This window comes from Diorhabda sublineata, chromosome 9, assembly GCF_026230105.1.
Source record: "Diorhabda sublineata isolate icDioSubl1.1 chromosome 9, icDioSubl1.1, whole genome shotgun sequence".
NCBI lineage: Eukaryota > Metazoa > Arthropoda > Insecta > Coleoptera > Chrysomelidae > Diorhabda > Diorhabda sublineata.
Genome location: NC_079482.1, coordinates 489,689 through 550,636, shown reverse-complemented (window position 1 = coordinate 550,636; position 60,948 = coordinate 489,689). Strand labels below are relative to the sequence as shown.

The following is a 60,948-nucleotide window of genomic DNA, read 5'->3' as shown; positions in this document are numbered from 1 at the left end:
AGCTTTTTACACGAGTCACAACACAAACTAGTCTTCATTTTTTTATTATCTCACCACTTCTGATGAGAACCATTTAAAATTTATTGTACACTGATCGCTCCTAATTGGAACCAACGTCACAGTTAAGCGATTCCATATGTCCCTTAGACACCAAGCAAAAAGTTACTAATTTAATAACGGAATAATATAAAAATTTGATAAAAAGAAGAAAAATGACGTGTGATTAATTATCAAGACATTCATTGTATATAGTTTTTGAATAACTAGCTTTTTACACGAGTCACAACACAAACTAGTCTTCATTTTTTTATTATCTCACCACTTCTGATGAGAACCATTTAAAATTTATTGTACACTGATCGCTCCTAATTGGAACCAACGTCACAGTTAAGCGATTCCATATGTCCCTTAGACACCAAGCAAAAAGTTACTAATTTAATAACGGAATAATATAAAAATTTGATAAAAAGAAGAAAAATGACGTGTGATTAATTATCAAGACATTCATTGTATATAGTTTTTGAATAACTAGCTTTTTGCACGAGTCACAACACAAACTAGTCTTCATTTTTTTATTATCTCACCACTTCTGATGAGAACCATTTAAAATTTATTGTACACTGATCGCTCCTAATGGGAACCAACGTCACAGTTAAGCGATTCCATATGTCCCTTAGACACAAAGCAAAAAGTTACTAATTTAATAACGGAATAATATAAAAATTTGATAAAAAGAAGAAAAATGACGTGTGATTAATTATCAAGACATTCATTGTATATAGTTTTTGAATAACTAGCTTTTTACACGAGTCACAACACAAACTAGTCTTCATTTTTTTATTATCTCACCACTTCTGATGAGAACCATTTAAAATTTATTGTACACTGATCGCTCCTAATGGGAACCAACGTCACAGTTAAGCGATTCCATATGTCCCTTAGACACAAAGCAAAAAGTTACTAATTTAATAACGGAATAATATAAAAATTTGATAAAAAGAAGAAAAATGACGTGTGATTAATTATCAAGACATTCATTGTATATAGTTTTTGAATAACTAGCTTTTTACACGAGTCACAACACAAACTAGTCTTCATTTTTTTATTATCTCACCACTTCTGATGAGAACCATTTAAAATTTATTGTACACTGATCGCTCCTAATGGGAACCAACGTCACAGTTAAGCGATTCCATATGTCCCTTAAACACAAAGCAAAAACTTACTAATTTAATAACGGAATAATACAAAAATTTGATAAAAAGAAGAAAAATGACGTGTGATTAATTATCAAGACATTCATTGTATATAGTTTTTGAATAACTAGCTTTTTACACGAGTCACAACACAAACTAGTCTTCATTTTTTTATTATCTCACCACTTCTGATGAGAACCATTTAAAATTTATTGTACACTGATCGCTCCTAATGGGAACCAACGTCACAGTTAAGCGATTCCATATGTCCCTTAAACACAAAGCAAAAACTTACTAATTTAATAACGGAATAATACAAAAATTTGATAAAAAGAAGAAAAATGACGTGTGATTAATTATCAAGACATTCATTGTATATAGTTTTTGAATAACTAGCTTTTTACACGAGTCACAACACAAACTAGTCTTCATTTTTTTATTATCTCACCACTTCTGATGAGAACCATTTAAAATTTATTGTACACTGATCGCTCCTAATGGGAACCAACGTCACAGTTAAGCGATTCCATATGTCCCTTAAACACAAAGCAAAAACTTACTAATTTAATAACGGAATAATACAAAAATTTGATAAAAAGAAGAAAAATGACGTGTGATTAATTATCAAGACATTCATTGTATATAGTTTTTGAATAACTAGCTTTTTACACGAGTCACAACACAAACTAATCTTCATTTTTTTATTATCTCACCATTTCTGATGAGAACCATTTAAAATTTATTGTACACTGATCGCTCCTAATTGGAACCAACGTCACAGTTAAGCGATTCCATATGTCCCTTAGACACAAAGCAAAAAGTTACTAATTTAATAACGGAATAATACAAAAATTTGATAAAAAGAAGAAAAATGACGTGTGATTAATTATCAAGACATTCATTGTATATAGTTTTTTAATAACTAGCTTTTTGCTCGAGTCACAACACAAACTAGTCTTCATTTTTTTATTATCTCACCACTTCTGATGAGAACCATTTAAAATTTATTGTACACTGATCGCTCCTAATGGGAACCAACGTCACAGTTAAGCGATTCCATATGTCCCTTAAACACAAAGCAAAAACTTACTAATTTAATAACGGAATAATACAAAAATTTGATAAAAAGAAGAAAAATGACGTGTGATTAATTATCAAGACATTCATTGTATATAGTTTTTGAATAACTAGCTTTTTACACGAGTCACAACACAAACTAATCTTCATTTTTTTATTATCTCACCATTTCTGATGAGAACCATTTAAAATTTATTGTACACTGATCGCTCCTAATTGGAACCAACGTCACAGTTAAGCGATTCCATATGTCCCTTAGACACAAAGCAAAAAGTTACTAATTTAATAACGGAATAATACAAAAATTTGATAAAAAGAAGAAAAATGACGTGTGATTAATTATCAAGACATTCATTGTATATAGTTTTTTAATAACTAGCTTTTTGCTCGAGTCACAACACAAACTAGTCTTCATTTTTTTATTATCTCACCACTTCTGATGAGAACCATTTAAAATTTATTGTACACTGATCGCTCCTAATGGGAACCAACGTCACAGTTAAGCGATTCCATATGTCCCTTAAACACAAAGCAAAAACTTACTAATTTAATAACGGAATAATACAAAAATTTGATAAAAAGAAGAAAAATGACGTGTGATTAATTATCAAGACATTCATTGTATATAGTTTTTGAATAACTAGCTTTTTACACGAGTCACAACACAAACTAATCTTCATTTTTTTATTATCTCACCATTTCTGATGAGAACCATTTAAAATTTATTGTACACTGATCGCTCCTAATTGGAACCAACGTCACAGTTAAGCGATTCCATATGTCCCTTAGACACAAAGCAAAAAGTTACTAATTTAATAACGGAATAATACAAAAATTTGATAAAAAGTAAATTATCTTACCACTCCTGATGAGAACCAATTTATTGTACACTGACCGCTCCTAATGCGAACCAACGTCATAGTTAAGCGATTTTATATGTCCCTTAAACACTTGAAGTCCCATTAACCTCAAATTACTCACTTTTATTATTATTTATAGCTTTTGTGTACAATAGGATTAGTATTTAAGGCAGCATATATACGCACGGTGTATTCTTGATAGTTTTGACATCCAGGAAGTACAGATATTGAAATTACTTTATTTATTTATATTTTTGCATTCAAGTTAAGTTGAGGATACATTCTTATTGATATACTCGGTATTTTGGAAAGTTGTATCATTTAGATCGAGTGAAAGGTTAATGGTGAACACGTGTCTGCTCCCACGGTACTAGTGAGGTGTCCAGGATGTTACGCGATCGTTTGTTACGATAAAATTTGAAGGGTAAGAAGAAGAGACGCGTTTTTAAAAAAATGACTATAGTTAGAAGTAGACGATTCAAGTTTTATGAATATATTTGAAATTTACGTTAAGTCAAGTCGATTTTTTTTGACAAAATCTCAAATTTCAATTATTTTCGATACAAAAATATTTGGTTTGTATGTAGATACAGATAGATAGACCAGCACGAACCAAACTTTCATATATCTTGTTTGTTCGAGATTATTGAGGTGAATTGGCGTCTACTTTTGTCAGATTTTGTCCATGAACAATCCATTCAAACCGATAATCACTTTATGTTGATTGTTTTAATCCACGTCCAAAGTCATAGAAAAAACATCACACGGAAATTCTCGCAATGTCAATGTCAATCAGTGTTGCCAAATCCCAAAACTTCTCGAACCATACAAGACAAATATCTAATAAGTTTACTTCATGATTTTACAACAAATTATTGTTATGTATTTAATAAAATACGGAATCTTTGTTTAAGAATTCACAAGTAGAATGATTAAAATACAAAAAAATATAAGAAACTATATTCTCAGCTAATTGACATGACACGAGGAAAGTTATTTTGACAGTTGACAAGTGACTGACCGAAATAGAATCGGGTACGTTCCGATACTAGTAATCGGAATAGCGACAATTTTGTTTTTTATTATTAAATAAACTGAATTTTATATTTGCGTCGAATTCCGCCCTGGAAATTGACGCAATGTCGCATCTAATGACCCTAATAACATTAACGATTATTTTAGTGGTAATTTTGTTTCCATAACAAAGTTAGAGCTGGAACACCTGATCGAGTTCTCACCATTTGACAGCAGGCAAGAGACTTATGGTAATATCACCATCGGGTTAAGCGATATTATGGGTTTGTGTGTGTGTGTGTGTGTGTAACCAACGTCGACATCGATTGTTTACAATCTTCACACAACTTTTACGTCTTGGCGTTAAATCGTCATCTGATGCACGGAACACTTCTACATGATTAATATTCGTAGTTTAGTTTATTCTGATTAAACATGGAACCATATTACGAGGGACTTTTAAAGAAATTTTCGATACAACTAATCCTTTTTATTTTTATCCTTTAATCCTTCGAAAACTGTAGCCCGGGTCCAATTTCCCATCCACTGATTCTTGAATCTAACTTAGAACGAGATTTAACGCGTTTAAGTTAAGTTATGCTGATACGGCCACGTTAGACTGAAACCGCCCAAATTTTTTTTTTCTTAATCTTATTTCCACATGTTTCTCAACCAGAAGGTTGAGGTAAGACAGTTTTCGACATCGAACTGTTGTCAAATGATGTCTTGTTCATTTCTTTGCATAGCCACTTATTCTTAGCGTGGTCACAATCCAAAAAAAAATGTTGTTAATGGAAATAGTTCGATTCTGCGCGCCGAATCTCTAGGAGCAGCGTTCGCTTCGTTGTTCCAAGACAAAGTAGTAGATTCAAAATGTCTCGCTTGGTTTTTCCTAAAACGTATACCAGAGGGGATACATGGAATTCCCAAAAGAAGTTATTTAAGAGATTTTGGTGAAGGAAAAGGTAGAGGAAGGCTTCAAATAAGGATAAAAAGGTATTCGAGACGAAGGAAAAGCTCAATAGAAAGGAGTATAATGAAGGAATAGCACAAAAAACAAAATACATCAACAATATTCAAGGGAAGATTGAACTACGTCGCGCGAGCGAATCTCTGGAAACGAATTTCTTCTCGACTCCCAACGCCTCGCCTGGGTTCGTATAAGTATGAAACAATGAGCAGGTAGAAGTTATAATGGTTTTCCCCAAAAAGTGTATCGGATTAATTGTATGCCAGTTAAGTCTGTTGCTCAAAAAAAGTCGAAATTTTTGGGATTAGAAGCGTCAAAAAATGAAAATACGTCAACAATTATTTTCGATACGTTCCTGTGTCTAATAGTTTCATCATTCATGTCCCGATGAACTGGAAGGATAACGGTTAATGTAAAAACAATAAAAATGTATATTTCATGATTGAACAGGGCCGTTGTAAAGTCATAAGCCGTGAGAATTTATCGAACTAAACCAGGTGACAATACGACACGTAAGGCTATTTCGATTGCGCTCAATTATTATAAAATCACCCACCCCCGGGCTTCTAATTTATACAACAAACGATACCGATCTTGTGATCAACGGTCGTTTATTATATTTTCGTTATTTAAAATTCAAACGAAAAAAAAAATTGTTATTAAAAAAAAATCGTGATGTTACGATAAACAATAAATAAGCGGCAACGCTGTTTGGGTATCGAAATATATCAAAGGTTATTTCTTTCGTTTTTTTTTTTGATAACAGGAGGCATTACCGCCTCAATTAACACCTCAAAAAGGTAGATTTAGCAGATGATGATGGAACTCCTGCAGCACCGAAGATCGACGAGGCGGGATCTGCAGGTTTCTTGGAGTTGGGGCTAGGTTTGTCCTAAGGTGGAAAATGGAAAGTTTTTCCTTTGCACAGTCGATTTTCCCGACGAAGTTCAGTTTCGTGGGACATTTTGGGGGACATTAGACTAGAGGAAAACCGCGACACCGACGATTCCAACGTTGCCGGTTGACTCCTACCGAACGTACTTGTAGCTAAGATTCAACACGTTAATTATAAATAAATTGATATAAAATATATTGTTTAATAAAAAAATAATCAGATAAGGTTAAAAATTACATTAGATACGATAATTTTCCAATGTAGTCGCGATCGCTTCTTCGGGAGATTTATACTCGTAGTCTTTCGTCGATTCAACTGGTTTCAATATCGTTTTGTGCAGTATCAAATGTACAATACTGCAAACCAAAGCAATCAGACTAAATATTTGTAATGTACATTTCCCACCCAAATATTTATATAGCAATCCTCCCATGAAACTTCCAACGGCGTAACCTAATAAATAATAAAAAATAATCACTGTGGAATATATGTACGAGTTCTTGGGCAAAAAAAAATCGACTCAGGTGGCGTTCCTGCGAGAAAACCCATCGCCTAACCACCACCAGGAAGATCATCGGTTCCTCATCGATTCATTGTCAGCACATCGCTGATAATCAAGCCTTAAATGATGTGCAAGTCCAACAAGAACTTAGAGGGGTGCCTGTGAGTGATTGGGCGGTCAGAAGAAGCCTTAAGGCTGCCAACCTTGAACCAAAATTGCCAGCTAGTGGTCTCGAATTAATCCTCACTTACTGGCAAACAATGAAGCTCCTTTCTCTTCTCAGACGGAAGCAGATTGAGCCTGCGTTGTTGCTATAGAAGAGGACGAATCTACAGGAGACTTGGAGACAGATTGAGCCTGCGTGGTTGCTATAGAAGAGGAAGAATTTACAGAAGACTTGGAGACAGATTGAGCCTGCGTTGTTGCTATAGAAGAGAAAGAATTTACAGGAGACTTGGAGACAGATTGAGCCTGCGTGGTTGCTATAGAAAAGGACGAATCTACAGAAGACTTGGAGACAGATTGAGCCTGCGTGGTTGCTATAGAAAAGGAAGAATCTACAGAAGACTAGGAGACGGATTGAGTCTGCGTTGTTGCTATAGAAGAGGAAGAATTTACAGAAGACTTGGAGACAGATTGAGCCTGCGTGGTTGCTATAGAAAAGGAAGAATCTACAGAAGACTTGGAGACAGATTAAGTCTGCGTTGTTGCTATAGAAGAGGACGAATCTACAGGAGACTTGGAGACAGATTGAGCCTGCGTGGTTGCTATAGAAGAGGAAGAATTTACAGAAGACTTGGAGACAGATTGAGCCTGCGTGGTTGCTATAGAAGAGGACGAATCTACAGGAGACTTGGAGACAGATTGAGCCTGCGTGGTTGCTATGGAAGAGGAAGAATCTACAGAAGACTTGGAGACAGATTGAGCCTGCGTGGTTGCTATAGAAGAGGACGAATCTACAGGAGACTTGGAGACAGATTGAGCCTGCGTGGTTGCTATGGAAGAGGACGAATCTACAGGAGACTTGGAGACAGATTGAGCCTGCGTTGTTGCTATAGAAGAGGAAGAATTTACAGAAGACTTGGAGACAGATTGAGCCTGCGTGGTTGCTATAGAAAAGGAAGAATCTACAGAAGACTAGGAGACGGATTGAGTCTGCGTTGTTGCTATAGAAGAGGACGAATCTACAGGAGACTTGGAGACAGATTGAGCCTGCGTGGTTGCTATAGAAAAGGAAGAATCTACAGAAGACTTGGAGACAGATTAAGTCTGCGTTGTTGCTATAGAAAAGGACGAATCTACAGGAGACTTGGAGACAGATTGAGCCTGCGTGGTTGCTATAGAAAAGGAAGAATCTACAGAAGACTAGGAGACGGATTGAGTCTGCGTTGTTGCTATAGAAGAGGAAGAATTTACAGAAGACTTGGAGACAGATTGAGCCTGCGTGGTTGCTATAGAAAAGGAAGAATCTACAGAAGACTTGGAGACAGATTAAGTCTGCGTTGTTGCTATAGAAGAGGACGAATCTACAGGAGACTTGGAGACAGATTGAGCCTGCGTGGTTGCTATAGAAGAGGAAGAATTTACAGAAGACTTGGAGACAGATTGAGTCTGCGTTGTTGCTATAGAAGAGGACGAATCTACAGGAGACTTGGAGACAGATTGAGCCTGCGTTGTTGCTATAGAAGAGGAAGAATTTACAGAAGACTTGGAGACAGATTGAGCCTGCGTGGTTGCTATAGAAAAGGAAGAATCTACAGAAGACTTGGAGACAGATTAAGTCTGCGTTGTTGCTATAGAAAAGGACGAATCTACAGGAGACTTGGAGACAGATTGAGCCTGCGTGGTTGCTATAGAAGAGGAAGAATTTACAGAAGACTTGGAGACAGATTGAGCCTGCGTGGTTGCTATAGAAGAGGACGAATCTACAGGAGACTTGGAGACAGATTGAGCCTGCGTGGTTGCTATGGAAGAGGAAGAATCTACAGAAGACTTGGAGACAGATTGAGCCTGCGTGGTTGCTATAGAAGAGGACGAATCTACAGGAGACTTGGAGACAGATTGAGCCTGCGTGGTTGCTATAGAAGAGGAAGAATTTACAGAAGACTTGGAGACAGATTGAGCCTGCGTGGTTGCTATAGAAAAGGACGAATCTACAGAAGACTTGGAGACAGATTGAGCCTGCGTGGTTGCTATAGAAAAGGAAGAATCTACAGAAGACTAGGAGACGGATTGAGTCTGCGTTGTTGCTATAGAAGAGGAAGAATTTACAGAAGACTTGGAGACAGATTGAGCCTGCGTGGTTGCTATAGAAAAGGAAGAATCTACAGAAGACTTGGAGACAGATTAAGTCTGCGTTGTTGCTATAGAAGAGGACGAATCTACAGGAGACTTGGAGACAGATTGAGCCTGCGTGGTTGCTATAGAAGAGGAAGAATTTACAGAAGACTTGGAGACAGATTGAGCCTGCGTTGTTGCTATAGAAGAGAAAGAATTTACAGGAGACTTGGAGACAGATTGAGCCTGCGTGGTTGCTATAGAAGAGGAAGAATTTACAGAAGACTTGGAGACAGATTGAGCCTGCGTTGTTGCTATAGAAGAGAAAGAATTTACAGGAGACTTGGAGACAGATTGAGCCTGCGTGGTTGCTATAGAAAAGGACGAATCTACAGAAGACTTGGAGACAGATTGAGCCTGCGTGGTTGCTATAGAAAAGGAAGAATCTACAGAAGACTTGGAGACAGATTAAGTCTGCGTTGTTGCTATAGAAGAGGACGAATCTACAGGAGACTTGGAGACAGATTGAGCCTGCGTGGTTGCTATAGAAAAGGAAGAATCTACAGAAGACTTGGAGACAGATTAAGTCTGCGTTGTTGCTATAGAAGAGGACGAATCTACAGGAGACTTGGAGACAGATTGAGCCTGCGTGGTTGCTATAGAAAAGGAAGAATCTACAGAAGACTAGGAGACGGATTGAGTCTGCGTTGTTGCTATAGAAGAGGAAGAATTCACAGAAGACTTGGAGACAGATTGAGCCTGCGTGGTTGCTATAGAAAAGGAAGAATCTACAGAAGACTTGGAGACAGATTAAGTCTGCGTTGTTGCTATAGAAGAGGACGAATCTACAGGAGACTTGGAGACAGATTGAGCCTGCGTGGTTGCTATAGAAGAGGAAGAATTTACAGAAGACTTGGAGACAGATTGAGCCTGCGTTGTTGCTATAGAAGAGAAAGAATTTACAGGAGACTTGGAGACAGATTGAGCCTGCGTGGTTGCTATAGAAAAGGACGAATCTACAGAAGACTTGGAGACAGATTGAGCCTGCGTGGTTGCTATAGAAAAGGAAGAATCTACAGAAGACTAGGAGACGGATTGAGTCTGCGTTGTTGCTATAGAAGAGGAAGAATTTACAGAAGACTTGGAGACAGATTGAGCCTGCGTGGTTGCTATAGAAAAGGAAGAATCTACAGAAGACTTGGAGACAGATTAAGTCTGCGTTGTTGCTATAGAAGAGGACGAATCTACAGGAGACTTGGAGACAGATTGAGCCTGCGTGGTTGCTATAGAAGAGGAAGAATTTACAGAAGACTTGGAGACAGATTGAGCCTGCGTTGTTGCTATAGAAGAGAAAGAATTTACAGGAGACTTGGAGACAGATTGAGCCTGCGTGGTTGCTATAGAAAAGGACGAATCTACAGAAGACTTGGAGACAGATTGAGCCTGCGTGGTTGCTATAGAAAAGGAAGAATCTACAGAAGACTTGGAGACAGATTAAGTCTGCGTTGTTGCTATAGAAGAGGACGAATCTACAGGAGACTTGGAGACAGATTGAGCCTGCGTGGTTGCTATAGAAAAGGAAGAATCTACAGAAGACTTGGAGACAGATTAAGTCTGCGTTGTTGCTATAGAAAAGGACGAATCTACAGGAGACTTGGAGACAGATTGAGCCTGCGTGGTTGCTATAGAAAAGGAAGAATCTACAGAAGACTAGGAGACGGATTGAGTCTGCGTTGTTGCTATAGAAGAGGAAGAATTTACAGAAGACTTGGAGACAGATTGAGCCTGCGTGGTTGCTATAGAAAAGGAAGAATCTACAGAAGACTTGGAGACAGATTAAGTCTGCGTTGTTGCTATAGAAGAGGACGAATCTACAGGAGACTTGGAGACAGATTGAGCCTGCGTGGTTGCTATAGAAGAGGAAGAATTTACAGAAGACTTGGAGACAGATTGAGCCTGCGTTGTTGCTATAGAAGAGAAAGAATTTACAGGAGACTTGGAGACAGATTGAGCCTGCGTGGTTGCTATAGAAAAGGACGAATCTACAGAAGACTTGGAGACAGATTGAGCCTGCGTGGTTGCTATAGAAAAGGAAGAATCTACAGAAGACTTGGAGACAGATTAAGTCTGCGTTGTTGCTATAGAAGAGGACGAATCTACAGGAGACTTGGAGACAGATTGAGCCTGCGTGGTTGCTATAGAAAAGGAAGAATCTACAGAAGACTTGGAGACAGATTAAGTCTGCGTTGTTGCTATAGAAAAGGACGAATCTACAGGAGACTTGGAGACAGATTGAGCCTGCGTGGTTGCTATAGAAAAGGAAGAATCTACAGAAGACTAGGAGACGGATTGAGTCTGCGTTGTTGCTATAGAAGAGGAAGAATTTACAGAAGACTTGGAGACAGATTGAGCCTGCGTGGTTGCTATAGAAAAGGAAGAATCTACAGAAGACTTGGAGACAGATTAAGTCTGCGTTGTTGCTATAGAAGAGGACGAATCTACAGGAGACTTGGAGACAGATTGAGCCTGCGTGGTTGCTATAGAAGAGGAAGAATTTACAGAAGACTTGGAGACAGATTGAGCCTGCGTTGTTGCTATAGAAGAGAAAGAATTTACAGGAGACTTGGAGACAGATTGAGCCTGCGTGGTTGCTATAGAAAAGGACGAATCTACAGAAGACTTGGAGACAGATTGAGCCTGCGTGGTTGCTATAGAAAAGGAAGAATCTACAGAAGACTTGGAGACAGATTAAGTCTGCGTTGTTGCTATAGAAGAGGACGAATCTACAGGAGACTTGGAGACAGATTGAGCCTGCGTGGTTGCTATAGAAGAGGAAGAATTTACAGAAGACTTGGAGACAGATTAAGTCTGCGTTGTTGCTATAGAAGAGGACGAATTTACAGGAGACTTGGAGACAGATTGAGCCTGCGTGGTTGCTATAGAAGAGGAAGAATTTACAGAAGACTTGGAGACAGATTGAGCCTGCGTTGTTGCTATAGAAGAGGAAGAATTTACAGAAGACTTGGAGACAGATTGAGCCTGCGTGGTTGCTATAGAAAAGGAAGAATCTACAGAAGACTTGGAGACAGATTAAGTCTGCGTTGTTGCTATAGAAGAGGACGAATCTACAGGAGACTTGGAGACAGATTGAGCCTGCGTGGTTGCTATAGAAGAGGAAGAATTTACAGAAGACTTGGAGACAGATTGAGCCTGCGTGGTTGCTATAGAAGAGGACGAATCTACAGGAGACTTGGAGACAGATTGAGCCTGCGTGGTTGCTATAGAAGAGGAAGAATTTACAGAAGACTTGGAGACAGATTGAGTCTGCGTTGTTGCTATAGAAGAGGACGAATCTACAGGAGACTTGGAGACAGATTGAGCCTGCGTTGTTGCTATAGAAGAGGAAGAATTTACAGAAGACTTGGAGACAGATTGAGCCTGCGTGGTTGCTATAGAAAAGGAAGAATCTACAGAAGACTTGGAGACAGATTAAGTCTGCGTTGTTGCTATAGAAGAGGACGAATCTACAGGAGACTTGGAGACAGATTGAGCCTGCGTGGTTGCTATAGAAGAGGAAGAATTTACAGAAGACTTGGAGACAGATTGAGCCTGCGTGGTTGCTATAGAAGAGGAAGAATCTACAGAAGACTTGGAGACAGATTGAGTCTGCGTTGTTGCTATAGAAGAGGACGAATCTACAGGAGACTTGGAGACAGATTGAGCCTGCGTGGTTGCTATAGAAGAGGAAGAATTTACAGAAGACTTGGAGACAGATTGAGCCTGCGTGGTTGCTATGGAAGAGGAAGAATCTACAGAAGACTTGGAGACAGATTGAGTCTGCGTTGTTGCTATAGAAGAGGACGAATCTACAGGAGACTTGGAGACAGATTGAGCCTGCGTGGTTGCTATAGAAGAGGAAGAATTTACAGAAGACTTGGAGACAGATTGAGCCTGCGTGGTTGCTATAGAAAAGGACGAATCTACAGGAGACTTGGAGACAGATTGAGCCTGCGTGGTTGCTATAGAAAAGGACGAATCTACAGGAGACTTGGAGACAGATTGAGCCTGCGTTGTTGCTATAGAAGAGGACGAATCTACAGGAGACTTGGAGACAGATTGAGCCTGCGTGGTTGCTATAGAAGAGAAAGAATTTACAGAAGACTTGGAGACAGATTGAGCCTGCGTGGTTGCTATAGAAAAGGACGAATCTACAGGAGACTTGGAGACAGATTGAGCCTGCGTTGTTGCTATAGAAGAGGACGAATCTACAGGAGACTAGGAGACGGATTGAGCCTGCGTGGCTGCTATGGAAGAGGGCGAATCTACAGAAGACTAGGAGACAGATTCGCGTGATGTAGCACGACAGGAAACGTGGCATTTGGATAAAGTTCGTGATGGTTTGAGCGAGCATGTCGATGGAAATTGACCAGCACATAACCTGGACTCAAATCCTATCGATTATGGAATGAACTGGGAAAGAAAATCTTGCATCAACCGCGAAATCGGATTTAAAAACGAACCGAGTAAGAAGTAACTTATTCGATCAGATTTCTTCACCAAAATGATACGCTGTAATCAGATTTTTTGCTGGAGATTTTTTTACGAGCTAGCGACTTGAGTCGATTTTTTTTTAAATGTTTTTAGTTATGGGAAGTATTCATACCGAAGCCGTCGTCCATACCAGCGGCTATTCCTTGCATAGTAGCCGACGCTCCGGGTGGAGCTAATTCGTTGGCGTACGCCACGATAGTGGTGTACGTGAGAGCGTAAGTAGGCCCTTGGAAAACGATTTCTATCGGTACTATCCACCAAGGGGAAGGTACGATCGATATTAGACCTAAACGAAGGGCGTAGTTGATAAAACACATACTGAAACAGTGAACGTGCCCGAACCGTTTCAAAATCATTCCTGAAAGAGAAGTACAACTCACTATTTTCAATCTAAATAGTTCTTATATGTAGTCCATTCATCAGGCATTTTTTTCCCCTCAAATACCTCCCAAATTCCCCGAAATTACCCCTGTAAAGTCAAAGAATATCGCAAGAAAAACGGTTTCAGTTAGTTTTTCTGAAACTTGGCATAATGATAGTTCAAAAAAAGCCTATTAAGAGTCTCAATGAGCAAGAAACCCCTCAAATACCTCCCAAATCCCCCGAAATTACCCCTATAAAGTCAAAAAATATAAAAAAAAACCGTTTCGGTCCATTTTAATGAAACTTGGCATAATGATAGTTCAAAAAAAGCCGATTAGGAGTCTCAATTAGCAAGAAACTCCTCAAATACCTCCCAAATCCCCCCAAATTACCCCTGTAAAGTCGAAAAATATCATAAGAAAAACGGTTTCGGTCAGTTTTTCTGAAAATTGGCATAATGGAAGTTCGAAAAAGCCGATTAAGAGTCTCAATAAGCAAGAAACCCCTCAAATACCTCCCAAATTACCCCTGTAAAGTCAAAAAATATCATAAGAAAAACGGTTTCGGTCAGTTTTTCTGAAAATTGGCATAATGGAAGTTCGAAAAAGCCGATTAAGAGTTTCAATAAGCAAGAAACCCCTCAAATACCTCCAAAATTACCCCTGTAAAGTCAAAAAATATGATAAGAAAAACGGTTTCGGTCAGTTTTTCTGAAAATTGGCATAATGGAAGTTCGAAAAAGCCGATTAAGAGACTCAATGAGCAAGAAACCCCTCAAATACCTCCCAAATTACCCCTGTAAAGTCAAAAAATATCATAAGAAAAACGGTTTCGTTCAGTTTTTCTGAAAATTAGCATAATGATAGTTCGAAAAAGTCGATTAAGAGACTCAATGAGCAAGAAACCCCTCAAATACCTCCCAAATCCCCCGAAATTACCCCTATAAAGTCAAAAAATATAAAAAAAAACCGTTTCGGTCCATTTTAATGAAACTTGGCATAATGATAGTTCAAAAAAAGCCGATTAGGAGTCTCAATTAGCAAGAAACTCCTCAAATACCTCCCAAATCCCCCCAAATTACCCCTGTAAAGTCGAAAAATATCATAAGAAAAACGGTTTCGGTCAGTTTTTCTGAAAATTGGCATAATGGAAGTTCGAAAAAGCCGATTAAGAGACTCAATGAGCAAGAAACCCCTCAAATACCTCCCAAATTACCCCTGTAAAGTCAAAAAATATCATAAGAAAAACGGTTTCGTTCAGTTTTTCTGAAAATTAGCATAATGATAGTTCGAAAAAGTCGATTAAGAGACTCAATGAGCAAGAAACCCCTCAAATACCTCCCAAATCCCCCCAAATTACCCCTGTAAAGTCGAAAAATATCATAAGAAAAACGGTTTCGGTCAGTTTTTCTGAAAATTGGCATAATTGAAGTTCGAAAAAGCCGATTAAGAGACTCAATGAGCAAGAAACCCCTCAAATACCTCCCAAATTACCCCTGTAAAGTCAAAAAATATCATAAGAAAAACGGTTTCGTTCAGTTTTTCTGAAAATTAGCATAATGATAGTTCGAAAAAGTCGATTAAGAGTCTCAATAAGCAAGAAACCCCTCAAATACCTCCAAAATTACCCCTGTAAAGTCAAAAAATATGATAAGAAAAACGGTTTCGGTCAGTTTTTCTGAAAATTGGCATAATGGAAGTTCGAAAAAGCCGATTAAGAGACTCAATGAGCAAGAAACCCCTCAAATACCTCCCAAATTACCCCTGTAAAGTCAAAAAATATCATAAGAAAAACGGTTTCGTTCAGTTTTTCTGAAAATTAGCATAATGATAGTTCGAAAAAGTCGATTAAGAGACTCAATGAGCAAGAAACCCCTCAAATACCTCCCAAATCCCCCGAAATTACCCCTATAAAGTCAAAAAATATAAAAAAAAACCGTTTCGGTCCATTTTAATGAAACTTGGCATAATGATAGTTCAAAAAAAGCCGATTAGGAGTCTCAATTAGCAAGAAACTCCTCAAATACCTCCCAAATCCCCCCAAATTACCCCTGTAAAGTCGAAAAATATCATAAGAAAAACGGTTTCGGTCAGTTTTTCTGAAAATTGGCATAATGGAAGTTCGAAAAAGCCGATTAAGAGACTCAATGAGCAAGAAACCCCTCAAATACCTCCCAAATTACCCCTGTAAAGTCAAAAAATATCATAAGAAAAACGGTTTCGTTCAGTTTTTCTGAAAATTAGCATAATGATAGTTCGAAAAAGTCGATTAAGAGACTCAATGAGCAAGAAACCCCTCAAATACCTCCCAAATCCCCCCAAATTACCCCTGTAAAGTCGAAAAATATCATAAGAAAAACGGTTTCGGTCAGTTTTTCTGAAAATTGGCATAATGGAAGTTCGAAAAAGCCGATTAAGAGACTCAATGAGCAAGAAACCTCTCAAATACCTCCCAAATTACCCCTGTAAAGTCAAAAAATATCATAAGAAAAACGGTTTCGTTCAGTTTTTCTGAAAATTAGCATAATGATAGTTCGAAAAAGTCGATTAAGAGACTCAATGAGCAAGAAACCCCTCAAATACCTCCCAAATCCCCCGAAATTACCTCTGTAAAGTCAAAGAATACCATAAGAAAAACGGTTTCGGTCAGTTTTTCTGAAAATTGGCATAATGAAAGTTCGAAAAAAGCCGATTAAGAGTCTCAATAATCAAGAAACCCCTCAAATACCTCCCAAATTCCCCGAAATTACCCCTGTAAAGTCAAAAAATATTATAAGAAAACTATTTTCGGTCAGTTCTAATGAAACTTGGCATAATGATAGTTGGAAAAAAGATGATTAAGAGACTCAATGAGCAAGAAACCCCTCAAATACCTCCCAAATCCCCCGAAATTACCTCTGTAAAGTCATAACAGCTTGGCACAACGATAGTTTGAGGCAACCTGATAAAACTTTCACTGGGTTGGTAGTTTTGAGGAAAATTTCCAAAGGAATAAAAGCAATTTGGAGAAGAACTGAAGAATTTGCATAAATATCTATTGAAAACAAGTGTAGGATGGATGGAACGTACTGAAAGGATGCTAAGAAAGAGATCCGAGAAGAAAATGTACAAAAAAGAGTGGGAGACCAAAGGAAAATAGTTTGATGCAGTTTTATTAGATATTATGGAGGTAGAATCGCAACTTGTGGAGAAGAGTTGTAAAATCGGTTGAAGATCGATGAGAAAAGAAGAAGGAGTAACGGTTTTCAAAATTTCCCACAATAACTTCGAGTTTTAGCGCAAAAAAACATTGAGACTATTTATAATGACAGGTACCAACCCAATAAGTGACTTATTAACCCTCAAGAAGTCGCCACCGCTTTTAAAAATTTCGAGAGGTGTTCCAGGTTTTTCTAGGTTTTTACTAAAACGGCTTAGGATTGAAAAAAAAAGGTTTCAAACATCAATTTGTTGTTACTTAACATTTAATTTTTTTGTGTCAAGTTTTCAGTTAACCCTCGTACTATATCATGGTTTTTTACGGACTAAAATCAGTCGAAAATCTGGAATTAATCATAAATTTGTTCAAGGGTGTCGAAAAAACAATATTCATACCGAAAATTGCCAAAATATAAGATGTTTTAATTTTTTTGTAATAAGGGGTAGTTTTCCCAGCTCCACACTTCACTTCAGCACAGAGATAAGGAAGTAAATAAAGATTTGATCTAAATTGTGTCGTTTTTCAAAATTTGAAGATTTTACATTTTTTTAACGCTAGTAACTGGACTAATAAGAAATGTAGAGATTTTATAGTCCAGTAAAAAGAGGAATAAAAACTATTTCGTAACGTTTTTTCATAAAAATGTTACATAAATTTAACCTCTCGAAAAAATCAATGGGAACGAAATCGGGCGTCGTTTAAATTATTAGTATAATTAACTGAAATGAAACATACCCGATATGGAGAAAAAAATAACTTCTCCCCCTAAAGTTTCGGCAGCTACGATAACTCCCTCTAATAATTTGATATTACCAGTTCGAGACATTTGAGCTAAATCCTCCAAATACCTAAAATAAGTTTAAACAAATATTCGACGTCGAATTTATTGGAAACGAAGTTATTTACCAGAATAAATAATAAACTACGAAACTATCGACGATTCCCGAAAAAACGGCAAAAATAAGAAACACAACGACTCGTTTGTCCTTCATCAAATTTTTCAGATCCTTAAAAATGTTGTCCGAGGCCTCCATTATCGGTAGCTGAAATTTTTACTAGAGAAAAAATATATTTTGCTAAATATACATCGAAAAGGGATTACAAAAATATCATTGATCGCGTTAGAAGAAGAAGAACAGACCCCTCGTACATTCTAGCAATTTCAATATACATTTTAATCCCGAATATCCTTTTCCTAACCTCTTCTTGAATCCCTGAGCTCCAGATTCCATCCTATCTCTTGTACGAAGTCTAAATTTGCCTCCTTTCCACATGAATTCCTCCTAATTATCTTCTGAGGCTCATTTCTCCAATGTTTTCATCTCCTGAGCTCTCGTTGCCTCTAATAAATTTATCTCCTTTGATATTGCGTCTCTGGAAGGTTCCTGGTCATCGTCTACAGCTAGTTTACATCTGGTTGGATCTTCAGCAACGAATCTTGAGCACGCTCTCCATTTTAATCCCGAATATCCTTTTCCTAACCTCTTCTTGAATCCCTGAGCTCCAGTTTCCATCCCATCTCTTGTACGAAGTCTAAATTTGCCTCCTTTCCACATGAATTCCTCCTAATTATCTTCTGAGGCTCATTTCTCCAATGTTTTCATCTCCTGAGCTCTCGTTGCCTCTAATAAATTTATCTCCTTTGATATTGCGGCTCTGGAAGGTTCCTGGTCATCGTCTACAGCTAGTTTACATCTGGTTGGATCTTCAGCAACGAATCTTGAGAACGCTCTCCATTTTAATCCCGAATATCCTTTTCCTAACCTCTTCTTGAATCCCTGAGCTCCAGATTCCATCCCATCTCTTGTACGAAGTCTAAATTTGCCTCCTTTCGGCATGAATTCCTCCTAATTATCTTCTGAGGCTCATTCCTCCAATGTTTTCATCTCCTGAGCTCTCGTTGCCTCTAATAAATTTATCTCCTTTGATATTGCGGCTCTGGAAGGTTCCTGGTCATCGTCTACAGCTAGTTTACATCTGGTTGGATCTTCAGCAACGAATCTTGAGCACGCTCTCCATTTTAATCCCGAATATCCTTTTCCTAACCTCTTCTTGAATCCCTGAGCTCCAGTTTCCATCCCATCTCTTGTACGAAGTCTAAATTTGCCTCCTTTCCACATGAATTCCTCCTAATTATCTTCTGAGGCTCATTTCTCCAATGTTTTCATCTCCTGAGCTCTCGTTGCCTCTAATAAATTTATCTCCTTTGATATTGCGGCTCTGGAAGGTTCCTGGTCATCGTCTACAGCTAGTTTACATCTGGTTGGATCTTCAGCAACGAATCTTGAGAACGCTCTCCATTATAATCCCGAATATCCTTTTCCTAACCTCTTCTTGAATCCCTGAGCTCCAGATTCCATCCCATCTCTTGTACGAAGTCTAAATTTGCCTCCTTTCCACATGAATTCCTCCTAATTATCTTCTGAGGCTCATTCCTCCAATGTTTTCATCTCCTGAGCTCTCGTTGCCTCTAATAAATTTATCTCCTTTGATATTGCGGCTCTGGAAGGTTCCTGGTCATCGTCTACAGCTAGTTTACATCTGGTTGGATCTTCAGCAACGAATCTTGAGCACGCTCTCCATTTTAATCCCGAATATCCTTTTCCTAACCTCTTCTTGAATCCCTGAGCTCCAGATTCCATCCCATCTCTTGTACGAAGTCTAAATTTGCCTCCTTTCCACATGAATTCCTCCTAATTATCTTCTGAGGCTCATTTCTCCAATGTTTTCATCTCCTGAGCTCTCGTCGCCTCTAATAAATTTATCTCCTTTGATATTGCGGCTCTGGAAGGTTCCTGGTCATCGTCTACAGCTAGTTTACATCTGGTTGGATCTTCAGCAACGAATCTTGAGCACGCTCTCCATTTTAATCCCGAATATCCTTTTCCTAACCTCTTCTTGAATCCCTGAGCTCCAGTTTCCATCCTACCTGTTTTACGGTTTGTCTAGAAGACTCCATGTTTTTGGTTTTTACAAAATTTGCCCCATTTTCAAAATGACTTCTTCCTAATTCCATTCTGATAAATATCGATACATTAAAGTTGAAATAATCGATACTTTTGGTGTCGAAGAATCGATTGAAACAAAAAAATTTAACCGGTTGTCGCTGATTGGTTTCGCTCGACGCTATTTTCGTGGAGAATTAGATCAGATCCGTGAAATCACTTACCTTGAGTTTAATACAAGCTAACAAATCAAAAACGGAACAAACGATCATCACGAACAAAGCCGGGGTGTAGGTAATGGACGTTCCAGAAAAATAATCGACTGCGTATCCAGCTATCAACGCGGAACATCCGTATCCGATCGTACCCCATACTCTTTGTTTACCATAATCGAAATCTTGTCCTAAAACACGAATCATTCGAATGATTTGTCGATTTTTCGACGTTGCCACAACATACCGATGACGTCAAAGCATATGGCGTCGCTTATCGAATTGACAACGTTGAATCCGATCGAACCGATCGACATCAGAACGACGAAAGCCCAAAATGTGAACTTTTTGTATAAACAATTGTGTCCGTTTTCGAAATCTTGATGACAAATTAAATCGCAATCGTTTGATACGGTCTCGTTACTCATTTTACACAAATTCGATTCAGTTATATTCGGATTAGTATCAGTTAAATTTACGAGAAACGACATCGGTAAAATAAAACATTTCGAACTACATAATATCCGTTTAATTTGATTATCGCATTTTGTTTCGTCTAGTACGTCCTGAAAAATATATAAATTCTAATTTCCCCTCGTATATACCGTTTGGGATACTTACCGATGACGTACATTCTTCCAAAACGTTTCCGTTGACGTTTCGTACGTCGAATGTCAAACTAGGTTGCGGAGGTACGTAACCCAAAAGGGCAAAACAAACTGTCATGATTAAAATAAGACCCATGAATATACTTTTCCGATGGTTTCTCAATATATCTACGATCAATCCGAAAACAGGTTTGGCGATTAGAAATATTATGGGTAATATTCCCGTTATAGTACCAATTACCATGGAAGAAACGCCCAGTTCCTTACCAAGAACCGGTAATTGAGGAAGTACCGGACCCATCGCTTAAAAAAATTACGAGAGTTGCTGGTTAAAGTTTGAGATATGGCAGCACTGATATGGACATGACATATCTGACATATGGTAAACGTACTAATAATATGACGTCATACATACGAGTGCTATTTGCGTTGTTTACAGATATTTGAGGCATTCATCTTGATCAAAAATGAAATTTCTTTGACTTTCGACGTGGATTAAATGATGAAGCACTTGGAAGTCGTCCAAAATCGGTTGTTGTGCCATAAAACATCGATTTTGTTCTTCTATTAGATCGTGACAAACGACGAATCATAGATCTATGCGTATGAACTCGAAACTAACCAAAAATCGACTCAATTGACGAACCAAATCAAAAAATCCAACAATCAAAAACGTGTAATTCGAAGCAATTAACAAGTACCGTTAGAAACGCGGCACTGATAGATAACAAACAATTATTTTCATTGTTAAGCATACTAGTGTCATTGACATGTTGACAGTGGTCAGTATTAATGTTATTAAACGGTTCTACTACCATCCACGGAGCGAAGACCCTCCACCTTCAATCAACAACACAAAAAACCTTAATATTCAATGTAAAATCCATCGTATTCTATGATTTTTAAGAGGAACTGCTAAATTATGATATAGAGATTATTACGCGGGAGAATCAAAAACGTGTAATTCGAAACAATTAACAAGTATCGTTAGAATCGCGGAACTAATAGTTAACAAACAATTATTTTCATTGTTAAGCATACTAGGGTCATTGACATGTTGACAGTGGTCAGTATTAATGTTATTAAACGGTTCTACTACCATCCACGGAGCGAAGACCCTTCACCTTCAATCAACAACACAAAAAACTCAATATTCAATGTAAAATCCATCGTATTCTATGGTTTTTAAGAAGAACTGCTAAATTATGATATAGAAATTATAACGCGGGAGAATCAAAAACGTGTAATTCGAATCAATTAACAAGTACCGTTAAAAACGCGGCACTGATAGATAACAAACATTTAATGTAAAACCCATCGTATTATATGGTTTTTAAGACGAACGAATTTCGATTGTATAAATAGAATATCGAGCGTATGGGGATGTTCTAGCTTGTTCCAAGATGTCGTTTTTGAGATCTATGCGTCAAACATTTGCCCTTCAAACACCAGATGAATGCTTGGACTTTATAGCCTTGAAACTTACACTTTAAACATAAACTGTAGAATTGAGGTTATGTACACTTTTATTTTATATTAATTTAGATTCATTTTTGGATTTTTCAAATAAAATTCGGAATATGCATGAAGAAGACTATTTAAAGAGTCAAAGAAGGAGTTAGTTCAAATGAATTCTTGAGTGCCAAGCTCATGATTCAATGAATAATAGTCCGAGGTCAGGACTAAACTAAAAACGTACTGCATAGTCAATAAATAGAAAAAGAATGTTCAAAAAATGGTAAAGCAATTGTACTCTTCATAGAATTGAAGTTTCGTTAAGGAATTTCCGCATATGAAAACTGATACTACTTATAACACACCCCCTGTATAAAGGTAGATTCAAATGGAATTGTATTAATCAGGCAACGCCGTAAATATTTGATTTGTGAGACGTCAATTAAATGCTATAAGAAAAAATGTTTGAATTAGGTTATCCAATATGGCGTTTTCGAGTAAACAATTTCAATGTTCAAATTAAATTATGAAGTTTTTGTGTTCATTTGAGGTATTTTTTAGTTAAAAATATTTGATATTCAGTCAAAAAACAACTACTAATCCACTTTAAAACGCTTATAATACAATAAAAATATCAGTTGCTGATTTACGCCATATTGAAAAATCTTAACAGGTCTGTGGAATGTCTGATTAAACTAATACGTTGATTCCAATGTTGCCAGGTTGTGATTATTTTACCCGTCTATAAGACAAAGTGTTTAATTCGTTTTAATACGAATTTAAAAATAAAAATAACATCAAAATGTAAATATAAATAATGAGTAATCACAATCAAAACGAATGACGTATTTATCTCTATGTTATTGTTTGTTATACAAGGCGTTACAAAAATTATATTAGATTTTTGTTTACAAATTCGAAAGCGTCACTTACCTGCCATGAAAAAAAAGTAATGGGCCTTTATGGGTAAAAGTTTTCGGTTTATTTTAATCATCTTCACGTTTACCACTCGTTCATAGTAAAATTAATATTAATTTCGGTGTCAGAAACAGTTCGTTTATCTCTGTAAATGTTTGACATGAATTGTTGAATCAGAAGTTATCTATATTATCTCTTATCAATGATAATTCTAATCGTTAAAAGGTTTTTTTTTATTATAATTATTGGTATTAAGATGAACGTGAGTATACGAGGCGCGAACGAATTGTAAAACCACTTCACCTCGTTCGGAATCTTAATATACGTTTATGACGTACAAGATGGCGGATGGCTCACTTCCGGTTCGGCGTTTTGTAGCGGATTTACGAATTATACGGAATTATTATAAAAACGCATCGATATTACACAGAAAAATATTAAAGATTAACCTAAATGTATCAATCGATCAAAAAAAATAACCCCAAAAATAAAACGTTTCATTCGATTCATAATTCAACAAATTCGAACCGGAAATGATCCAATCTAGCGATTTGTAAAACCGGAAGTACTAATTTGGATCTAGATAAATGGATTGTGTAACTTCAAAAACGCTAAACTAACGTTATTATGATTATAAATCGGGTACATAAGGAAGGAATTTAAAAAATCACCCTCGTATTTAAGAAAAAAAATTTTAATGTTCTTTATCATCAAAACCTTCTCACAATTCGGTAGTCGTCCTAAATAAAATTCACAAAATGGTTGAACACCCATGCTATTCACCAGATTTCACTCCTAGCGACTTTTTCGTATTGTTACCTAACCTTGTAAGTGAGAGACATTCATCAGAAGAAGACGTTAACGCATTTTTTTGACAAAAAGGATGACAAATATTATTTCAATAGGATGAAAATATTACAAAGTCGTTGAAAAAAGTGTGTAGACTCAAAAATGTTGGAAAATAAAAGAAGAATTATCTTGTTTTTTAGACATCCCCTCGTATATACATTTTTAGGACTATTATAAGTGTATATGAAACAATTTTGGAACCATTTTATTTTAATAATATCTTACCTTAAATTTCGTAATAAATATTTTGTTAGGAACCTAGACACTGCTCTACACTAACATTCTAAATCACATTAATGTCCCATAATATATATACAAGTTTAACTATTAAATGTTGAACGCACTAACCTTCAAATAATACATTTTTATTAAATTTACTATTATAAACCGCAAATTATATACTAATAGGTAAATATGATTTAACTTACAGTCTATATATGGCATGTTCAAGTTAAAAATGCAATTAAGAAACTATAATCTATTATACATTAATAAACTTGAAATGTTTTTTTTATAATAAACTTTTAGGTTATGTGAAGTTGCCCTCTAGAGTGTATTAAATTTATCAAAGAACTCGAAAGGCTTGTTTTATTTATCTTAAGTCAACGTTTGAAAAAATTATCTAGAATTATATATTTAACCCCCAACAAATTCATTGATAACGATAACTTATTAATTTGAAATAAACAAACCGAAAATCGTAGAGGTTATAGTTCAGTTAACAAAAATATACAATTTATATAAAGTTGAAATTAATAAAAATTCGTAAAAGTAATTAAAAAATAGTTAATTAATCATTGAATAAAATAAAAACTTACAAACTTACGAAGTAATCAAATTCCTATTAACATATCCTAATTCTTGAGTGCAGAGTTATCGAAAATTGAGAGTTTCTTGTTACAAATTTTTTGCTGCTTCATCTATTCGATAGTAGATGGCGGTGGTTTATATAAAATTAATTATAAAGCCGAGTAATTATCATTAAAATGAAATAAAAAAATATGACTATAGTTCGATTTGTTTCATATAGATATATATTTCGAAAATATGGTTAATTTGATATATTTATTATTTTGTTATCAATTTTTCAAGAATCGAAATAAACTGATAATCAAAATTTTCGAATAAATCATCATCAGAGGATTATAAAACTTGTTTTCATTTAAATTAGTAACAATTAATAGAATTGCTAAAGATAATTTACCCAATATAACAGCATCGTATATTTTCTCTAAAATATTGTTGGTAGAGGTTAAAGGACTGTGTTTGAAAGTGTTGTATTTAGATGGCGCCACAACTGCATTTCCGTTGGAGTTTTGTTAAGTTAAAATTATCAACTAAATTTATGAACTTTGCTAATAGTTGATGCTTTTTTCTATTACTATACTATCTATACTATATATCAAAAATATAAATCTTTAACTCGTCTGGTGGAGTTTTGAACCGTAAACAGCTTCGTCTTAACTAGGCGGTGTTGCACGATTTACGATTTGAAAAGTAATTTCAACACACTTTTTTGTTTTGTTTTTGTAGTTATTCTTCAGAAAAAGATGAAAAAAAAACAAATAACGAAATTTCGAACAAAATTTTTTTATACATTAGTGTTTTCAAGAAATATTTTATTCCTATGTGAGGTATACAAAATAAAATTTCAAAAATGTTAGGTTATGTTGAATATAAAAGCATATTATAAAGAGAAACGCCTTATTAATGAAATAAATCAGTATAATTGAAACAAGATACAAAAATATATTTAGCAATAACAAAATAATACTGAGAATTTTAATAGTAATGTATTTATGTATTTATTTTCGTGACCTCGTATTACAAACCAATAGAATCCGTTTACTTTTTGTACATTCACTAAAAAAGCATCAATTTTATTCGTGGAATCGTCGAATATTTGTAGTTCAAGTTGTAAATTTGACCTGTGGTGGAAGAAAAAAACCCAGACGAGGGAAGTCCGCGACTAGTCTACGTTAACTCGGTATTAAGCGTCCTTCAAAATGTTCTCGAAGATAAAGTGGCAAACCAGAGTATTCAGTTAGTTGTGTCAAGTGGTATAAGTAGGTAGTATAACCAAAATTAATAATGACTACAAAATTATCGTATTACTTAGTCACGTACTGTATAGTGTTTGTTTTTGTTTGGGATCTGATCAGTTGTACGAAATGTAAGTAGAAATACGTTACGCCCCTTTGGAGTAAATATGTGGATGAATTTAAAATAATAATAAATGCAAGTTTAATAATTGGGAATTTATAGGATCCTAGTATACGTAATAATTTGGAAAAAATTATTTTTTGTTTAAACACATTTTTGAATAATTAAAATCATATGAACGAAAATAACATTAAAATAAAATTTGTCTACGTAAACTTTTAAAATAAAAAAAAAACTATAGAAATAGAGGTGGGAACTTTTACTTATATGAAGGTTAAAAAATACCAGTTTTTGAAAATTCAAATTTATGTTAAAATAAATTCTCTACATTTTACGAACATCGTATTTTTAAAATAGAATGTGTATATAAAAGTTTTTTATATACACTGTGACTTTATTAAAATTAGAAAATAGACAGATTTTAACCGAGTTTTCAAATTTTTATTAGATATTTGTTAATAAAAAATGTCCATGCTACCAGATTCAAAATATATGTCCCGAAAACTTGAAAAACAATAAAATTATTAATAAAAAAGTTCGTTAGTTAATAGTTGTAAAAGAACATTCTGTATAAAGAGTAAAATAAAAAATATATTTAACGCCATATTTCATTTAGTAAATATTAATTGAAATCTCAGTTGCCATGGAAATGACGTTAACAATTTGACAGCTGGATCAGATCGATCACTTATCAGCTGATTGCAAATCCTCACCGAGAACATTCAAATTGAAATGAAAAATATTATTATCAAAATAGGACATCAAATAAAACTATAAAAGACAGATGTTTTAAATTTTATTTAAGTATGGTATAAACTATTATCATTATAAACTACTATTTATATCCTATAACGTGAACTGAATAGTTTTGTTGTTGTTGTTGATAACAATTATCTAATTAGTTCTCCTAGCGTTTGCATGTTATGATATTATAATAAATGTAATCATACGACTGCTGGATTTACCCGATACATACTTTGAAAAACAAACAATTAGGATTTTTTTGTTAGATCAAATGTAAACACGCGACCTTGATACATGATTCACATGCTATTAAATATTATACTCACATACAGATTAGTTTATGGAAATTGTTAGTAATAAGGTAAATCCTCAAACATAACACGTTTGTGATTTTTTTATTCAACTCTACCATTCAAATATTTTTCAGTAGATGAAAAAAAAATCAGTTTAACTATCTATTTGACTCAAATTGTCCCTAAAAACTGGCAATTGTAATTTGTTTAATACTCCACGAACATTGTTGCCACGTTGCAAATTTTTACAGTTACTAAAAATGTAATAGATCTGATACAATATCAGGACCTAATAGCACAGAATAATAATATACCTACTTTCCTCACAAAAGTTGTCGGGTAGGTATTCCAATATTACCAGACAAAAGAAAGATTTTTAAAATTCATTTAAAAAGTTGGAAGTAAAAGGCATGATTAAAACCTTACAGCTTTGTCGTACGAATATCACAAAATGGCAACGCACACACTACGGAAATAAAGTGCTTGGAAAACAATGTTGCCAAACTGCACTCAAAAATAATTTGAATGACTTTTGATATACAATTTTCTATTACAGACAAACTATGCATAGTAGATGGAAAAACTTTTAAAAAATCGTTGAAGTATTGCCCCGAGCTCGATACCGATCCAGACAGTAAAGTAGAATGTATTGTAGCATTAGATAGGTAAGTTTTAATTGCCAGATTATTTTAGAGATTCAAATCGTTAGTTGTGGAAAAAAGTTGTTTATTTAGTTGTTGAAAAGAAGATTTATTATTTAAAACTGAATTAACGTAAAAAAACTCGTTCTTTTCACCTTGACGTTTCATATACATTCAGTTTTATGAACACTTATAAATTTATGATCCTTGAATCGAATAACATATTAATGGAGATGATTATATCATCTTTTGTATTGTTATATTTTTCTAGAAACATTTAGAATCATCATCTCACGTCCTGCATGTTAAAAATTCATTATTACTTTTTGAAAAATCTCACACTGTGTATTTAAAGACTTTATACGCAACCTGTCAACGTCGCGTTTCATAATTTCTGTAGAAACATGAACATACCCCAACATTGAAGAAATGGACTGATCCAAAGATATATGACAAGCATTTTAGGCGGGAAATATTGTGTTTTTTGTAATATAATTTTTATTTCGTAAAAAAACATTGTGATTTCTGTTTTATTATAAGTTTTTGTTGTTATAGGACTGATTGTATGAGACAGGTATTGAAAGGTAAAGCTGATTTTTCAGTTTTCAGTCCAGAAGATTTAGTTACCGCGAATAATGAAGGAATCCAAATTCTAATTACGAACGAACTTAGATTTAGTGATAGTAAGTAGTCAATTGGAATTAAAAATATTTAAAACATCTGCTAAATTATATTCCACAATTAAAAGTGAAAATATTTTGTTTGTCGAATAATAATATTGTAGTAAACCTGAATTTTGTGGATCAAGGTCAATTTTATTTACGTATACAAAATGAAGTAACAGCTATTTCAAATTAATATCAAATCAATTGAAATTATTGCGAAATATTGTTTACACCACATACAGGGTGAATTCACAAATGACATTGGTCTTTTTCAGTGCTTTAAAATATACGGGGTATTGGTGAATTTTTGTTTAAAATTTCAGCACCTTACGAATATGAAATAGTAGCAGTTGTCGATAAACATTCTGGAATAAAAAGCAGACATGATCTCAAAGGTAAAAAATACTGTCATCCCGGTTACGGTATTGAAAGGGATTGGCCTAAAGTATTAGCGAACGTAAGATTTGATTAACATAATATTTAATCGAAATGTTCATGTTTATATTATTTATTTTATAGTTTTTTGAGGCGTCCGTCGTTACTCAATCATGTGATCCGAAATTACCTCTATTCGAAAATCGGATTAAAGCCACGTCTGAATTTTTCCATTCCACGTGCAAAGCCGGGCCGTGGCTCAACGACCCGTTACGCGATATGCAACTCAGTAATTTTTCAAATAATTTCAACTACCCACATCTAGTTATCTTTTATTTTAGAAAAAAAATATCCTCAGTTGTGTTCGTTGTGCGACAACCCCGAAAAATGTTCTACCGATGATAAATATTGGGGGAGGATAGGTTCTTTATATTGTTTAACAGATGGCGCTGGAGATGTGAGTTGGTCTCGTCTCGATGATCTACAATCTCATTTCGGACTGGGTTCGAATACCCAAGAACCATCAGCGGAAGATTATTTATTATTATGTCCCGATGATACGTTGAAGCCTTTGAATACTTCAAATCCATGCGTGTGGGTCGTGAAACCTTGGCCGGTGGTAGCCACAAGAAGGTACGATTAATACCTCAATTTTATTTAAAACTGTACACTTCTATTTATTAAACTTGGCAACGTTGTAACCCTTAGTTATTTTGATCATGATGTGTCAAACGTAGACGCCATGTTGGTATAGTGGTAGTTCAAATATCTCTTAATATTTTGTGCAATAATGCCGGATAAAGTGATTTAATTTATTGATGAAGTTGTACTAGTTTAAAATTAAATGCATTAAATTGAGAATAACGAAAATCGTGGTTAAAGTGTCGTGAGTGAATAATTAAGTGAATTAGTTGAGAGGTTAGGTGTCATTATAATCCCAAGTAACATTCAGTAAGTAGTTTCATCTCAATTAACTATTATAATGTATTGAAACTCGAAATTATTAATGAATATCATTATTTTCTGACGTGATTAACATTATTTAATATAGTTCGTGTTACAAAAATTTGATTATTGCTTTCAAATTAGATACGGTGTATCTAGAATTTTGTTGTTTCTTTTCGTACATAATTACGTGAGACTAGTGCGGAAAATATGTTACATGATGAATTTAGAACCACAGTATTGAATTATTTCGTGTAGGTCGTCGGTAAGAATTAATTTTCAAATAAAATAGCTTATTAAGACAATTTTTCAAAATGATTCTATTTGTTCAAAGGTATTCTGGCAAGTATATTTACAAAAAAAACGTATGAAAAAATTATATAACATGTAATAAACACATTATTTATTGTTATGATAATATCCAGGGGAAATTTCGAAATGTAAAATAAAATTTAATTGCATTTGTCATACTTTTAAACATAAATAATTCATTATTAAATAAGAAATTATGTTTCTATTATTAATAAGAAACCAGACGAATGAGACGTTGCCAAGGTTAATTTCATCTCAGAGATGATAGGGAACACAAATTTTATTGATAAGATAAAAAACTGTTTTCAATTACTAATAGGTAATAATAATAATAATAATAAAATTAGAATTTTTTGATATTATATTATGATTCTTATTATATATACTATAATAAAGCAAATAATACAGTAGACTCGAATAGACTTTGCGACGTTGCCAAGTTTAATTCTATTTCAGAAACGATCGTCAAGAAAAATTTTATTGAAAAAGTTGTGTATAATATTTTTTCGTGGTTTTAAAGTGTTTTAATCGATGTATTTTATCCAAAAATTTTCACATTACAAAGAGACCGAATTGTTTTCACTTACTTATAGGTAATAATTACGAAAAGAGATTTTTTTAATCGTAAATTGTGAATTTATTGTAATCTACTATACATTATACGTGCTAATACGAATAACAAACCGAACGGAGTATACTAGATTGAAATTTGCGACGTTGCCAAGTATGATTTTATTTCAGAAACGATCGTAAAGAAAAATTTTATTGAAAAAGTTGTGTATAATATTTTTTCGTGGTTTTAAAGGGTTTTAATCGATGTATTTTTTCAAAAATTTTCTCATTACAAAGAGACCGAATTGTTTTCACTTACTTATAGGTAATAATATCGAAAAGAAATTTTTTTAATAGTAAATTGCGAATTTATTGTAATCTACTATACATTATACGTGCTAATACGAATAAAAAACCAAACGGAGTATACTAGATTGAAATTTGCGACGTTGCCAAGTATGATTTTATTTCAGAAACGATCGTAAAGAAAAATTTTATTGAAAAAGTTGTGTATAATATTTTTTCGTGGTTTTAAAGTGTTTTAATCGATGTATTTTTTCCAAAAATTTTCACATTACAAAGAGACCGAATTGTTTTCACTTAGTTATAGGTAATAATTACGAAAAGAGATTTTTTTAATCGTAAATTGTGAATTTATTGTAATCTACTATACATTATACGTGCTAATACGAATAACAAACCGAACGGAGTATACTAGATTGAAATTTGCGACGTTGCCAAGTATGATTTTATTTCAGAAACGATCGTAAAGAAAAATTTTATTGAAAAAGTTGTGTATAATATTTTTTCGTGGTTTTAAAGGGTTTTAATCGATGTATTTTTTCAAAAATTTTCTCATTACAAAGAGACCGAATTGTTTTCACTTACTTATAGGTAATAATATCGAAAAGAAATTTTTTTAATAGTAAATTGCGAATTTATTGTAATCTACTATACATTATACGTGCTAATACGAATAAAAAACCAAACGGAGTATACTAGATTGAAATTTGCGACGTTGCCAAGTATGATTTTATTTCAGAAACGATCGTAAAGAAAAATTTTATTGAAAAAGTTGTGTATAATATTTTTTCGTGGTTTTAAAGTGTTTTAATCGATGTTTTTTTCCAAAAATTTTCACATTACAAAGAGACCGAATTGTTTTCACTTAGTTATAGGTAATAATTACGAAAAGAGATTTTTTTAATCGTAAATTGTGAATTTATTGTAATCTACTATACATTATACGTGCTAATACGAATAACAAACCGAACGGAGTATACTAGATTGAAATTTGCGACGTTGCCAAGTTTGATTTTATTTCAGAAACGATCGTAAAGAAAAATTTTATTGAAAAAGTTGTGTATAATATTTTTTCGTGGTTTTAAAGGGTTTTAATCGATGTATTTTTTCAAAAATTTTCTCATTACAAAGAGACCGAATTGTTTTCACTTATTTATAGGTAATAATAACGAAAATATATTTTTTTAATAGTAAATTGCGAATTTATTGTAATCTACTATACATTATACGTGCTAATACGAATAAAAAACCAAACGAAGTATACTAGATTGAAATTTGCAACGTTGCCGAGTTTAATTTTATCTCCGAGATGTTCGGAAAGTTGTTTATATATTTTTTTGGTTACTTTATTATGAAAAAATGTTCAGTTGACGTAATGTTAGTATGAAAGACTATGTTGAACGTGTAGGAAAGTCTCGTTTTCAGGACTGTAGCGGATGATATACAAAGAATAGTGTCATCTCTAAAGCATACGGATAGGAAATCCTGGAAGTATAATTTGTTGATGCTTCTGGAATCATCTTACGTAACATTACATAAGTTACCGGAAATAAATGCTATCGAATCTTATTTAGATCACGCTACAGGTATACCGAATGTTTTAAAAGCAAAACGGCGTCTGTTATTTTCGATATTACTGTGATTTCTAGGCTTTTTGAGCGCGAATAGTTTTTCCGGATGCCATCCGCCGAGAACCATAACCGTTTGTACTACCTCAGTTATAGAAGCAGCTAAATGTTCGTGGATTAGAGAATCGGCAACAGTTTACGGTATAGAGCCGGACCTGGAATGTATCAAAGCTGATAATAAAACCCACTGTATGATGGCCGTCGATAAACATCTAGCGGACGTCGTAGTAGTACCTTCCGATCAAGTACATCTGGCGCAAAAGTACTAAATTTACGAACAAAAAACGAAAAAAATATTTAAATTTTTGTAATTTCAGAAAATATAATCTATCGACTTTATTCTACGAAACAGTTTCGAACGATAAAAAATATTTAACCGTAGCTGTGGTTAAACCCGATTCGGGAATAAAAAAATTCGGCGATTTAAAAGGGAAGAAAGCCTGTTTCCCAATATACGATGGGGTGGCTTGGAATACGGTGAAAAATTTGATGTTCAATAAAAGTTTGATTAGTACGTGCCCTTTGGACGAGGGGATCGCTAATTTTTTCGGATCTAGTTGCGTCCCCGGTACAGATAACGAAATTTTAAAGGAAATATGCGAAGATGATTTCGAAGGAGAATTCGGAGCTCTCCATTGTTTAATTAGTGGTAAAGGAGACGTCGCTTTCGTATCTCAAAACTCTATTAGTAATTTCATTGTTGGTAAGTAGAAAAAAAAAAAATCATTTTTAATAACGAAATTTAATTAAAATTGTTTTTCCGCGTAAATTTTTAACAAAAATTGAAAAACAATATAATCGATTGTTTTATACTTTTCATTTACCCCTCGTATCTCATGTTTTTTTATTTACGTACTTGAATTGAGTGAATCAGTATTGACAGCTTATTATATAAAAAAAATAATTATCATAAACTTCAATAACTAAATAAAAAACACCAAAAATAATTTTGGAATAATCAATTGTTTACAATAATTATAATTTAATTAATGAATAAAGTTGCGCCATCTACTTGTTTCAAAAGAAACGTAATTGTCATTCTATTCGATGAGAGAATGGTAAGTTGTTGAAATACTCCAATAGAGGGCGCTAGTAATTTTTATTAATTTAATTTATAATAAATATTTTCAAATTTAAAATTCTCAGATTATAAAACGATGTATTAAAAATTAATTGAATAACGTTTTTCTTTTAAATCATAATGTATTTTAAAAAATAACGAGAGAAAATCGAAACTGTTCATATGACGATTGTCTATATGAGAATTCGTAGCTTCGTCCAAAGAGGACGCTGCTGATTCTTGCATTTCCGATACCACATGACAGGAGAGATCGATGCTACGCGCAAGTGCGGACGCCATTAATTTCTTCAAAGAGAATAGAAAAGAAACACATAGTTCTCTCTCTTACACATGGGTGGTATAACACGTACTTTCCCATATGCGGACTTTATTTGAAAGCATTTCATATTAAGAATTGCATTTACGAGGTTAGTTGGATAGTTCTGGAATATCAAATATGATGCATCAAAAATCAATCGTAATTAATGACTGTGTAATTGAAATAGTTGTTAATTTTTATATTAGAATCAAACAACTTAACGCCATCTATTTATGACGAGGAAAAGCAATTTTCTTAAATGACGATTCTCTATTTGAGAATTCGTAACTACGTCGATAGATGACGCTGCTAATCCTTTGATTTTTTGATTTTTGTTATATATTCGAAGTTATTTTTTAAAATAATAATTCTCTACTTAAAAGTTCGTAACTTCGTTGAAAGAGGACGCTAAAATTGGTTCAATAGTTCATGTTAAGAACTTCAATTACGAGGGTAGTTCAATAATTTTTAGGTATTCAATATTTATTTATTCAAAAGTAGACGCCGTTAATTATTTAAAAACATTTCTTACTGAAAACTTTGATTACGAGGTTAATTCCAAAATTTTGGAATATTTCATATTAAGAAAACGTTAATTACGAGGTTAGTTCAATAATTTTGAAACATTCGATATCAAGAAATTCAATTACGAGGTTAGTTCGATAATATTAAAATATTCAATAGTTTATGTTGAGAACTTCAATTACGAGGGTAGTTCAATAATTTTTAGGTATTCAATATTTATTCATTCAAAAGTAGACGCTGCTAATTATTTAAAAATATTTCTTACTGAAAACTTTGATTACGAGGTTAATTCCAAAATTTTGGAATATTTCATATTAAGAAAACGTTAATTACGAGGTTATTTCGATAATATTTAAATATTCAATAGTTTATGTTGAGAACTTCAATTACGAGGGTAGTTCAATAATTTTTAGATATTCAATATATATCTAGTCAAAAGTGGACGCCGCTACTTTTTAAAAACATTTCTTACTGAAAACTTTGATTACGAGGTTAATTCAAAATTTTTGGAATTTTTAATATTTCATATTAAGAAAACGTCTATTACGAGGTTAGTTCAATAATTTTTAGTCATTCAATATTTCATATTTAGAACTCGAATTACGAGGTTTGTTCAATAATTTTAGAGTATTCAATGTCTAGAACGTGAATTACGAGGTTTGTTTAATAATTTTAAAGTATTCAATGTCTAAAACGTGAATTACGAGGTTAGTTCAATAATTTTGAAATAATCAATATTTCATGTTAAGAACGTCAATTACGAGGGTAGTTCAATAATTTTTAGTCATTCAATATTTCATATTTAGAACGCGAATTACGAGGTTTGTTCAATAATTTTAGAATATTCAATGTCTAGAACGTGAATTACGAGGTTTGTTTAATAATTTTAAAGTATTCAATGTCTAAAACGTGAATTACGAGGTTAGTTCAATAATTTTGAAATAATCAATATTTCATGTTAAGAACGTCAATTACGAGGGTAGTTCAATAATTTTTAGTCATTCAATATTTCATATTTAGAACGCGAATTACGAGGTTTGTTCAATAATTTTAGAATATTCAATGTCTAATACGTGAATTACGAGGTTAGTTCAATAATTTTGAAATAATCAATATTTCATGTTAAGAACGTCAATTACGAGGGTAGTTCAATAATTTTTAGTCATTCAATATTTCATATTTAGAACGCGAATTACGAGGTTTGTTCAATAATTTTAGAATATTCAATGTCTAATACGTGAATTACGAGGTTAGTTCAATAATTTTGAAATAATCAATATTTCATGTTAAGAACGTCAATTACGAGGGTAGTTCAATAATTTTTAGTCATTCAATATTTCATATTTAGAACGCGAATTACGAGGTTTGTTTAATAATTTTAAAGTATTCAATGTCTAATACGTGAATTACGAGGTTAGTTCAATAATTTTGAAATAATCAATATTTCATGTTAAGAACGTCAATTACGAGGGTAGTTCAATAATTTTTAGTCATTCAATATTTCATATTTAGAACGCGAATTACGAGGTTTGTTCAATAATTTTAGAATATTCAATGTCTAGAACGTGAATTACGAGGTTTGTTTAATAATTTTAAAGTATTCAATGTCTAAAACGTGAATTACGAGGTTAGTTCAATAATTTTGAAATAATCAATATTTCATGTTAAGAACGTCAATTACGAGGGTAGTTCAATAATTTTTAGTCATTCAATATTTCATATTTAGAACGCGAATTACGAGGTTTGTTCAATAATTTTAGAGTATTCAATGTCTAGAACGCGAATTACGAGGTTTGTTTAATAATTTTAAAGTATTCAATGTCTAAAACGTGAATTACGAGGTTAGTTCAATAATTTTGAAATAATCAATATTTCATGTTAAGAACTTCAATTACGAGGGTAGTTCAATAATTTTTAGTCATTCAATATTTCATATTTAGAACGCGAATTACGACGTTTGTTCAATAATTTTAGAGTATTCAATGTCTAGAACGCGAATTACGAGGTTTGTTCGATAATTTTTCGAACTGTATTGGGTATTTCAAACTTTTTGTTTTTATTCAAGTTTCGACAGGTGCTGGTTCTTCTGTATCCGCGAAAGATTTCGAGATATTATGCGAACGCAAAGGCGAACCGTGTCATTTGAGCTGGTCTCCTATCGGTCACGGTATGATCAGATCGAATTCGACGGATTTATGGAAAAAAGACACTTTGGACGTATTTCTTCAATTAGACGAATTGTTCGGAAAAAATTACAAACCTCTAACCGATCCCATAACTATGTTTGGTAGATTCGATGACGTACCTGATTTGGTGTTTCACGATGATACTCAAAAATTGAGGCCGGTACCGAACGAAAAGGAAAACGATCCCATGCCCCGGCTTTACGACAGCCACAAATACGTCGATGAAAAATGTGTCCCTCAAAATGGCGGAATGGTTAATGTGTCTTCTGATTTGGTTACTATTTTATTTATCGCGTTTATAGGATATTTTTCGAAATTTTTATGTTGATTTAAGAAGAAAAAAATTACGTGGTTAAAAAAGTGTAAAAGCGTGCCATACTTTTACAATTTTTATTGAATTTAACTGAGTTTACTGTGATATATGTAAAAAAATAAAAATTTCTTTTGGTTTTTGTCTTTTTTTTTTCGAATTTTTTTGAGAATTTCGCAGTTTGAGGATGAAAAAGAAGAAGAAAAAGGTGAGTCATTATTTTTATTATTGGAAACAATTTTTTTTTTCTATTTTTTGTACATTTTATCAAAAATAAAATTTTTAATTCATTATTTCACTTTGTGGTTTTTGTTTTTTTTTTTCAAATTTTTATCTAAAATTACAAAAAAGAACGTAATTAATTTCTCAAATTGAATAAAAAATAAATTTTTTTGTGGACAGGACATTTTTCGAAATTTTTATATCGATTCTTTCAATTTTTTTACTTCGTTTTATGATGCGATAAAATTGTAAAAAGTTGCCATAATTTTATAAATAACCCTGTATATATAATTTAATTGTATTAACTAAAATTAACGATAAAACATTTTTTCATGGTACTAAATATCAAAATTACATTTATTTTTTGTATATTATCAGATACTATACTAAATTCGAAGTCTGGCAACGTGTGATTTCATATTCGCTTCATAATGTACAATTATATCAATAACAATATACAACTTATTACCACTTAAATATTCGAGAAATATCGTGGAAAAATTTGGCAACGTCGCGAATTCATTTGACGTAAACAACACTATACACTAAAAAACTTTCTGTCAACTCATATCAATTTGGGTCTGTTGTACGTAAATAATATTTTTCCACGTATTCCTAATTTTTTTTAATTGAATTATTTTTTTTTGGTAGTACAAATAATCAATATTTTTATTAAACCAATCATTATTCTGGCAGGGTTTTTCTAGTGTAGTAAATACGTGAAAAGGAACAAAAAAATCAATAGCCGATCCCGTATTCGACAGTTATCGACAAAATTCGTCAACATCACATCGTTTCTTCGACGGCGGATGTGTGTAACCGTCAGTGTTGCCAGTGTTAAATTCCTACCAAATCTCATACGTATTTATTGAATTTATAAATTTTAATCAAGTAAATTGTAAACGTATTTTTTCGGGAGATTTATGTAGCAACTCATATTTCTGTTTGTTCGCCGGTCACAATCGAGGAATTCACTGTTCTCAATAATTTATCTCCCAATAAAAAAAAAACCTAAAATCCCCACAATTACTAGGGATTCTTCCTAAGAAAAGTGAATAGCATTGAAAATAATGAAATATTAAACGAATAATAAATTTCAAACACTCAATGAATAATTTCATTCGGCAAAATCACTTTTTTAAATTCTTTATTCATAAATTGTAAGTTCTAAAAATCCATAAAAACATCCCATCCCACATATTCTTCCTAAATTTGGTGGAAAAACCCTTAAATTTGGAGCCTTGGAGCGATTATAGAAAAACAAATAACCTGACGTTACTTTTTTACGTAAATATTAGTTACTGATAAAATTTACAAACCGGCAACACTGTTTACCATCGAATCGTATACAAATCCCATATAGGTCGACGTTTTTTCTAAATTTGTGAATGAAAGAAATATTTGTTTTTTCACTTTCTAATAAAGTTCCAACTAAATATTATTTACCAAATAACCAAAAATTCGGTTTCTTCACCTTATAATAAATTAAACCTCCGAATAAATCGAGTTATTGCCGAATAAGTTATTAGGCCGTCACAACTGTCAATTAAAGAGTTCAGTAGGAACTTAACCTAAAATATTATACGTCAAAAGTGATTTGTTTGTTTATTATTGATTAGTTCATTTTTGGAAATATTTGATTTCCAAGAATTAAATTGAAGGAATTACAGATATTACTTTTTATTAAAATTGGGTTTACGATATATTTTCTGCGTGCTAGCGTGTCAAGACGAATAGAAATCGTACTAAATTTGAAAATCACCAAAGAAACGCAGTTTGTTTGTATAGTTAGCAGCCAACAAAGCGGTTTCTCCCTTTGTATTGATTAGTGTTATACATCCCGTAACATCGTGGAAATAATAATGTCAAAATAAAAAGACATTATTTAATAGTTTTCCACAAGATACATTTGATGTCTACTAGAAAGGTGAGTGAGTAAATTTCTTATAATTATCATTTTTATTTGCAAATAAAAATCAATATGTATGTATACATTTAGATCATACCTTAATAATTCATTCTAATTATAAACAAAAATATTGTTTTATCAAACAAATAATGAATTTTTGATTGTTTAAAAAGAATATTCATATTTATATAATCTGGGTATCGAAGGACATAATAAATGTATGCATGTCCTTTTGTACGTCCTTGATGGAATTATTACAAGTTGTTATGAAAGTTTTCATTTCTTTTTGACGCTTTTTGGTTTGTAGAATGCTGCGAAGATGTCTGGTAATACCAAAAAAGTGGTTTCGGGCACTACAAAACAATCTTCAAAAGAAAGGGATGCTAGTACAGAGAGAAAAGAAAAGTTGGAATTGCAATCATCGCAAAAAAATAAATCTAAACTAATTGCAAACCCTAAAATTAAGAGTGTGATCAAAACTGATTCGTAAGTAAGAATATTTTCATTTGTGTTGCATAAATATTGATAAATTTTAAAAATCTGCTGGATGATACGTAATATAAAATTGAGTGTTTTTTGGAAATTAATGGTAATAAACGTGCCAAATTTAAAGTAAACGATGACCCATGATAGTATACCTCATCCAAATGTATATTCCATGAATGTTACTAGTAAAAACGTGTTAAATCTGGATAATATGGTGGTTGTAGCACTAAATTTTATAAAATTGAATGTTTTTTGGAAATTAATGGTAATAAACATGCCAAATTTAAAGCAAACGGTGACCCATGATAGTATACCTCATCCAAATGTATATTCCATGAATGTTACTGGTGAAAACGTGTTAAACCTGGTTAATATGGTGGTTGTAGCACTAAATTTCATAAAATTCAATATTTATTGAAACTTAATGGCAATAAACGTGCCAAATTTAGAGCAAATGATGGTCCACGATAGTATACCTCATCCAAATGTATATTCCATGAATGTTACTGGTGAAAACGTGTTAAACCTGGTTAATATGGTGGTTGTAGCACTAAATTTCATAAAATTCAATATTTATTGAAACTTAATGGCAATAAACGTGCCAAATTTAGAGCAAATGATGGTCCACGATAGTATACCTCATCCAAATGTATATTCCATGAATGTTACTGGTGAAAACGTGTTAAACCTGGTTAATATGGTGGTTGTAGCACTAAATTTCATAAAATTCAATATTTATTGAAACTTAATGGCAATAAACGTGCCAAATTTAGAGCAAATGATGGTCCACGATAGTATACCTCATCCAAATGTATATTCCATGAATGTTACTGGTGAAAACGTGTTAAACCTGGTTAATATGGTGGTTGTAGCACTAAATTTCATAAAATTCAATATTTATTGAAACTTAATGGCAATAAACGTGCCAAATTTAGAGCAAATGATGATCCACGATAGTATACCTCATCCAAATGTATATTCCATGAATGTTACTGGTGAAAACGTGTTAAACCTGGTTAATATGGTGGTTGTAGCACTAAATTTCATAAAATTCAATATTTATTGAAACTTAATGGCAATAAACGTGCCAAATTTAGAGCAAATGATGGTCCACGATAGTATACCTCATCCAAATGTATATTCCATGAATGTTACTGGTGAAAACGTGTTAAACCTGGTTAATATGGTGGTTGTAGCACTAAATTTCATAAAATTCAATATTTATTGAAACTTAATGGCAATAAACGTGCCAAATTTAGAGCAAATGATGATCCACGATAGTATACCTCATCCAAATGTATATTCCATGAATGTTACTGGTGAAAACGTGTTAAACCTGGTTAATATGGTGGTTGTAGCACTAAATTTCATAAAATTCAATATTTATTGAAACTTAATGGCAATAAACGTGCCAAATTTAGAGCAAATGATGGTCCACGATAGTATACCTCATCCAAATGTATATTCCATGAATGTTACTAGTGAAAACGTGTTAAACCTGGTTAATATGGTGGTTGTAGCACTAAATTTCATAAAATTCAATATTTCTTGACACTTAATGGCAATAAACGTGCCAAATTTAGAGCAAATGATGGTCCACAATAGTATACCTCATCCAAATGTATATTTCATGAATGTTACTGGTAAAAAAACGTGTTAAATCTGGTTAATATGGTGGTTGTAGCACTAAATTACATAAAATTCAATATTTCTTGAAACTTGTTGGCAATAAATGCGCCAAATTTAGAGCAAACGATGACCTATGAGAGTATACCTCATCTCCAAATGTCGTGTCAGGATCCCGTGGCAATATTTGCGGAGCATCCAGCCGATTTTCCTTCATAATCCTTGTCGTAATTTTATTTCGACGTTGTTTTTACAAAAAATGAGGTTATGTTATTTGAATTTACTATTTCAGCGCGTCAACAATAGACACTAAACTAGCGTCAAATAAAAAATTGAAAAATAAACAGGAAGTGCCTATAACGCCATCTAGTAGTAGAGTAACGACTTCTCAATATTTTCCTTCGAGAAATATGTTTTCTAACGCCTTAAAAACTAAAGATATAAATTTAAAAAAACCATCCGAAGAACCAAATAATAAACAAATACCGAAGATAATGAAGAGTAAAACTTCTTTGGACAAAACGAAACCAATAGAAAAATCTACCGGTAGATTAGTTAAACCTACAAAAACTAATATTATAAAAAAATCGGTTTCCGAAAAAGTTAAAACCGATTATCCATCATTAGAAGCCGGTAGATCATCACCAGATTCGAGTACAGTTTTTGAAAGACCGAGAACCGCCACTCTTCGAAAGGGGAGCATAGTAAATGCTAATATAGCAGGTCCGGACTATCCGAAAATTCCTCTCAAATCTAAAGTAGACGTTCCGGAAACGAAAATACACAGTCCCAAGTCACTTAGTTCGGAAGACGGTAAGGAATTGAAAATTTCACACTCACATGTTTTTTTTTCCAATACATGACCATTTTTAACGTATTTTGATTTTTTTTTTTGATAAATTTTTAAATTAAACGACTTTTACGTTATGTTTACAATTTTGATATATTTAGTATAAGCCCGGTATAAAAACTAAATAACCGTGAATTACAGGAAATTACGTTCTGAAAATTGGCAACCGCGTATTTTGAAAACAAGGCAGTCTTTTCTGAACATTATTGAAACGGACCGGCCCCACGGTCTTTGTCAGTGGACGAATTCGGAGAAAAACTTTTGGTATCCACGTTTTTTACCAAAAAGTCGAAAATATTACTAAAATTCGAGACAAAAACGACAAAGATTTCAAAAATTTCGTTGATTTTACACTAACGATTTGATTTTGTGTAGATTTCGTCAGTATTTTATGAATTTTTCGTTTTCCATTCACATTATTTGTACCATTTTATCCTAATATATAATTACGCTTTTTTCCCCGGGCGCATTCACCAAATTTAAGTATCACATTATTGAAAAGGACCGGCTTCACGTCTATGTCAGTGGACGAGTTCGGAGAAAAACTTTTGGTATCGACGTTTTTTACTAAAACGTCGAAAATAGTATTAAAATTCGAGACAAAAACGACGAAGATTCTAAAAATTTCGTTGATTTTGCGAAGATTTCGTCAGTATTTTATGAATTTTTCGTTTTCCATTTACATTATTTGTACCATTTTATCCTAATATATAATTACGCTTTTTTCCCCGGGCGCATTCACCAAATTTAAATCTCATATTGAAAAAGACCGGCTTCACGGTCTATGTCAGTGGACGAATTCGGTGAAAAACTTTTAGTATTGACGTTTTTGCTAAAACGTCGGTAATAGTACTAAAATTCGAGTCAAAAATGACAAAGATTTCAAAAATTTCGTTGGATTTACACTAAGAATTTGATTTTGCGAAGATTTCGTCAGTATTTTATGAATTTTTCGTTTTCCATTTACATTATTTGTACCATTTTATCCTAATATATAATTACGCTTTTTTCCCCGGGCGCATTCACCAAATTTAAATCTCATATTGAAAAGGACCGGCTTCACGGTCTATGTCAGTGGACGAATTCGGAGAGAAACTTTTGGTATCGACGTTTTTTACTAAAACGTCGAAAATAGTACTAAAATTCGAGACAAAAACGACAAAGATTTCAAAAATTTTGTTAGTTTTACACTAAGGCTTTGATTTTGTGTAGATTTCGGCAGTTTTTTATGAATTTTTCGATATCATGTTTTTTGTTTTCCATTTACATTTTTTATATCATCAGTTCCTAATATATAATTACGAAATTTTCATTTTTATTTCATTCATAGTCAGTTCATTATTTTATATCAATCAATAACCGGAAAAAAATTACAACGTGACAACTATGTTAAATATAAGTGTTTTCTAATGTTTTTGATCCATTTTCTTTGCACTTGACAGCGTTGCCAATTCGACAATTAATGTAGAACATTCAATTCCAGATAAATACGAGGATGATTTCGAATCTTACGAATCCGATTTCGAAGAATATTCTTCGTCTAATTCAACCGGGAATTTCGAAGATATTTCTTCGGAAGATACTAGCAGTAGCTCACGACGGTTAAAATGTAGTGGTACGACATCCGTTGAAACTAGAATTGTTTCGATGAACGTCGAAGAAGACAAAAAATTAGATTCGGGACATTTCGACATGTCCGATTATAAAAACAAACGAATTTTAAATAACATCAAAGAATCTATAGAAAAAGAAAATACGAATCTCGTTTTGACGAATAATCCGGCTTCGTTGTCGGACGAGGGATTCGAAGATCAAAAATCTTTACAATTCATAAATTTCTTGGAGGCCAAGAAGAAAAACGAACGGCTAAAAAGTTTGGAAAACAAAAGAAAAAGGGGCGAAGACATATTGAATATGATCAGATTGGATTCATTCGGTTTCACTTTGTTTGAAATGGCGCCCGTTTCGTACGAAACGTTCATAAAACGTTTCGGAAACGATAATGCCATACAAACGGCATGTCAAACGGGCGAAAACGATATAGACGAAGAAATACAGACCGACGACATCATTCGTTCGAATAAATGGACGCAACAACCGACTTCGATCACTAATTTCGACCAAAGTGTTCCGAAGTTTTGGCAACAATACAGAAGTGAATACTTAGGTATCGTAATTTCTATATTTCACTTTCTACTAAACACTTATCTAATTCTTAATACACTAATTTATTTAAATACACCGTTTACTCATCACTATTGCGAAGCGTTCACTATGACGTGAAATTCACGGTCTATGTCAGTGGACGAGTTTGAAAAAAACTGTTGGTATTGAAATTTTTTATCAAAACGTCGAAAATGGTACTGAAATTTGATAAACAGCGACAGAGATTTCAAATAAGAATAACTTTTACGCTAAGACTTTGATTTTGTGAAGAATTCTGCGAATATTCTTTAAAAAATAACGAATTGTCACGATTCTAAATCATTTTCCAAATATTTCCCACCAAAACTGTAAGATTTTTACGCTACATTCTATGATTATTGTTTTTATCTATGATTTCTGAGATTATGAGATGACTCTGGTCTACAATAAGAAGTCGAGGCTCCTTTTTAGGCTTTTCTATTCGTTTCCTCATTACCCGGTACACTTTAGTGGTTATTTTTGACCATATCATGGAAATATAGAGTCGATTCTTCTTCTGTTTCTTTATTTGTTGTCGGGACATATCATAAGATGGCCCTGGTCTACAATAAGAAGTCGAGGCTCCTTTTTAGGCTACTCTATTCGTTTCCTCATTGCCCGGTACACTTTAATGGTTATTTTTGACCATATCATGGGAGTATAGAGTCGATTCTTCTTCTGTTTCTTTATTTGTTGTCGGGACGTATCATAAGATGGCTCTGGTCTACAATAAAAAGTCGAGGCTCCTTTTTAGGCTACTCTATTCGTTTCCTCATTGCCCGGTACACTTTAGTGGTTATTTTTGACCATATCATGGGAGTATAGAGTCGATTCTTCTTCTGTTTCTTTATTTGTTGTCGGGACGTATCATAAGATGGCTCTGGTCTACAATAAAAAGTCGAGGCTCCTTTTTAGGCTACTCTATTCGTTTCCTCATTGCCCGGTACACTTTAGTGGTTATTTTTGACCATATCATGGAAATATAGAGTCGATTCTTCTTCTGTTTCTTTATTTGTTGTCGGGACGTATCATAAGATGGCTCTGGTCTACAATAAAAAGTCGAGGCTCCTTTTTAGGCTACTCTATTCGTTTCCTCATTGCCCGGTACACTTTAGTGGTTATTTTTGACCATATCATGGGAGTATAGAGTCGATTCTTCTTCTGTTTCTTTATTTGTTGTCGGGACGTATCATAAGATGGCTCTGGTCTACAATAAAAAGTCGAGGCTCCTTTTTAGGCTACTCTATTCGTTTCCTCATTGCCCGGTACACTTTAGTGGTTATTTTTGACCATATCATGGGAGTATAGAGTCGATTCTTCTTCTGTTTCTTTATTTGTTGTCGGGACGTATCATAAGATGGCTCTGGTCTACAATAAAAAGTCGAGGCTCCTTTTTAGGCTACTCTATTCGTTTCCTCATTACCCGGTACACTTTAGTGGTTATTTTTGACCATATCATGGAAATATAGAGTCGATTCTTCTTCTGTTTCTTTATTTGTTGTCGGGACATATCATAAGATGGCCCTGGTCTACAATAAGAAGTCGAGGCTCCTTTTTAGGCTACTCTATTCGTTTCCTCATTGCCCGGTACACTTTAATGGTTATTTTTGACCATATCATGGAAATATAGAGTCGATTCTTCTTCTGTTTCTTTATTTGTTGTCGGGACGTATCATAAGATGGCTCTGGTCTACAATAAAAAGTCGAGGCTCCTTTTTAGGCTACTCTATTCGTTTCCTCATTGCCCGGTACACTTTAGTGGTTATTTTTGACCATATCATGGGAGTATAGAGTCGATTCTTCTTCTGTTTCTTTATTTGTTGTCGGGACGTATCATAAGATGGCTCTGGTCTACAATAAAAAGTCGAGGCTCCTTTTTAGGCTACTCTATTCGTTTCCTCATTGCCCGGTACACTTTAATGGTTATTTTTGACCATATCATGGGAGTATAGAGTCGATTCTTCTTCTGTTTCTTTATTTGTTGTCGGGACGTATCATAAGATGGCTCTGGTCTACAATAAAAAGTCGAGGCTCCTTTTTAGGCTACTCTATTCGTTTCCTCATTACCCGGTACACTTTAGTGGTTATTTTTGACCATATCATGGAAATATAGAGTCGATTCTTCTTCTGTTTCTTTATTTGTTGTCGGGACATATCATAAGATGGCCCTGGTCTACAATAAGAAGTCGAGGCTCCTTTTTAGGCTACTCTATTCGTTTCCTCATTGCCCGGTACACTTTAATGGTTATTTTTGACCATATCATGGGAGTATAGAGTCGATTCTTCTTCTGTTTCTTTATTTGTTGTCGGGACGTATCATAAGATGGCTCTGGTCTACAATAAAAAGTCGAGGCTCCTTTTTAGGCTACTCTATTCGTTTCCTCATTGCCCGGTACACTTTAGTGGTTATTTTTGACCATATCATGGGAGTATAGAGTCGATTCTTCTTCTGTTTCTTTATTTGTTGTCGGGACGTATCATAAGATGGCTCTGGTCTACAATAAAAAGTCGAGGCTCCTTTTTAGGCTACTCTATTCGTTTCCTCATTGCCCGGTACACTTTAGTGGTTATTTTTGACCATATCATGGAAATATAGAGTCGATTCTTCTTCTGTTTCTTTATTTGTTGTCGGGACGTATCATAAGATGGCTCTGGTCTACAATAAAAAGTCGAGGCTCCTTTTTAGGCTACTCTATTCGTTTCCTCATTGCCCGGTACACTTTAGTGGTTATTTTTGACCATATCATGGGAGTATAGAGTCGATTCTTCTTCTGTTTCTTTATTTGTTGTCGGGACGTATCATAAGATGGCTCTGGTCTACAATAAAAAGTCGAGGCTCCTTTTTAGGCTACTCTATTCGTTTCCTCATTGCCCGGTACACTTTAGTGGTTATTTTTGACCATATCATGGGAGTATAGAGTCGATTCTTCTTCTGTTTCTTTATTTGTTGTCGGGACGTATCATAAGATGGCTCTGGTCTACAATAAAAAGTCGAGGCTCCTTTTTAGGCTACTCTATTCGTTTCCTCATTGCCCGGTACACTTTAGTGGTTATTTTTGACCATATCATGGGAGTATAGAGTCGATTCTTCTTCTGTTTCTTTATTTGTTGTCGGGACGTATCATAAGATGGCTCTGGTCTACAATAAAAAGTCGAGGCTCCTTTTTAGGCTACTCTATTCGTTTCCTCATTGCCCGGTACACTTTAGTGGTTATTTTTGACCATATCATGGGAGTATAGAGTCGATTCTTCTTCTGTTTCTTTATTTGTTGTCGGGACGTATCATAAGATGGCTCTGGTCTACAATAAAAAGTCGAGGCTCCTTTTTAGGCTACTCTATTCGTTTCCTCATTGCCCGGTACACTTTAGTGGTTATTTTTGACCATATCATGGAAATATAGAGTCGATTCTTCTTCTGTTTCTTTATTTGTTGTCGGGACATATCATAAGATGGCCCTGGTCTACAATAAGAAGTCGAGGCTCCTTTTTAGGCTACTCTATTCGTTTCCTCATTGCCCGGTACACTTTAATGGTTATTTTTGACCATATCATGGGAGTATAGAGTCGATTCTTCTTCTGTTTCTTTATTTGTTGTCGGGACGTATCATAAGATGGCTCTGGTCTACAATAAAAAGTCGAGGCTCCTTTTTAGGCTACTCTATTCGTTTCCTCATTGCCCGGTACACTTTAGTGGTTATTTTTGACCATATCATGGGAGTATAGAGTCGATTCTTCTTCTGTTTCTTTATTTGTTGTCGGGACGTATCATAAGATGGCTCTGGTCTACAATAAAAAGTCGAGGCTCCTTTTTAGGCTACTCTATTCGTTTCCTCATTGCCCGGTACACTTTAGTGGTTATTTTTGACCATATCATGGGAGTATAGAGTCGATTCTTCTTCTGTTTCTTTATTTGTTGTCGGGACATATCATAAGATGGCCCTGGTCTACAATAAGAAGTCGAGGCTCCTTTTTAGGCTACTCTATTCGTTTCCTCATTGCCCGGTACACTTTAATGGTTATTTTTGACCATATCATGGGAGTATAGAGTCGATTCTTCTTCTGTTTCTTTATTTGTTGTCGGGACGTATCATAAGATGGCTCTGGTCTACAATAAAAAGTCGAGGCTCCTTTTTAGGCTACTCTATTCGTTTCCTCATTGCCCGGTACACTTTAGTGGTTATTTTTGACCATATCATGGGAGTATAGAGTCGATTCTTCTTCTGTTTCTTTATTTGTTGTCGGGACGTATCATAAGATGGCTCTGGTCTACAATAAAAAGTCGAGGCTCCTTTTTAGGCTACTCTATTCGTTTCCTCATTGCCCGGTACACTTTAGTGGTTATTTTTGACCATATCATGGGAGTATAGAGTCGATTCTTCTTCTGTTTCTTTATTTGTTGTCGGGACGTATCATAAGATGGCTCTGGTCTACAATAAAAAGTCGAGGCTCCTTTTTAGGCTACTCTATTCGTTTCCTCATTGCCCGGTACACTTTAGTGGTTATTTTTGACCATATCATGGGAGTATAGAGTCGATTCTTCTTCTGTTTCTTTATTTGTTGTCGGGACGTATCATAAGATGGCTCTGGTCTACAATAAAAAGTCGAGGCTCCTTTTTAGGCTACTCTATTCGTTTCCTCATTGCCCGGTACACTTTAGTGGTTATTTTTGACCATATCATGGGAGTATAGAGTCGATTCTTCTTCTGTTTCTTTATTTGTTGTCGGGACGTATCATAAGATGGCTCTGGTCTACAATAAAAAGTCGAGGCTCCTTTTTAGGCTACTCTATTCGTTTCCTCATTGCCCGGTACACTTTAGTGGTTATTTTTGACCATATCATGGAAATATAGAGTCGATTCTTCTTCTGTTTCTTTATTTGTTGTCGGGACATATCATAAGATGGCCCTGGTCTACAATAAGAAGTCGAGGCTCCTTTTTAGGCTACTCTATTCGTTTCCTCATTGCCCGGTACACTTTAATGGTTATTTTTGACCATATCATGGGAGTATAGAGTCGATTCTTCTTCTGTTTCTTTATTTGTTGTCGGGACGTATCATAAGATGGCTCTGGTCTACAATAAAAAGTCGAGGCTCCTTTTTAGGCTACTCTATTCGTTTCCTCATTGCCCGGTACACTTTAGTGGTTATTTTTGACCATATCATGGGAGTATAGAGTCGATTCTTCTTCTGTTTCTTTATTTGTTGTCGGGACGTATCATAAGATGGCTCTGGTCTACAATAAAAAGTCGAGGCTCCTTTTTAGGCTACTCTATTCGTTTCCTCATTGCCCGGTACACTTTAGTGGTTATTTTTGACCATATCATGGGAGTATAGAGTCGATTCTTCTTCTGTTTCTTTATTTGTTGTCGGGACGTATCATAAGATGGCTCTGGTCTACAATAAAAAGTCGAGGCTCCTTTTTAGGCTACTCTATTCGTTTCCTCATTGCCCGGTACACTTTAGTGGTTATTTTTGACCATATCATGGAAATATAGAGTCGATTCTTCTTCTGTTTCTTTATTTGTTGTCGGGACGTATCATAAGATGGCTCTGGTCTACAATAAAAAGTCGAGGCTCCTTTTTAGGCTACTCTATTCGTTTCCTCATTGCCCGGTACACTTTAGTGGTTATTTTTGACCATATCATGGAAATATAGAGTCGATTCTTCTTCTGTTTCTTTATTTGTTGTCGGGACGTATCATAAGATGGCTCTGGTCTACAATAAAAAGTCGAGGCTCCTTTTTAGGCTACTCTATTCGTTTCCTCATTGCCCGGTACACTTTAGTGGTTATTTTTGACCATATCATGGAAATATAGAGTCGATTCTTCTTCTGTTTCTTTATTTGTTGTCGGGACGTATCATAAGATGGCTCTGGTCTACAATAAAAAGTCGAGGCTCCTTTTTAGGCTACTCTATTCGTTTCCTCATTGCCCGGTACACTTTAGTGGTTATTTTTGACCATATCATGGAAATATAGAGTCGATTCTTCTTCTGTTTCTTTATTTGTTGTCGGGACGTATCATAAGATGGCTCTGGTCTACAATAAAAAGTCGAGGCTCCTTTTTAGGCTACTCTATTCGTTTCCTCATTGCCCGGTACACTTTAGTGGTTATTTTTGACCATATCATGGAAATATAGAGTCGATTCTTCTTCTGTTTCTTTATTTGTTGTCGGGACGTATCATAAGATGGCTCTGGTCTACAATAAAAAGTCGAGGCTCCTTTTTAGGCTACTCTATTCGTTTCCTCATTGCCCGGTACACTTTAGTGGTTATTTTTGACCATATCATGGAAATATAGAGTCGATTCTTCTTCTGTTTCTTTATTTGTTGTCGGGACGTATCATAAGATGGCTCTGGTCTACAATAAAAAGTCGAGGCTCCTTTTTAGGCTACTCTATTCGTTTCCTCATTGCCCGGTACACTTTAGTGGTTATTTTTGACCATATCATGGGAGTATAGAGTCGATTCTTCTTCTGTTTCTTTATTTGTTGTCGGGACGTATCATAAGATGGCTCTGGTCTACAATAAAAAGTCGAGGCTCCTTTTTAGGCTACTCTATTCGTTTCCTCATTGCCCGGTACACTTTAGTGGTTATTTTTGACCATATCATGGAAATATAGAGTCGATTCTTCTTCTGTTTCTTTATTTGTTGTCGGGACGTATCATAAGATGGCTCTGGTCTACAATAAAAAGTCGAGGCTCCTTTTTAGGCTACTCTATTCGTTTCCTCATTGCCCGGTACACTTTAGTGGTTATTTTTGACCATATCATGGGAGTATAGAGTCGATTCTTCTTCTGTTTCTTTATTTGTTGTCGGGACGTATCATAAGATGGCTCTGGTCTACAATAAAAAGTCGAGGCTCCTTTTTAGGCTACTCTATTCGTTTCCTCATTGCCCGGTACACTTTAGTGGTTATTTTTGACCATATCATGGAAATATAGAGTCGATTCTTCTTCTGTTTCTTTATTTGTTGTCGGGACGTATCATAAGATGGCTCTGGTCTACAATAAAAAGTCGAGGCTCCTTTTTAGGCTACTCTATTCGTTTCCTCATTGCCCGGTACACTTTAATGGTTATTTTTGACCATATCATGGGAGTATAGAGTCGATTCTTCTTCTGTTTCTTTATTTGTTGTCGGGACGTATCATAAGATGGCTCTGGTCTACAATAAAAAGTCGAGGCTCCTTTTTAGGCTACTCTATTCGTTTCCTCATTGCCCGGTACACTTTAGTGGTTATTTTTGACCATATCATGGGAGTATAGAGTCGATTCTTCTTCTGTTTCTTTATTTGTTGTCGGGACGTATCATAAGATGGCTCTGGTCTACAATAAAAAGTCGAGGCTCCTTTTTAGGCTACTCTATTCGTTTCCTCATTGCCCGGTACACTTTAGTGGTTATTTTTGACCATATCATGGAAATATAGAGTCGATTCTTCTTCTGTTTCTTTATTTGTTGTCGGGACGTATCATAAGATGGCTCTGGTCTACAATAAAAAGTCGAGGCTCCTTTTTAGGCTACTCTATTCGTTTCCTCATTGCCCGGTACACTTTAGTGGTTATTTTTGACCATATCATGGGAGTATAGAGTCGATTCTTCTTCTGTTTCTTTATTTGTTGTCGGGACGTATCATAAGATGGCTCTGGTCTACAATAAAAAGTCGAGGCTCCTTTTTAGGCTACTCTATTCGTTTCCTCATTGCCCGGTACACTTTAGTGGTTATTTTTGACCATATCATGGGAGTATAGAGTCGATTCTTCTTCTGTTTCTTTATTTGTTGTCGGGACGTATCATAAGATGGCTCTGGTCTACAATAAAAAGTCGAGGCTCCTTTTTAGGCTACTCTATTCGTTTCCTCATTGCCCGGTACACTTTAGTGGTTATTTTTGACCATATCATGGAAATATAGAGTCGATTCTTCTTCTGTTTCTTTATTTGTTGTCGGGACATATCATAAGATGGCCCTGGTCTACAATAAGAAGTCGAGGCTCCTTTTTAGGCTACTCTATTCGTTTCCTCATTGCCCGGTACACTTTAATGGTTATTTTTGACCATATCATGGGAGTATAGAGTCGATTCTTCTTCTGTTTCTTTATTTGTTGTCGGGACGTATCATAAGATGGCTCTGGTCTACAATAAAAAGTCGAGGCTCCTTTTTAGGCTACTCTATTCGTTTCCTCATTGCCCGGTACACTTTAGTGGTTATTTTTGACCATATCATGGGAGTATAGAGTCGATTCTTCTTCTGTTTCTTTATTTGTTGTCGGGACGTATCATAAGATGGCTCTGGTCTACAATAAAAAGTCGAGGCTCCTTTTTAGGCTACTCTATTCGTTTCCTCATTGCCCGGTACACTTTAGTGGTTATTTTTGACCATATCATGGAAATATAGAGTCGATTCTTCTTCTGTTTCTTTATTTGTTGTCGGGACGTATCATAAGATGGCTCTGGTCTACAATAAAAAGTCGAGGCTCCTTTTTAGGCTACTCTATTCGTTTCCTCATTGCCCGGTACACTTTAATGGTTATTTTTGACCATATCATGGGAGTATAGAGTCGATTCTTCTTCTGTTTCTTTATTTGTTGTCGGGACGTATCATAAGATGGCTCTGGTCTACAATAAAAAGTCGAGGCTCCTTTTTAGGCTACTCTATTCGTTTCCTCATTGCCCGGTACACTTTAGTGGTTATTTTTGACCATATCATGGGAGTATAGAGTCGATTCTTCTTCTGTTTCTTTATTTGTTGTCGGGACGTATCATAAGATGGCTCTGGTCTACAATAAAAAGTCGAGGCTCCTTTTTAGGCTACTCTATTCGTTTCCTCATTGCCCGGTACACTTTAGTGGTTATTTTTGACCATATCATGGAAATATAGAGTCGATTCTTCTTCTGTTTCTTTATTTGTTGTCGGGACGTATCATAAGATGGCTCTGGTCTACAATAAAAAGTCGAGGCTCCTTTTTAGGCTACTCTATTCGTTTCCTCATTGCCCGGTACACTTTAGTGGTTATTTTTGACCATATCATGGGAGTATAGAGTCGATTCTTCTTCTGTTTCTTTATTTGTTGTCGGGACGTATCATAAGATGGCTCTGGTCTACAATAAAAAGTCGAGGCTCCTTTTTAGGCTACTCTATTCGTTTCCTCATTGCCCGGTACACTTTAGTGGTTATTTTTGACCATATCATGGGAGTATAGAGTCGATTCTTCTTCTGTTTCTTTATTTGTTGTCGGGACGTATCATAAGATGGCTCTGGTCTACAATAAAAAGTCGAGGCTCCTTTTTAGGCTACTCTATTCGTTTCCTCATTGCCCGGTACACTTTAGTGGTTATTTTTGACCATATCATGGAAATATAGAGTCGATTCTTCTTCTGTTTCTTTATTTGTTGTCGGGACATATCATAAGATGGCCCTGGTCTACAATAAGAAGTCGAGGCTCCTTTTTAGGCTACTCTATTCGTTTCCTCATTGCCCGGTACACTTTAATGGTTATTTTTGACCATATCATGGGAGTATAGAGTCGATTCTTCTTCTGTTTCTTTATTTGTTGTCGGGACGTATCATAAGATGGCTCTGGTCTACAATAAAAAGTCGAGGCTCCTTTTTAGGCTACTCTATTCGTTTCCTCATTGCCCGGTACACTTTAGTGGTTATTTTTGACCATATCATGGGAGTATAGAGTCGATTCTTCTTCTGTTTCTTTATTTGTTGTCGGGACGTATCATAAGATGGCTCTGGTCTACAATAAAAAGTCGAGGCTCCTTTTTAGGCTACTCTATTCGTTTCCTCATTGCCCGGTACACTTTAGTGGTTATTTTTGACCATATCATGGGTATCTAATACTTTTTCAGTTTGTTTTCATTTTCATTTAACGCCGGAAACACAAATCTCGTCATTTTATTTTCAAATGGTAAATTTCTCGGACTTGGCCGTTTCTTAAATTATTTATTTGTAGGATGTGGGAGCGGAGATGACATTATAGAAGACGATAAGAATATTAAGAATGTCGATAGGCATTCTTTAAACAAATTTTTGTTATCTAGTTGTAATTTGATGTTGCGATTACTACAGGAATCGATTACAAATAATAATACGATGGTTCTACGAACTAATAATAAAACTTTACCATTCAGCGACGGTTATTACAAGTTCGAAACGTCGAGAGATATTTTCGTCAATACTCGAGTGTCTTATGCGACTTTTTCCTGTGATATTAGTACTAAATTAATTACGGTTTTTACGAAAAATCGTAATAGTGTAGTAGCCGTTTGGAGTGTTTTCAATTGCGAAGAACCCGAAGCGGTTTTCGAAACTTATGGATTTGTGACTTGTTGTTCTTTCGGCACAGGAAAGTCTGAAATTGTTTATATGGGAATGGAAGATGGGTAAGTTTCTTTTTTCTCAATCATCAAGAATTTTTCATACAACTTGTATCGTTTTTTCAACTTTTGGGCTTTGAAATTAATTCTAAAAAGTCTATTATCTCCGATATGTTATTAAATTTGGCGACACCGTACGACATTTAATGATTTCCACATATATAATTGGAGTTAACTTATATTGAGCTACAGATAAACCGAAATGTAAACAATATACGGATAAAAACAAAAAAAAAGTTTGGTAATTTCAACTGACTTACACAGATCTCTCTGTACATATTAGAAATAAAGTTACATTTGGCAACATAGCACACCATTATATATATTTTTCTTTAAAATTTCACTTTTTAAATGTTTTTCGTTTTGATTTCAGGTTCTTTTGATAAAAAATTAGTTTTAAAAAACAAGTAAAAATTGACGTTTCGATTTATTTTAGTATTTATCAAAATATGTCACATTTTATATTAAAAGAGATCTAAAATAAAGACGAACTGTTGAGAAAAAAATATTTTCAAAACGATATTGCAGGTCCATTTTAATTTGGAACATTCGAGATAAAAAGAAATCTGACATATTGAAAACTGTGCCTACTTTTTCTACCGATATCAGTTCCAGTCATCAAACTAAAATAGTAGCTCTTCACATTTTAGATAATTATGAAGAAAATTCGTATAATCAACAAACTAACGAGGTATGTAAATAAAAACATGTGACATAAACATAACAGACAAGAAAAATAAGTTTTCCTCCATCTTCTTATTATTTATAAAGTCTGGCAACCTAATCCCTTCTTCCATGATATGGTTTTACGTTTTTTATATCTTATTATTCAGCTCTGTAGTCTAGATGAGGATGGTGAAATAATATTATGGACCATAATAGAAAAACGGACAGATTTTAATAATTCCGACGAAAACGACGTCGTTCTCGTAAAAAACACCAACGTATCACTAAAATCGTTACATCCCGATTTAACTGATCTACAATGCACCGATTTCGTCGCCAGTAGTTCGAATACAAATTATTTATTAGTATCAACGAATTATGGTTTCATTATCCACCATTTGATTAAAGGAGGTAGCAGTACTGTGAAAAAGTTCCTCCCAGGTATAATTCGATGCTGTAGGTTTATTTTTTTTTTGATACAAGTACTTTTTCTAGGTTCTGATTCGATAGCTACATGTTTAGAAAGTTGCCCTTTTTCTTCAGAATATTTTTTAGCCGGGTACGATAACGGGGATATAAATATATATAGTAGATCGTCAGAAAAACCGCTCATGGTACTATCAGATAAAGATAAAAATTTGGATTACTGCCCTGTAGATAAGATTCAGTGGTCAAAAAATGTACCCGTTGTTGTTTATACTAAAGATGCCAAAAACAGACTAAATATCTGGTATCTGAATGAAAGTGACATGTTTCCAATTTATACAGTGCCTTTTGATGAAGATATCACTTGTTTAAAACTATCACCTTGTATACAGAATAAAAAATCGTTTTTGGTAAGTTACCACACTAATTCTAAGGTGTTGACAATATTTTTTTGGGTGATACTATTTTATTAATTTAGTTGATTGGTACCAGCAACGGTTCACTGTATCTTTATCAATTGAATGAAGAACATGGTCAACAACTTAGTAATGTATATGAAGAAAGTGTAGAGACTTTTAAAAAATACGTAAATAGATTATAGTAATTTTAATATTACATTATGTTGAACTATTTTGTAACGATTTGTTTTATTTTGAATTGGTTTATTAAAAATTATAAAATACCTTATTATTTTTTTCCCAGTTTCCTAAATTTCACACTGCCGAAGTTAAACAGCCACTAATTCTCACAAAAGGGTAGTAAATTTTCGTTAAACCGTTATAAATGACTACCATTAGTCGTTGTTAGAGTATAAATTGATTTTAAACGAATGTTTATATATATAAAGACAAAATACAACATTTAAAATTAATAAAACACCACTAAAAAGTCACTAGATTGGGAACTATAATAATTGAGATAATAAAATATATAATAATCAAATTCATAGCCACAATCTTTATGGGAACGAATGAGAATAGTAATTGGAGTCCATAATAAAATTAAACTTGACAAAAACTTGAATACTTTAATAAAAAGATAACGAAACTATGAGCACAACAAATAACAAAATGGGCACTGTTTATTGCGATTTGATCATATGTCAAAAGCTGGCTGTGATCGGACAGATCAGGAATATTCAGGATGACCAACTTAATTTCAAGAAATGTTCCTAATAATAAATATATTAGTACTTCAAGACACATAACTAACATTACAAATGGCAATTTATTAACTAAAATATTTTATATTTTCAACTTTAGGACCCGTGATTTATTAAATTTAACGAAATCTCTGATAAAAATGTCGTTATGAGAAAATAACGATATTTACCACACTTTATTGTTCTGACATCTCTATTTTGTATTACTAGTTGCATACAGTCTAGTATAGAGAAAGAATTCACGTATGCTTTAAGTAAGAGTTGAAGAATGAAATAGATTTATGTATGACAAAAACATTAGAATATACAAAAACATCTGGAGGTATACTCTGCCAATTATTTTCCTTTATGTGAAAATAACGATATATACCAATCTTCATTGTCTTAACATCTCTATTTTGTTATACTGGTTGCCTATAATCTATTAGAATTAAGAGGAAATTTACATATGGTTTATTTATTGGAAAATTGAGAAATAAAATAGATTCTTGTGAAAAAAAGCAGTAGTTTATTATCAGATCATGCACCAACATATAGAATTATACTTTGTTAATTACTTCCCTTTAGTATGTGAAAATAACGATATTTACCGAAATTCGTTGTTCTTCCATCTCTATTTTGTCATACTGGTTGTCTATAACTCGGTAGTTTAAAAATAAAATATCCGTATAGTTTATTTATTGGAAAATTGAGAAATATAATAGATTTTTGTAGGGAAAAAAGCAGTAGTTTATTACAAGAACATACAAAATCATATAGAAGTATATTTTGCTAATTAGTTCCCTTTATTATGTGGAAATAACGATATTTACCAAACCTAATTGTTCTTACATATCTATATTGTGATACTGGTTGCCTATAGTCTAATCATATTGGAAAATTGAGAAATAAAATAGATTTATGTGGGACAAAAACATTAGTATATTTCAAGAACATACGAAAACATTTAGAATTATACTTTGTTTATCAGTTGCCTGTCTCTTCTCAATATACATTTTTTGCAACTACATTTGGTATTTACATCAGGAGAATCAGGAAATGGTCTAAAATTAGATTGGTAGTCTTTTGATTGGCCGTACATTGAACACGTGTGACAATATTTATTTCTAGCTCTGTAATTGGGGGAGAGTCCGGCACATCTTTTGCAATCGCAAGATTTCATACTCCTAGATCCAGGAACCGCTTCTCTATATCTTCTGAAATTATTCCTGAATAGAAAACAGTTACCCCTACGTTCTAAAATTTTGTTTCTGAAACCGTATTCTATAGCTTCGTTAACAACTTTGTAGATATTTTCTTTAATAGCTTTATCTCCTTCGGAAGTCGTTAAATTATCAACGCCGCCATTTTTGATTGGATTTTTTTTCGTTTTGACGCTTACGTCGGATTCAGAACTGGAGGCGAATAGACTTTTCAGTTTAGTCAAATAATAAAGTATTAGACTCTCGTTGCTTTTCGGCTTAACGTCTACTTTCGAATTTTTGGGTTGTTTCGACGATCGAGCAGTTTTAGTTACTGTCTGCTTCGGTTTTTTATTTTTATTTGTCGGTGCCATTTTTATTATAGAAAAATCACTTTGAAATTTTGACAAACTACTGAAAATTTTACATGAATGATATTATATTTGACATTTACCGCCAACTAACAGACATTCAATATTTATTTACGTTTAGTTAGGAAATATAAATTGGTCTCATCTCTATACTACTACTAACAGTTGTCATATAGTGGCGCTATCTTGAGTATTTATATCACATTATTTAGCAGCAATAAAAGAAGATTTCTGTTAAGACTTCAATGTCGAATAGTGATAAATATTATAGATGGCGGTAATGTAGTTTATTTCTGTATTCTGTAGACGGAAATATTGATAATAGTAGGGTTAGTTTAAATATAGAATATAATTAATAATAGACGTTATACATGATATATATATTGTTCGAAATAAAACTCAATCACTATCCGAATCTGAACAACTACTAGACGAAATTACACAACCTTTGGCCGGAATGGAAAGTACGCTTTGAGATGCATGTAAATCAAATGGACCTGATGCAGCTTCGTCTGCACACGGACATTTATTTTTAGATTTCTTTCTCTTTTTCCGTTTGTTGAAACAACTTCTATTTCTCGGTCTTTTTCGTGACGCCGAACATTTGGATAGTGCGAGTTGATTTGTCTTATTACATTCAGTAGTACCGTTGAAAGATTGTTGGATCTCTTCTAGTTTTTTTTTGACACACTCTTCCGGTATTAAATGTAAATTAGCGGCGGGACAAACTAGTGCATAGTACTTCTTACGTTTTACTAATAGTCTGGAATTTTTTCCAACGCATAAGGAATGTTCTAGCTGGCTACGTATATCGCCGTTTAGGCAGTACCTTTTTTCCATGTAAGCGGCTATTTCTTCCAAAGTTGCTCCTTTGTTTTTTTTATTTACCGTTTGAAGGTGTTTTATGGATACTAACATTTTGTAAAAAAAACTTGTCCCGAGTTTACAATGCCCAGGGCAGCATTTTGTCATTTTGTTATGACATTATGGTGACTGCGCAGAATAAAATTTGACAATTTATAGTTTGACATTGAGATTGATATGTAAAATGACAGCTGATTCACATTGATTAGATCGATGATATAAATAAGATAGTTTCACATACAATATTCATTTATTTTAGAACTGTGAATTATCTTAAAATAATCAATACAACAAAACATATTTTACGATTATTTTTTACTCCACTTTCTCCTATTAGGAATATTTTAAAACAACTGGATAAATCCAAAATCCCTAGACTCCTTATTTACAAATTTTAATTAACGTTATATTGGAACTGCTAAAATAACTACTTTGTGTTATTTGTACACCTCTATATTTAGATTAGTAAAGTAATTAATTTACCAATTATTGAATAATAATATATATTTCTCACATGTAAATTAGTGTAGCTCAAACAAGTTTTAATGGTTTTATTAGAATCCGTTTACAAACAGGAGCGTTTCCCTGCCTAGAATCTTCTAAAATTGTTAGGTTAATAACGCTTTATAGAGTTCATAAATTATTTATTAACGTCATTAGCTCTGGTATGTATTTTTAAATTAAGCGTAGGTTTTCGCGATACAAATTTATTAGAATACTTTGCAGGTATTTTCATTGCATTTTCTAAATTTTCATTATTTTATAATAAAATTCGTTATAGTGCCGCAACTTCTCAACTATCGAGAAAGATTAGTGGCCTTTACTAAATGTGTTTCTAGTGAAGCCGGTTTTGACAGGTAATTGGGCAAAAAGAAGAAGAGTAAGAAATTATTTGAAAGCATATAATAAAAACTATAACTCACAGCTTAAATGATGCAGTTGTTAGGTATCTGATCAAAAAACGAGTTTATTCAGTTGCTGTTGAAATCCTATTATATATTTAGGCACCTATTTAATTTGTATACGAATTGAAATACCGGAATGTTGCTAAATGTTGGAGACAAGTAATTAAATATTGTCATAGCCCTACACGATTTAACCGAAATTTGCTCTTAATTTAAAATAAATATAAACCAACTTATATTCCACGAATAAAAAGAATAAACACTAAAATAATTTGTAGATGTTTAATTTGTACAACGTTGTCAGAATGTAAAATTATTAAGAACATTGAAGACATTTTAAAAAATAATTTATGCTGATATTTCTAATATAATATAACATTCTAAATTAAATTGATAATTATGATAAATACATTTGATTATCGCATATATTAAAATTATTAGATAATTGTTGCTATATTTCTTTTATTAAAACTTTTTGTTTGATTTGAGTTGTACGGAAAACTTTCATTTTGGTTTTGGAAATTAGCAATAAATTCTGTGCTTATCAAGCTTGAGTTTGATTTAAAAATCTCATTTGGAATTTATCAATAAATAAAATAGAAAATGTATGTAATGAATAAATATGTAACGAGACTGGCAACACTGCGAGCGATTTTTACGTGTTCGTTAATTTTGTTGACATAAACGTCAGTTGTCAAAAAGTCTGATTCAATCGACGAAAATGAAATAAGTTATTTTAACAGTGTTTGTTTATATTTTAACATTGTTTTTTATACGATCAACTTTAAAACCTAATAAAATGGAG

General features: G+C 33.9%; 3 protein-coding genes across 7 annotated transcripts; 2 read left to right on the top strand and 1 right to left on the bottom strand.

Annotated features, from left to right (window-relative positions):
• Positions 1 to 6,198: 6,198 nt before the first annotated feature.
• Positions 6,199 to 24,759, bottom strand: LOC130449087 (major facilitator superfamily domain-containing protein 6). 3 transcript variants are annotated; one of them, XM_056786754.1, is made up of 10 exons: positions 24,319 to 24,501; positions 24,116 to 24,238; positions 23,057 to 23,186; positions 20,682 to 20,971; positions 20,308 to 20,626; positions 20,073 to 20,251; positions 17,810 to 17,946; positions 17,639 to 17,751; positions 13,455 to 13,700; positions 6,199 to 6,465 (listed from the first exon to the last, which is right to left on the bottom strand). In XM_056786754.1, the coding sequence occupies exons 3-10, from the start codon at positions 23,115 to 23,117 to the stop codon at positions 6,251 to 6,253; spliced, it is 1,560 nt and encodes a 519-aa protein (XP_056642732.1). In that variant the 5' UTR covers positions 23,118 to 23,186; positions 24,116 to 24,238; positions 24,319 to 24,501; the 3' UTR covers positions 6,199 to 6,250. The 3 variants fall into 3 exon arrangements, with proteins under 3 accessions (XP_056642732.1, XP_056642730.1, XP_056642731.1); XM_056786752.1 differs by lacking the exons at positions 24,116 to 24,238; positions 24,319 to 24,501 and adding an exon at positions 24,709 to 24,759; XM_056786753.1 differs by lacking the exons at positions 24,116 to 24,238; positions 24,319 to 24,501 and adding an exon at positions 24,717 to 24,750.
• Positions 24,760 to 25,511: 752 nt separating this feature from the next.
• Positions 25,512 to 37,053, top strand: LOC130449085 (transferrin). Of its 2 annotated transcripts, none has more exons than XM_056786750.1 (10): positions 25,512 to 26,063; positions 27,647 to 27,755; positions 28,287 to 28,414; positions 28,720 to 28,853; positions 28,916 to 29,060; positions 29,113 to 29,404; positions 32,309 to 32,469; positions 32,533 to 32,773; positions 32,829 to 33,214; positions 36,481 to 37,053. In XM_056786750.1, the coding sequence occupies exons 1-10, from the start codon at positions 25,982 to 25,984 to the stop codon at positions 36,927 to 36,929; spliced, it is 2,127 nt and encodes a 708-aa protein (XP_056642728.1). In that variant the 5' UTR covers positions 25,512 to 25,981; the 3' UTR covers positions 36,930 to 37,053. The 2 variants fall into 2 exon arrangements, with proteins under 2 accessions (XP_056642728.1, XP_056642729.1); XM_056786751.1 differs by having other exon boundaries at positions 25,815 to 25,960; positions 36,481 to 37,045.
• LOC130449084 (cytoplasmic dynein 2 intermediate chain 1) lies at positions 37,046 to 56,347 on the top strand. 2 transcript variants are annotated; one of them, XM_056786748.1, is made up of 9 exons: positions 37,046 to 39,060; positions 39,350 to 39,528; positions 41,447 to 41,967; positions 43,488 to 44,171; positions 54,145 to 54,574; positions 55,097 to 55,259; positions 55,402 to 55,675; positions 55,730 to 56,070; positions 56,139 to 56,347. In XM_056786748.1, exons 1-9 carry the CDS (start codon positions 39,046 to 39,048, stop codon positions 56,259 to 56,261), a joined length of 2,730 nt encoding a protein of 909 aa, XP_056642726.1. In that variant the 5' UTR covers positions 37,046 to 39,045; the 3' UTR covers positions 56,262 to 56,347. The 2 variants fall into 2 exon arrangements, with proteins under 2 accessions (XP_056642726.1, XP_056642727.1); XM_056786749.1 differs by having other exon boundaries at positions 37,046 to 39,064; positions 56,139 to 56,316.
• Positions 56,348 to 60,948: the final 4,601 nt, after the last annotated feature.

What these genes read in the sequence shown, in the direction of transcription:
- LOC130449087 (XM_056786752.1), bottom strand. Translation starts at nt 23,117, where the DNA reads ATGATTAAAATAAACCGAAAACTTTTACCCATAAAGGCCCATTACTTT. An exon ending in TGGAAGAATGTACGTCATCG is followed by an intron (nt 20,627 to 20,681) that starts GTAAGTATCCCA and finishes TATATTTTTCAG; the next exon opens with GACGTACTAGACGAAACAAA. An exon ending in GTAGTTTATTATTTATTCTG is followed by an intron (nt 17,752 to 17,809) that starts GTAAATAACTTC and finishes AACTTATTTTAG; the next exon opens with GTATTTGGAGGATTTAGCTC.
- LOC130449085 (XM_056786750.1), top strand. Translation starts at nt 25,982, where the DNA reads ATGACTACAAAATTATCGTATTACTTAGTCACGTACTGTATAGTGTTT. An exon ending in GTTACGCGATATGCAACTCA is followed by an intron (nt 29,061 to 29,112) that starts GTAATTTTTCAA and finishes CTTTTATTTTAG; the next exon opens with AAAAAAAATATCCTCAGTTG. An exon ending in TATTAGTAATTTCATTGTTG is followed by an intron (nt 33,215 to 36,480) that starts GTAAGTAGAAAA and finishes TTTTTATTCAAG; the next exon opens with TTTCGACAGGTGCTGGTTCT.
- LOC130449084 (XM_056786748.1), top strand. An exon ending in AGTGTGATCAAAACTGATTC is followed by an intron (nt 39,529 to 41,446) that starts GTAAGTAAGAAT and finishes TTACTATTTCAG; the next exon opens with CGCGTCAACAATAGACACTA. An exon ending in ATACAGAAGTGAATACTTAG is followed by an intron (nt 44,172 to 54,144) that starts GTATCGTAATTT and finishes ATTTATTTGTAG; the next exon opens with GATGTGGGAGCGGAGATGAC.